The sequence below is a fragment of the Cricetulus griseus genome, chromosome 9, assembly GCF_003668045.3.
Source record: "Cricetulus griseus strain 17A/GY chromosome 9, alternate assembly CriGri-PICRH-1.0, whole genome shotgun sequence".
In the NCBI taxonomy this organism is placed as follows: domain Eukaryota; kingdom Metazoa; phylum Chordata; class Mammalia; order Rodentia; family Cricetidae; genus Cricetulus; species Cricetulus griseus.
In genome coordinates, this window is record NC_048602.1 from 18384233 (window position 1) to 18436174 (window position 51942).

The 51942-nt window shown below is 39.8% G+C and overlaps 1 protein-coding gene across 1 annotated transcript; it reads right to left on the bottom strand.

Annotated features, from left to right (window-relative positions):
* Positions 1-6008: 6008 nt before the first annotated feature.
* Positions 6009-40060, bottom strand: LOC113830716 (zinc finger protein 431-like). Its single transcript, XM_035449514.1, has 4 exons — positions 39961-40060; positions 10557-10683; positions 10301-10361; positions 6009-8963 (listed from the first exon to the last, which is right to left on the bottom strand). Exons 1-4 carry the CDS (start codon positions 39961-39963, stop codon positions 7802-7804), a joined length of 1353 nt encoding a protein of 450 aa, XP_035305405.1. The 5' UTR covers positions 39964-40060; the 3' UTR covers positions 6009-7801.
* Positions 40061-51942: the final 11882 nt, after the last annotated feature.

The following is a 51942-nucleotide window of genomic DNA, read 5'->3' on the forward strand; positions in this document are numbered from 1 at the left end:
AAAATGCCCGATGCCAACTGAACAATTATAGGGTTTATATATGTATTCTTAGGGGCATAGGTTTTTCATGGAGAATGTTTTTCAGCATGTTAATTGGTGAATTTTCAATTGCTGAGATTGAAAAATATTGAGATTGGCTGGATCCTGCTAGGGGATTGGTTGGTTTCAAGCTCAGGTATTGGTTGGATTTTTTTCCTCAGCTGGTCAGGGATAGTTTCTTTCTTTGCTTTGGGTTCAGGGCCAAAGTGTGTTTCTTTCACTGGCCCTTTTTAACCACTTTGCTCTTATTTCAGGGTATGTTACTTTGGCTCCACTTTCAGGGACAAAGTCTTTTTTCTTTCACTGGATCTGTTTTCTTGGTTGGGGTGTGTTTCTTTCCTGGCCCTTATACACTGCACATAATGCTTAATAACTTCATAAATCCATTTTTCCATGACTGTGCTGAAGCATCATTATAAAAATGAATATCATAATGCTTGCACAGATTGTTGACACTGTCAATTTTCTTCTATAAATAAAATAAGAGTGTATGACTGATTGGAAGTGTGATGGCTAAAGATCCCACCAAATACTTGATAATGAGAAGCCCTCATTATCTTTTACAGGAACTCAAAAATGATTGTAACTCGAAGACGCTTTAAGAGATTGATTTACCACAAAATTTTACTCTTCTATAAAGTGCAAAATTAAACTGAACCCTGCAACCAAACCCTGATCCTGAAACCAGTGCCAAAGAAACACTCTTTGTCTGTAGAATCAGAACCAGTGAAAGAAATACACCCTGGCCCTAAATCTAGAGCCAAAAAGCCAACAAAGACCAGTAAAAGAAACACACTTTGGCCCTAAAACTAGAGCCCAATCTGACCCTAAACCTATGCAGAAAACTAACCAATCCCTGGACAGGAGAGCTAGCCAGTCATAGTTCAAGTATTCAAATTTGACCAATGCCTGCCCCTGGAAAAACTCCACCCCCTAAATATCCCTATATAAACCCTGTGTAGGCACAGAATAGTTCTAATAACAAAAATCCCTGAACGAGCTATGGGAGAAGACCTTCTTTTGTGGTGGAGCAGCAGAGACGGGAGGCAGAGAGGAGCGACAGAGGAGTAGCTGAGAAAAGCTGAGGGGCAGCGGCAGAGAGGAACAACAGAACAAAGCAAGCAATGTTATAACACTTCTGTCAGGGAAAACAGTCCCTTGACAGAGCAGAGTTGTTACACTCTGCCCCTGGGGTCGGGGGAACTGAGTGAAACTGTAACGACTTCGCAGGAGAAGCCCTTTTCTGCCAGAGCAGAGCTGTAACACTGTGCACCCCACCCCACCCCCCGCATCCCCCAAACAGGGCTGTAAGCTGCTGCACTTACTGTGACCTGTGGTATTCCTTGGCTCCCGAGCTCCTGGATACCTTTCCATCTGAGCTGTGTAACACTCAGTATTCTGTGACTTCCGAGTTCCAGAATACCTGTCTCATCCAAGCCACCCAAATACTTACACTTGGTGCCATGACTCAGATAGGATCTCCCGGTGTCGTGGTCTGAACCACACTGGTTCCAGTCATCCTGCAGCAGACTTTCCTTCCAGATCACCAAACGCACAGTACTCCACCCACCATCAACAATTGGGTAGGTTTCCCCTTCAGTCAGTGTCTCAGCTCCCTGAGTCAGAGGAATAGTGCCTGCACCCCTCTGGTACTATTAGAGGCGGAGATTCCCCCAGGCAAAGAAGGCCCTTAAGGCTACAGTTGACCCTCTACACCTGACCCCACTCTACCACCCTTGGAAATTGCAATCCTGCAGTTTCACTAGACCCAATTGGGTCATTGCACCCCCTCCAGACCCTCTTTCCTACCCCTTCCAGTGGATGACATCTTAGAGCTTGGTTTTCGTCTACAGCCTTCTGGCCTCTACGAAAGCCCTGGTACCAGGGCTTGTTTGATATATGAGAATAAAAGACCTATAATTATAAAACTGTCCTTTCAGAAGGAATGACAAGATTATACTCAAAACAAACAAAAAAAAGAGATCACTGGCCAGTGCTCACCCTGAAATTCCAGACCCTCAATTGCTAGTAGGAGAAAATGGGTTGGGTGTGGATGATTGTTTCAGCAGAAAGGGAGAGTTTGACTTAAAGCATTCTCCTGGCTCAACATTGTAGAAATAGCTTTGACCGCTAAACTCATTTCATTCCCATTATAAAAAAATCAATATCTATTAGGATAACTTAGAGACCATTTTGTTTTCTACAACTGTTGATTGAATGTAAATCTGAATCAGAGTGAGGAAATGAAGCAAGTGTGAGATTAAAACATTTTTTTAGAGAATCACTGTATGATTTGTATTATACACCATGTAAAGCATTTTTTTTTTTTTACTCTATCTGCTTTATAAGACACAAAAATTTTGACACAAGTTTTTTCCCAGTTTTATGTGTCTATTAGGATATGTGAGAGATGCTAGGTTGGATCTATGGAGCCCATATTAGATACTGCCCACCACACAATAATACTCCTTAAATCCTGCCGAGCAACCTTGAGTGCACTCACTGCTCTGGACTCTATACTAGGTCTCCCAGCCCACAGCATCTGTATTGGAGGCCAGAGAAGTCCTCAGGACCCAAAGACAGAAACTGCCCACCACCCAATAACACTGTTTTAATCCTGCCTAGCATCCTTAGAATGCATTCACTACTTCAGACCGTACACTACTTCTCCCAGACTGCAGCATCTGTATTAGAGGCCAGAGTGTTCTTCAGGACACAAAGCAGACACTGTTCACCACCCAATAAACCCCTTTTATCCAGTCCAACAACCTTAACTACACCCTGACCCTTGAGTCCTATATCTCAGCCTACTACTTGTAGAAATGTTTGACTATTTCTAAACAGAAAGGGAATGGGATTAGGGTTGGCAAAATCTTTGCCAGACTGGCTCCTCTTTTAGCATTATTCACCAGTGGAAACATGCTGTTAATAAAAAGAGGAGCCAGTCTGGCAAAGATTTTGCATTCCACATAAGCTTTTGTAATTTAAGAAAAGCAGTGCTCCAAAGAAAGACACCAGGTGACAGAGTTTAAGCAGGTTTTTTTTGTCTGTTTTTCCTTTTTATTAAAATTAGAAACAAGCGTCATTTACATGTCAATCCTAGTTCCCTCACCCACCCCTCATCTCCTGCCCACCATCAACCCTAATCCCATTCCCTTTCAGCTCCCTAGCAACGGTGAGGCCTTCCATGGGCAATCTTCAAAGTCTGTCATATCATTTGGAACAGTGCCTTGTCCCTCCCCTGTGTGTCTAGGCTGAGACAGTATTCCAGAAGGGTTTTTTTTTTTTTTTTTTTTTTTTTTGGGAAAGGGATCACAAAATGCAAAAGGGAGGGAACAGTCCAGCATTCATGGACAGGAGCTGTAGGAGAGAGAAAAGAGGGGCAGAGACAGACAGAGAGAGACAGGGGCAGAAAGAGACATAAGACACCAAGAGGGAGTTAAAGAGAGAGAGGAGGATTGGAGGTGGTCAGGGCCCTTTTAAAAGGGAGCATAGTGAATATACACTGGTGGTCCTCTAAGTGGCTGCAGCTGAGGGCACATCCTTTCAGAACCCCAAGGGCAGGCCAGTAGAGATGGCTGAATACTAAAGGCTGTCATCCTTAAGTCTCTTTTAGCTTTGGCTGAGGTTATGCTTTGGAAAATTTAAATAGGGATAAGAGAATGCAAGTCTAAACATTTAGGATGATCAAGCAAAAGTATCTTTTAGATTATGTATTATGATATCATATACATATCATATATCATAATATATGAATTAAAAGATAAATTATAATGTATGGTGTAAGAGATACATTTAAAAGAGTTGTCAGTACCACAATCCACACACATAAAGGCACATAGAACACAAATACAAAAAAATGGGAAACACACCTATTCACAGTGTGAGTGATATTCTTAAATGAATAGCTATTCTGAGAGATTCTTTCATCAGAATAAGGCTTTTTTTTCTCCTCTAAACAAGCTCCCTCAGAGGAAGGCCACGGTTCCTTCTATGAAGAACCAGAAAGAATTTATTTTAACTAGTAATGACAGCTGTCTGTCTCAAGGCTATGGACATTACTGTACAGAATTTCTATTTTAAGCTTTATTTCATATATATGTGTTTGTCCATATTTGGGTGCTTGCAGTACCTGCAGAAGCCAGAAGAGAGAATCAGATCCTTTGTAACTGAAGTTACTGGAGATGGTTAGAAACTATGGTTTCTAGCAATGTAACCTGTGTCCAGTGCAACAATACCCAGTGCTCTCAGTTGTTAAACTCACTCTCTAGCCACATTTTTATACATTTATTTTTATACATTTTATTTAAAATATATTGCATCACTTTTCCTCTTTCTTCCCAATTTCTTCTCTTCTTATTTCTGTTAAGTATGTGTAAATTAAATATGTGTAAGTATTTGAGTAAAGTCTGCTGAGTCCATTTCTGTTGGTGGTTATGGTTTAGGATTTTTTAGTTTTTTACTTATTTACTTTTTTGAAACAGGGTTTCTCTGTGGCTTTGGAGGCTGTCCTGGAATTAGTTCTTGTAGACCAGGCTGGTTTCAAACTCACAGAGATTCACCTCCCTCTGCCTCCTGAGTGCTGGGAGTAAAGGTGTGCACCATCTACACTGGCTCTGGATTCAGGGTTTGACATGATGTTTTGGATAGAAAAATAAGGAGATGATTTCTTCCTGATACTATTTGGAACACTGATGAAGACATGAGGTATTTAATCCACCCTTGGGTCCTAAGAGGTTTGGATAGAAGGCAAGAGTCTGCACAGCTAATTATTAAACCAAACCATATATTAAAAGTTGTTCCATCTCTAAAAGCCTCCCCCAATCTCAGCCTCTTATACTGCTGTAAGACGGTCAGATAAGGCATAAATGTTGCTTCAGTAGAGAGATTCTCATCTGGAGGAGTCAGTCCTTTCCCTCAATGAAATTCCCAGGGAAATGAGGATTTCATGGTGTCTATTGTTTCACTAGATGTTAGTCAAAGGGGGAGATATAAATGTCACTTAGAATAAGCTTAGTCATGTGAGTCAGGCAGGCACAATGATTGCCAGTGTGGAGACTGAGGAGCAACATGGTCCCAATGGGGAATGCAGAGTACTGTCACTGACTGCTGTACAAGTTGACAAAAAAAATTAAAGAGTGGAAGAACTGGCGGGGGCTGACCCATCACAGCTAAGTGGAAACAGAGTACAGTTTATGGAAGCTTGTCCTCACTTACAGCTGAAGAAAGCTCTCTGGCATTTGATCAATGTGCTTTCAAACCCTAAGCAACCTCCCTAAAATGTCTTCAAATCACCAAATCTCCCTTAAGTACCTTATTGTCTGATCCTTAGAGTAACTTCAAGTATCAGGATCTCCTCACAATATGGAAGTCATCTATAGTCACAACCATTCAGAGCTCTAAACTGAAAGTTTTGCGGGCATCAGGGAAGTAGAATATGAGCCCATTCAGATAAGTCAGACTTCACGCCTGCATGTTCCTATTCTCTCCTCACAGGAGGTATAAACACAAGTAGGGGTGCATCTCACATGTGAGCATGTGGGCTATCATTGATGCCTATTTACCACATGGGAGACAAATTCACTTTGTTTTGGTTAGTCAACCATCTTTTAAAGACTTTTATTATCAGCTTCTCTATTGATAATTTATTTTGTAATTTTCCCTCATTTTGTGGAGACGTGGGCTTGGAAAATTCCATAAGCACCAAGTCTAAGTTAGTTTCTGATGCAATCAATCATATATTTCTTCTGAGGCATCAGGACTGAGATAAAGATGAAGGTGGATCAGGCAATTACACTTATTGCTAATAATGACAAATTCATGTGGATGAATAGAAGGCTCAGCACTTAGAACACTGAATGCTCATCCACAGGGACAGGTTTTGATTCCCAGAACCAACATCTCTACCAGATGAAAGAAAACACTCTTTTGAATACACACATGAGGCATTTAATGTTTCTTATGTTATCTTTTATTAAGCATTTTGACATTGACATTGCTAAATTATGTTGAAAAAACAGTACATATTGGGAGTATACCATCTACACTTGGACTTGTACTCAGGAGGTAGACACAGGAGGATCACTAGTTCAAATGTATCACTCATCATTACTGACATCCAAGACAGGCTGAATAATAAACAAGAAAATCTGAAGGGTATTTGTGAAAATTTAAAAACATAACCAAGAAAAACAAACCACAACACTTTCAGAAAAATTCTTATTTGAAAGGTATGATCACACACTTCCTTATATTAAAAACAAAACCAAAACAAACAATGGACCACTTAGATGATGGGGCTAACATTGTATACACTGCAGCAGAAAAATACCTAACATTAAACAAAAGTACAAAATTAACAATAGCTACAGAAGGAATATAAGGACAACAAAATAAGCTTCACTAAATGGATTTGCCACACAAATAGCACACTTGAGCATGCACATCAAGTATTTCAGAATAGAAAGCACACTGCAATGAACTCCAAAACAAGTTCCAACTCTGTTCTTCAAGATGCACCTTTAGGAATGTGAGTTCTTAGACCCCTGCTTTAGCTGTCACGCAACTTTCAATTTGATGCTGTATCCCTCTGAAGCCAAGGGCCAAATAAAAGTCTTTCATGAGGTGACATAGATATTATAATACAAGCAGAACAGAAAATCATACAAGTCCATAAGTTTTATACCTGAATTAGTTATTTCATGCACTTGAAGAGAAGTGTAAATCTAAAAGGGACTCATTATCATTTAAGATCATTGTACAAGTGTTACAGCTATGGACAAAAGGTAATGGAAGTGTCATAAGTCGGGCTACACATACAGCTTTGAAGAAAAGATGCCCTCGATACTTGCATCTCTGAATAGAAAGGTATCCTGACTATTAGAAAGTCATGTGTACCTGAATCTTTGGAGGGGAATGTATCCTGGATAACTAGGGCTCTGAAGAAAAATCCACCCTGACTGTCCAATATCAGGCTACACATGTGGCTGTGAGGGGAAGGTATCATTCCCACACATGTGAGGAAAATGTATCTTGACTGTCAATCTATACATGAAGTTGTATTCCAGTGGGGGATGCTCTATGTTCCGATGTAGAACTTGTTCTCCTCTAAGAGAGAGAAAGAGAGAGAGAGAGAGAGAGAGAGAGAGAGAGAGAGAGAGAGAGAGAGAGAGAGAAAGAGAGAGAGATTTACTCTACCCTGCTAAGAGAGGTTGTCTATAGAAGTGTGCATTGCTTTTGCTCTTCCCTTCTCCACTAGGGAGTTTCCAAGCAATGATAGCCATGTCTTCTTAGATTCAGCCAAATTTGCTGCTTCACTCGACTACGAGGGAAACTGCTCCAGAAACGTAGCAGTCTCCTGCAGCGCCAGTGAGAAGATTTTTCTTCTGCTTTGCTCCCCTAAGGGAGTTTCCTGGGGAGTTTTATATCTACTCTGGCAAAAGAAGGTCTTCAGTGAAACTCATTGCAAAGGATTTATTTGGGAAGGAGGAATCCAGGAAAGTGGCTGCCACTACCAGTGTGGAAAGTGCCAGCTGCCAACTGAACAAGCATGGGGTTTATATATGTTTTCTTAGTATTTCATGGAGAATACTTTTCAGCACGTTAGTTGGCTGGGATTAAAAGCATGTGCCAACAACACCCAGCATGTATGCGTTCTTCTTTACGTTTGAAGCCTACTTTTACCCGCAAAGGCTTTACCACACTGTTTATATTCATAGGGTTTCTCTCCAGTATGTGTTCATTTATGCATATGAAGAGCACTCTAATGAGCAAAGGCTTTACCACGTTGATTACCTTCATGGTGTTTCTCTCCAGTATGTGTTTTTTTATGTCTTCGAAGATTACTATGACATGTGAAGGGTTTACCACACTGATTACATTTATAAGGTTTCTTTCCAGTATGTGTAGTTTTATGCACTTGAAGAGAAATGTGATGAGCAAAGGACTTTCCACACTGAGAACATTCATAGGGTTTCTCCCCAGTATGTGTTCTTTGATGCATTTGAAGACTACTGTGCTGAGTAAATGCTTTACCACACTGTTTACAATCATAGGGTTTCTCTCCAGTATGTGTTCTTTGATGCACATGAAGAGCACTATGATGAGAAAAGGATTTACCACACTGTTTACATTCATAGGGCTTCTCTCGTGTATGTGATCTTTTATGTATTTGAAGATTACTGTGCTGAGCAAAGACTTTACCACACTGATTACATTCATAAGGTTTATCTCCAGTATGCGTTCGTTTATGTATTTGAAGATAGCTGTGCTGAGCAAAGGCTTTACCACACTGATTACATTCATATGGTTTCTCTCCTGTATGTATCCTTATATGCATTTGCAGGTGATTGTGCTGAGCAAAGGCTTTACCACACTGATTGCATTCATAGTGTTTCTCTCCAGTATGCATTCTTTTATGTCTTTGAAGATTATTGTGCTGAGCAAAGGCTTTACCACACTGATTACATTTATAGGGTTTCTCCCCAGTATGTGTGATTTTATGTATTTTCAAATGAGTGTGCTGAGCAAAGGCTTTACCACACTGATTACATTCATACTGTTTTTCTCCAGTATGTGTTCTTTTATGTCTTTGAAGATTACCATGCTGAGCAAAAGCTTTACCACACTGATTACATTCATAAGGTTTCTCCCCAGTATGTGTTATTTTATGCATTAGAAGACAACTGTGATATGCAAAGGCTTTACCACATTGATTACATTCATAGTGTTTCTTTTTTGTATGTGATTTTTTATGCATTTGCAGATGACTATTCTGAGTAAATACTTTACCACACTGATCACATTCATAATGCTTCCCTCCAGTATGTGTTCTTTTATGCCTTTGAAGATAAATGCTATATGCAAAGTCTTTAGCACATTGTGTATATGCAGAAGGCTTCTCTCCAGTTTGGCTTCTTTTAGGCCTGCAAGGAAAATGGACACATGTAAATGTTTTATCATATTCAATACAATGTTGTACTTTGATACATGTATAAATTAACACTACAATTTGTTTAAATTGCAAACAAGAATCCGATATTACAATTTCATCATTGTGCTCACACTCATGTTTCCTCTTCTTTAAGGGTTGTTTTGCTTTTTTGAAAATACCTGTGAAGGTACAATCCTTTATTATATGGTTCTCATTTTCAGATCTTCTCTTTCTTTCTTTCTTTCTTTCTTTCTTTCTTTCTTTCTTTCTTTCTTTCTTTTTTTTTCCTGAGACAGGGTTTCTCTGTGTAGCTTTGGAGCCTATCCTGGCACTCACTCTGGAGACCAGGCTGTCCTCAAACTCACAGAGAACCACCTGCCTCTGCCTCCTGAGTGCTGGGATTAAAGGTGTGCACCACCAATGCCTGGCTCAGATCCTTTTTCTACAGGTGATTTTTCACATATTGAAGAGAACTGGAAAAATGTTATCACCCTTATTGTATTATTAAATTTTCCTTCACTTTGAGTCATATTATGTTTGCAAACTGAAGTAGAACAAACAGAAGTATTTACACATGCCTAATTGCATAGAGATTTTCTGCAGTGTAAGCTTGTGTATTATTAATGAAGCTGGAAACAAAATAAATTGTACACTTGAATCAAATTCTACAAGTATGTTCAGCATGGGGCTACAAGGCTTTTAAATATTCTGTAAGAGAGGCATACAATACCCTCCATATTCCTTTGCTCACATGGCTTGTATCCTGACTAGTACATGATATACCTCTTAAAAGAAAGATTACAAAGAAGAGGTTTCCACATTTAATTCAGGTTGACTTTCTGTTCCTTATAGACATGTGCTAGAGAGATTAAGGTTTCTCTATAATAACTGCCCCTTGGCTCTTGACAATAATTGCCCTATCATTAAACTTAGAAACATAACAGCAAGTAGCACTAGGTTTTCCATGGAGTATTTGACTAATAGAAGGCTTTGGAAATATACTTATCACCTCAACCATGTATATACACTTAGTAATATAGGTTGTATGTACTTTTAGTAATATAGGTAGTATGAAATAAATGGCTTTACAATCCTACAGCATAGCTCTTATGGTGCAATGATTTAAGTGGTAATATTTATCAAGCCATTGTTTCCTTGTCTTCTGGGTAAAAGGAATGCCTTGCAAATGCAGTTCACCTACCTGAAATTGAGGTATGTGGTTTTGTGAGAATTTAATAATCGTCAATGTACTTTAAGGTGTGCTCATTTACACCGTTGGTTCTGTTTGAAACTTCCAGGACACATTACAATTTCATATATAAAAATTACCTTTCTTTTCTTTTAGAACTTGCACAATGTTCTTCAATACTACAGTCTTCCCAAGTGTATCCTAAAACACAGTACCAGAAAATGTATATTATATTATTGAAAATTGTGCAAAATTTAAGTTCTTCAGTGAACTGTAGAACTTTGACTGATTTATTTAACATATTCTTTTTCTCTCTCAATAAAATTAAAGATGAACATCAGTAACAAGGAACAGTTTTCCTATTATTTTAAAATATGAAGGAAAATACACTCTTACCTATATCAGTGAGGTTCTTGTAGGTCTCCAGCATCACATCTTTGTAGAGATTCTTCTGAGAAGTATCCAACAATGACCACTCTTCCGAAGTGAAGTTGATTTGTACATCATCATAGGTCAAGGCAATCTAAAATATCACATACATGTGTGCAACTGCAAGCATCATACTGACAATATTGTAAATTTACATTTCTGTAGAGCATCATTTTAAGATGTGTTATTGTTATGCTATAGAACATTGTTTAATGATGGAAATATGTGTTGCTTTTGTTTATGCTGTATTAGTTTAACTCTGTGAAGCTGTGTTTCTTGGCCTGACTACAACACTTGATATTCTGATAAAAAGATGATCATCCAATAGAGAGATAGGAGAAAGGGTAGGCTGTGGTAGCAGGAACAAAGTATATGTCGTAGGATTAATCTGGAAGCAAGGATGAAGGGGCAAGAGAAGAGGAGGAGGAGGGTAAGGGCCAGCTACACAGTCACACAGCAAGTCGTGGAGTAGGAGGGAAAGTAAGATATACATAAATGGAGAAAGGTAAAAGTCTAGAGGCAAAAGGTAGATGGAATCATTTAAGTTAAAAATTGGCTAGAAATAAGCCAAGTAAAGGCCAGGCATTTTAAGCAATAACATCCATCTCTGTATCAATTTCTGACCTGCAATGTGCCCTCCCCCAAAGGTAAAGAATAAAGAGCTAAAAGAGTGAAACATTAAGCAAAACTTCTGTACCCAAGATGGAGGTATATTACCATGTAAGGCCTGAGAAAGCTGAAAAAAAAAATTTAACTCCTCAATGAGTTTCTGCCTACTTGTGAGCCTTTGAACAGCCAATACACTAAGTAGCAATGATTAACCTCAGTTAAAATGATTGCCACAGCACAGTTATGGGAATGCTAGAGCTCTAGGAAGGGTAGTTCTTTGTTACCTCCCTCTAACTGGACTGTGAGTTTTAGAATTTGGTCTCACAAACGCTGAAGTGAGTATAGCCAAGTCAGCTGTGAGAGCATGCAGAAGATCCATGTGTATATTAGCAGTGTAATATTTGCATTGGCAGTAAAAAGACTAAAATGCATACAGTTAATTAAGTCCAGATGTAAATGGAATTGAAAGAGGGATTGTTATGTATAGACTCCTTTACTTCAACAATCCCTCACACAAGTCAGAAGAACAGACAGGCAAACTGAGGCAAAGACACCCTTCTGGACCAGAGTTGTTGCCAGCTATATGAAATACACATTGGTCCCTCTCCAGTGGGTCTTCTCCATTCTTTTAATAATCCCTAACACTATTTACATTCCAGTTCTCTCCTCATCTCTGTGTTGTAGCCTCCAACTTTAGAGGAATCCCTGTGCTCAAACAAAGGATACACCATCTGCCAGAAGTCCATATGGGCCAACTGACCACAGAACTCGCCCAGTGTCTCCATGCTCCCTCAACACTATCAACACGTTCTCTCCTCTCCTCTCTTATAACAACTTCAAACATTTGCAGATATTCCCTGCTGGAACAAAGTCCACACCTACAGCAAGATTTCCAGCCCCCAAATTAGGGTAAGAAGCTATGTTCAATCAAAGACCCTCAGATCAGAAGATCATAGAGCAAATAGAAGTCAAGAAAAAAAACACACTTCCAACAAAGAAAAACTGAGAAACCATAATTTTGAGGTGACCTGCAATCACCTCAAAACAGAATAACCAGAAACCAGCATAAAAACACAACCAACAGCTTCCAGAGCAAAGAGTCAATACCAGATTACAGCTGTCATACAACAGCAAGGAATGAATATTCCAACACAGATGAAGCACAATTAAGACCATATGTATAAAGATGACAGTAGTCCTGAAAGTTGAAATGAATTAATCCCGTAAAGAATTCTGTGATTAAATTAAGTAAAAGCTACTCCACTAATGTATTGGTTTTGTTGTTACTCTTAGGCCAGTGTCTATCTTTCTGGGAGGTTATGAGAGATACTGAAGTAAAGCACTGAAGGAAAAACATGCGGAACTATTGTTTCTTGATTTTCTCTATTGCTTTGTCACTGTCTTGTATTCAGCTAGATTTCTTAAGCAGCCCAGTGCCACTTGCTAAGAGACATTGCCAACTCAGTGGAAGTCTTCTTCCCACATCAACCACCAGTCAACACAATCTTTTTAAGGCAGAAACAGACATTCTGATCTAAGAACACAGTCGATGTTTGCTCAGATGACTCTAGGATTTGTCATGTTGACATCTGAGGCTAATTAGGAGAAAAGGACAATAATATATGAGAAGGTTTCAAAAATCCAAACTCAATGTATTAATCATATAAATCATTTAAGCAGCAAAGAATCAAACATAAAAAAGCAACAACTGGAAAACACAGATATGTCATTATGCCAGTAAATGGGAAGAGGCAAGCATCTAAGATGAAGACAACAACAACAACAAAACTAAAACTATCTCTCCACAGCAACTTCCCCTGAAAAAAAGCCTTTAGGAACTGATAACATAAGAAATTTTATGAATACGATTTGGTGAAGGTCCAACATTTTTAAGAAAATGAATATAACTAGGTTACCACTATAGATTACAGAAAATCAGTACAAAGATTCACATTATATGAGGTCTATACTTGTCACAATGATACAACAATCAAAAATGTGTAAACTATTTTTGAAAGAATGAAGGGGTTGGTGAGAAAAAAGCCAAGAAATAAGGCAGGGAAAATATTGTCAACTTTTAATCAAAAGAGCAAAGAAAATGTAGGAAAGGAAAAGTGTGATCTTAGCCATTGTTACCCAGCTCCCTATAATTCTGTGTGTAAAAATTAAATAAACACAGACTTCACAAGGCTCAAAATGACCCTTAAACTGTTGTTTCTGACCCTCGAGCTACTGATATTTCTTCCAAAAACAGATGCACCATGCTCTAGAACTCTCTCCAGAAATGGAGGTGATCTCTTGCTATGGATTAGAAAGTTCTTATAATTTCTTTTGTTTTAGGTAAATAAAACCCCACTGATTCTCAATCACAAAACATCATAGAAAAATAATTTAAAAGACAGGTGACCAATGGAATCAAATTGAAACCATGATATGGACCCACATACCCACAAACAACTAATGTTGGAAAATGAAGCTAAAATTATATAATGTAAAAAAGAAAGCATCTTCAGCAAATATTGCTGGCATAACTGGGTACTGGCATGTAAAACACTGTAGACAGATCCATATTCATCACCATGCACAAAACTTAATTCCAAATGGATCAAAGATTTCAACATAAATCTAGCCACACTGAACCACTTAGAAGAGAAATTAGAAGATACCATCTAAGAATTTGTACAGTAGACCACTTCCTGAACAGAACACCAGTAACATAGACACAGAGATCCACAATTAATAAATGGGACCTCCTGAAACTGAGAAGCTTCTGTTAAGTCAAAGGACACAGTCAACAAAACAAAACAGAAGCCCACAAAATGGGAACTATATATTTATCAACCCCACATTTGACAGAGGGCTGATTACCAAATTATACAAAGAACTCAAAAAGCTCATCAGTAAAACACCAAGAAATCCAAATAAAAATTGGGATATAGAATTAAGACTTCTCAATACAGGAATCTAAAATGGCTGAAAGACACTTAAGAAAGTGCTCAATGTACTTTACATTCAGGGAAATGCAAATAAAAACAACTCTCGGTAGCATATTGCTCATGTCAGAATGGCTAAAATCAAAACCACCAATGACAGTTTATGCTGGAGATGACGTGGAGAAAGGAGAACATTGCTCCACTGCTGGTGGAAGTGCAAATTCATACAGCCGCTTTGGAAATCAACAAGACAGTTCCTCAGGAAAATGGAAATCAGTCTATCAAAAGATCCAGCAGTTCTACTCTTAGGCATATAGCCAAAACATGAACATTCACTTAATAAAGACCTCTGTTCAACTATGTTCATTGCAGCATTATTTGTAATAGCCAGAACTAGGAAGCAACCTAGAAGCCCCTAAACAGAATAATGGATAGAGAAAATAAGGTACATTTACACAATGGAAGACTACTCAGCAGAAAAAAAAAACAAAAACAAAAAACAAAAAACAATGCAATCTTAAATTCACAGGCAAATGGATGGAAATAAAAACACATCCTGCATGAGGTAACCCATTCACAAAAAGACAAACATGGTATGTACTCACTTATATATGGGTTTTATACATGGAACAACGGATTACCAGCCTACAATCCACACTAGCTAGGAAACAAGGAGGACACCAAGAGAGATATAAATGATCCCCCAAAGAAGGGGAAAGGGATATGATCTCCTCCGCTACCTGGAAGCATGGGAAGAGTGCACATGGAGTTAGGAGAATGAGAAGGGAAGAGGAGGAGGGGAGAGGAGGACTTAAGGGAGCGGGAAGATTGAGTCAGGGGAAGAATAGAGGAGAGCAAGAAAATAGATATCATCTTAGATGGGGCCATTATACGTTTAAAGAGAATTCTGCAATTAGGGAAATGTCTAGAGATCTAAAAGGATGACACAAACTAAAAATCTAAGCAATAGTTGAGAGGCTTCCTTAAATGCCCTTCTCTGATAATGAGATCGATGAGTACCTTATACGCCATCCTAGACCCTTCATCCTGTAGGTGATGGAAGCAGAAACAGACACCTACACTTAAACACTGAGTCAAACTCCTGGAATCCAGTTCAGATTGATAAGAGGATTGATAAGAAAATGGGTCAAGACTAGGCTGGAGAAACTAACAGAAACAGCTGACTTGAACAAGGGGGAATCTCGTGGCCAATAGATAGCTGGGAAACCATCATAGGACTGATCCAGACCCCCTGAACATGGGTGTCAGTTAGGAGGCCGGGGCAAACTATGGGGCCTCTGGTAGTGGATTAGTATTTATCTCTATTATAGGAATGGAGTTTGGGAACCCATTCCACATAAAGCAAAACTCTCTCAGCCTAGAGACACAGGGGAGGGCCTAGGCGATGCTCCAAATGATATGACAGAATTTGATAATCACTTATGGAAGACTCAACTTCTATGGGGACAGAAAAGGGATTGAATAGAGGGGCAGTGGGGGGAGGAGAGGAGGGGATGGAGAGAGAACTGTGATTGACATGTAAAACAAGCTTGTTTCTAGTTTAAATTAAAAGAAGAAAGAAATGCTCCTGGACCCCTCACCCCCCCAAAAAAAAAACAATGCAAAGAAAAAGAAAAATGATTTTAAATCTGATTCCATGGCTTATGTCACATAACATGGAATCTGCCCAATCTATCTGCAGAGCACCATGCACACTTGAGAAATCTCTACACATTAGAAACTCCTTTTCTCCCACAGAACTAAAGTTCACTGAATCATATCATTGTGATTAGTTGCACCACCAAGTTACAAGCATTCTAATCATGTATTGGTGAAAGATGATCCCCATTTTTCTACAAGTTCCTAAACTATGTGCAATATTTACGATACAAACTTGAAAATGGAATGCAATATTCAGAACTTCTAGAAACCAGACATTCAGTTTTCTAATCTGTCTTCCTACTGCAAACAAAAGCAGGGCCCATATGTGAACACTTGTCAGTGATACTGCAAGAATTATATCCTCACATTCCAGGGCTGCAGAGTCTCCTATTACCCAGTTAAATCCATACTAGGAGGCACAGAGTACAAAGGCCACTGCCCAGGTTACCCCATGTACCAACAGAACTACACTCTGGCTCGCATTCCATTCAAGTCCCAACAGAATTGAAAGCTCAAGGGGTGGTGGTATCATATGCCTTTACTACCAGCACTTGGGAGGCAGAGGCAGTACGATCTCTGTGAATTCATACCAGACTGGTCCACAAGGTTGGTCACAGTATAGCCATGGCCATCACACAGGAAAACCCTGTCTTGAAAAACAAGCAGTTAATAACTACCTAACTAAATAAATGAAATGATAGCTTCACAGACCTATTCTGAACACCATATACTCACCATGGTATAGTTTGTAGTCTTTCTTACAACTCATTTCAACCAAGGCAGAAGAAACCATTTAAAGACCCACAAATTACCTGACACAATTACTCCTGACTGCTAATGCCCCCCCCCCCGACCCAAAAACCCCCACACATTGGTTAGGGCCATCATGTTAGGACTCATATTAGCTGCTTCCCTACTGGGTGATCAGAGATCAAATGACTCAGACAGCACAGAACTTCCAGCTCTGCCCTTCCAGCACAGTAGACAGAGCCCTAGTCTAAACAGTTTGTATTTTAGTAGAAATTCTTCCTCTCTTTGTATAGCAAATCCTGTTCCTCATCCAAAGCACAGGGTCCTTTGTGTGAACATTCCATTACACACTCAACGTCCACTGCAGCAAACCCAGAGCTGGCAAACCCCGCAACCAAATAGAGGTCACATTCAAGCAAAAACTGTTGTTACTGTGTAATTGAGTTAAAGAAAAACAGACCATGAATTTGAAAACATAGGGGTAATGATATAGCTTGGATGCAGAAAAGACAATGTGAATATGATATTTTTATAATCTCAAAAATAAATTTGAAAAGTTGAAACAGGTCTTATGACCATGTGCTGCAGAGACTGGAGACTTGTATAAGAGCACGTTAAAGATTTCTCATACCATCTCTCTAAAGATAAACACCATAAACCAGAAAAATACCAGTTGTTAGAAGTGGATACTAGCAGTTAAGTAAGATACAATCACACAGCAAGGATATTCCTAAGATAATTTCTTAAGTACACCACTGACCTTAAACAACAATGTTAGATTTCTGCTTACATTAGAAAGAAGGAAGAAGGGCTCAAGATGAGACACGAGATTATAGAGAGTACATTAACCAGTTTATTATAGGCCCAGCAGGGCAGAGAGTGAGAAATAGAAGAACAGAGCAGGACAGAGAGGAGGAGAGAGAGGAAGAGAGAGAAAGTTAATGGCTGACCACCATGGTTGGCCACCCGAGAGAAGAGAGGGAAGCAGAAGGAAGTTGGAACTTTTAAAGGGAAGACCACGACCATGCATGCCCACTGAGGCTTCGTGAATGTGCAGTGTCTTCATGCAGGTCCATAATGCGTGACAAGCGGTAATGGCGCACACCCATGTGCATGCCCTGACTGTTGTCAGGGGGCGGGGTCTGTCTCTTAAACAGGTAGATCGGGTCAACATTAATGCCTGAACCTTTCAAAAAGGTCATTCTTCAGCGACAGTGTCCTGAGGTGAAGATCATAAAGCATATGAAAGATAGGACAAGTGAAATGTAGCAAAGATAAATGTTAGTTTGCGGAGGTATTGCAGAGGATATGCCCCAGACTAACTAAACTTCTTAAGAAGAATAGTATCTTGTACCCTACTTAAATGGAGTGAGAGGATGGAAGGAATTGAGAGAATAATATGGAGTCATTAAAAACTATCATATAATGGGAGAAATTCAGGAGGATGGTAGCCACACCATTCCACACAAGGAAAACAAAGTATGTCAAGAATATTATTCACTAAAAACACAGTGGCCTTAGGGCAGACCACAATAGTTCCATATGGTGGGAAGATGGGTTCTGAGGATTTGAAGCTACTCTTCCAAAACTCACTTGCCCCAGACCATTACCTGCTCTCCCAAACATATTGCAGGTTTTAGAGAAGGAGCTTAGTATTATTATCAATTCATTAGGACCTTAGGGTAAGCTCCCAAGCCCTAGGGCCCAGGCTGTGACTAACTCTCCCAAAAATGTTCATCTTCCAAGCCTGGGGGCTTAAATGAAATTCTTGATTTATGGGGTAAGTACTTTATTCAACAGTATTTTATTTTCAAATAATTGTCACCTGGTATTATATTGCCCACCTGGCAAACCATGTTTTTTACAAGGAAAAAAAAAAAAAACTAGTATTTTATGACACACCAGAATTTAAGGTTTGTTGTGACCCTGTAATGCCTCCTTGAGCAGCTTTCAGAGGCCTGTTCTTTGATATGGGACTGGGCCTCATAGATTGTTATAAATCAGGGATGGCTTCTTTATAAAGGTTTGAAGCCAAATGCCTGAACAATCCTGGTGAACAATTGTGTATCCTAGCATCCAAACAAGGCTGGGTAGCACGTTCTTACATTTGGCTGTTTCAGAGGCAGTCCTCCCTCAGCTCAATTCTATTTGGGGAGATATACTATGTCCTAAGCATTGGTAAATACTTTATATCACCAATTCTATTCTTCTACATTAAGGCATAATAGGGGACTGCTACCCAACACATGAGATGCCTCTGGACAACCTGCAGAAAACTAACTTTAGATGTATATTACATGTAAATGTTAAATGCAAAGTGTTGATTGTCAAGAAGATACTGGAAAAACTAGGACTCTCTGATTTAGGAAGGTTGCTTTCCATGTATACATCAAGAATGTTGAAGTTGACTAGAAAGGTTCTCCTATACACAGATCCCTGTTCCCAATGCTCTGATCAGATTAAGGCCACAGAGCAAAGTTATTAATAGACCTCCTTCTAGAGTGAAGAACTTACATGACCTTATGGAATGTCACAAGACAAGCCTGGCTGCAGTTTCCCACCCAGATTCAGGGAGGACCCACCACACTGTCTGCCACACCTCACCAACTGCTCCTCCCAAACTGTAGACAGCATCCCCTAGCTCACCATGTTGTGGTTTCCCAGATCACTGAAGCTCTCAGTTCAGCTCCTTGTAGCAGCAACTGCACCACAGCACACAAAACCCGCTGTCTCCTCTTCAAAGGTAAGCCTGAAGCCTGGTTTAGGGGAAGAGCCCTGCACCACTTCTGACTGGCAGGTGAAATGGAGTGCCTGATTGCATAGTGAAGGTTGAGTGACAAGAGCACCTCCCATGGAGTTACAGTGTGCTTAAAGACACAGTATTGTGCTTCCTGGCCATGCTACCCACACAAGAAAAAAATCTTTCTACATCTGCAAAGAAATGCATTTCAGTATCACTGGCACTTGGCTCAGATTACCGAGCCTGCTATCTTCCTGTTCTCCACAGGAACTTTGCCCTTGTCCTCCTGGATGCAACTGAAATGTTTCTACACCCTAATAAGTCTCTCAGAGGGTGCAGCAATCAAATCAGACCAGATGAAACTGAATTAGGAAAAGCTCATGTTTAATGGATACAGCCCTCCTGGATGGCATTCCAGTACCCCAGAGAGGAGACGGGAAAGGGAAACCCCCAAAACCATGAGTCTGGTCTCTGGAGGACTGTTTAAGTTCCCTACGGGAGTGTTCATGGGTATCTTTGAGGGAAGGGTTTTTATTTGTCATTATTTTGCTTCCTGAGAAGCAGACAGTTTTGGAGAAAGATGGGTTAAGGGGCCTTGGGTGGAACCTCTACTATAACATTCCAGTCTCTTTGGGAATATGGAAGCCAGTGGCTAGAATGTAGTTTTCACTATAACAATAATATGACCAGCTAGCTTGTATAGGCCACCTTTCTAGGTGGGTGGCGTGATTCCCTGTCCCAGTGTCGGAAGAGTGCCCAGAATATTAAAAATTATGTTTAGATAGACAAAGGGGAGATGTTTTTTCTGTGGTATCATGCTGAGGTCAGATGAACTGAAGATACTTTCCCCTGTTTGTTGCAAGGACTTCAGACAACCAGGGAAGAAAAGGATAATCAGATCTTAAGCAAAACATAGGTCTTTCCCCCTTCAGGAGCCTGGAAGATGGCTCCACTGCTTTTAGTTCATTCCTGAAATTCAGAGCAAACTCTAGGTAAATGAATAAACAGGGAATCTGGTCACAGTTTCCCACCCAGATACAGGGAGGAACCACCTCATTGTTCACCATCTGCTCCTTCCCAACGGAAGACAGCATCACCTAGCTCACAAGGTTGTGGTTCCCCAGATCACTGAAGCTCTCAGCTCAGCTCCCCGAAACAGCAACTGCAGCAAAGCACACAAAACTGCTGTCTCCTCTTCAAAGTCAAGCCTGAAGCCTGGTGATGGGAAGAGCCCAGCACCACTTCTGACTGGCAGGACACATGGAGGGCCTGATTGGATAGTGAGGCTTCAGTGACAAGAGCACCTCCCATAGGATTAGAGTGTGCTTAAAGACACAGTATTTTGGTTCATGGCCAGGCCTCCTATACAAGAAAAAAATCTTTTCTAGATGTGCAGAGATTTGTATTTCAATAGCACTTTCCACTGTCTCAGACTGCAAACCCCACTATTGTCCTCTTCTCTGTAGGACCTTTCCCTTGTCCTCCTGGATATAATTTAAAAGCTTCTACACCCCAATAAGCTTCCCTGAGGATGCAGCAATCCAAATCAGGCTAAATTAAACTGAATTAGATAAAGCTCACATTTAACGGATACAACCATCCTGGATGGTCTTCCAGTGCCATAGAGAGGAGATGGGAAAGGGAGACCCAAAAAACCACGAGTCTGATCTCTGGGGGATTATTTAATTATCTGGGGGGATGTTCATGACTACCTCTGGATAACAGGTCATTATTTGTCATTATTTTGCTTTCTGAGTTTCAGCAGGTTTTGGAGGAAGATGAGGGAGGAGGCTGGGCTGGAACCTCCACCATAACGTTCCAGACTCTTTGCATATATGGAAAACAGTAACAAGAATGAAGGTTCCACCATAACAATAATATGACGAGCTGGCTTGTACAGTCAACCATAGTAGGTGGGTGGAGTGATTCCCTGTCCCAGAGGTGGAAGAGTGCCCAGAATATTAATGAAAGACAGTTTTAAGGACAAAATGCTTATTCTGTGTTTTCACGCTGAGGTCAGTGAGGAACCAAAAATTATGATTAATAAAAGTTTAAAAATTTCCTCCCTGACCAGCATTCATTGGTGGTGTATGCCTTTAATCCCAGCAGAGGAAGGTGGGTCTCTGAGTTTGAGGCCAGTCTGGTCTATAGAGCGGAGTTCCAGGACAGGCTCCAAAACAATACAGAAACCCTGTCTCAAAAATCCAAAAACAACGTAAAACAAACAAACAAACAATAAAAAACAAACTTAGGCCCAAAAAGGGAACTTCTAATGGTATATGATAATTTAACTCCTTAAATTAAGAGTGCCATGATTGATGCCCGATCCTCTGCTCTCAGAGAAGGGGGGGTAACTGTCCACCACTCCTATTAACATTCCTTCACTTATTTCTGGTCAAAAAGTCCCCCAGCCCAGGGGATAACTGACAGACCCTGTGCCTCTGTAACCATGCAAGGATTTGCCCTATCTTATCTCACTCAAATATATATCTCACTTAAAATATACAGTTACTGCTTTACTCTGTACTTTCTATGACCTAAAGTAACCATGGAAACTGTAATTTGTGGCACTCAATGTTATGGTCTGCCCCTTTAAAAGCCTCTCTTTTTGGGTGGTTGGCATTTCGTTTGCCTGTCACGCAGTGAGATCCTAGCTGGCCAGCTTGAAATAAAAAGAAACCTTTTGATTTTGCATCAGAGTGTCAACTCCTCGGGTTAGTCTCTGGGCTCCACAAACCTGGCACAACAGTCAGATGACCTAAAGATACTTTCTTCCTGGTTGTCACTGGGTCTTGAGACAACCTACAATGAAACAAAAGAACCAGAACACGGGCTGGAAAGATGGCTCAGAGGTTAAGAGCACTTACATGATAACAAGAATGGAGATATCATAATAGAGAGAGACAATCAGACACTAGGGAAATGTCTGGAGATCTACAAAGATGACACCAGCTAACTATCTCAGCAACGGAGGAGAGGCTACCTTAAATGCCTTTCCGTGATAATGAGATTGATGACTGACTTATATGCCACCTGATAGCCCTCATCCAGCAGCTGGTGGAAGTAGAAGCCGGCACCCACAACTAATCACCAAACTGAACTGGAACCCAGTTGCAGAGAAGGATGAGTGAAGAGCAAAGGGATTCAGACCAGGCTGGTGAAACCCACAGTAACAGCTGACCTGAACATCGGGGAACTCTTGCTCCCCAGACTGATAGCTAGAAAACCAGCATGGGACTGATCCAGACCCCGGAACATGGGTTTCTGCGAGGAAACCTCACTCCTTCACTGCTGGTGGGAGTGCCAATCCATGCAGCCACTTTGGAAATCAGTATGGAGTCTCCCAGTAAATCCATACTGGGTGGCAAGTAGGACAAATTCCACTGCCCAGGTAACCACATGGACCCAAAGAACTATAGTCTGACTCATGGTCCAGCCACAGCCCAACAAAATTGAAAGCTCACTGGGTGGTGGTAGCACATGCCTTTAATGCCAGCACTTGGGAGTTAGAGGCGGTCAGATCTCAGTGAGTTTGAGAGCAGCCTGGCCTAAACAGCGAGTTCCAGGACAGCCATGACTGTTACACAGAGAAACCCTGTCTTGAAAAACAAACAATAACTAACTAACTGAATAAATAAGTGAAACGATTGGTCAATAGACCTGCTCTGAACACCATTCACTCACCATGGAATAGCTTGTGGTTTTTCTTACAACTAATTTCAGCAAAGTCAGAAGAGAACCAGAGATAGAACCCACATATTACCTGCCACTAATACTCCTAACAGATAAACTCCCCAGAATTCCACATTAGTTGGGCCTAAAAAGGCTCAGATGTGAGTCCCAGTGTAGCCTCCTGATCCTGACTTGCATTTAAGGCTTGGATGTGAGTCCCAGTGTAACCTCCTGAGCCTGAATAGAGTTTGGAGACCTGACTCTGGTCTGTAACCTCTACGTGGGGGTGACTCAGCAAGGCCTGATGTAAGACTGCTACCTGCCAGCTTGGTGGAATGTTATTGGCCATTACTTCTCAAGTCACCATACCCCATCCTAAGATTCCAATCCCCTATGTCAACCCTCTATAAGTTCCTGCCTATTGAAATAAATTGAGATGCTGCTTCAACAAGTCTCCTGACTCAGTTTATACTACTGCCCCTTCCCTGCCCCCCTAATAACTATGAAGTGGGAGGGGGTGAACCATCCAACACTCAGCATCCACTAGGTTGGGGAGGTATTGCAGAGGACATGCCCCGGACTAGCTAAGCATTTTCGTTTTAAGATTTATTTACTTATTTATTATGTATACAGTGTTCTGTATGCATATATCCATGCAGGCCAGAAGAAGGCACCAGATTTCATTATAGATAGTTGTGAGCCACCATGTTCCTGGTGGGAATTGAACTCAGGACATTTGGAAGAGCAGCCAGTGCTCTTAACCACTGAGCTCTCTCTCCAGGCCCTAACTAAGCTTCTTAAGAATACCATCTTGTATACTAAATAAATGGGGTGGGAGGATGGAAGGAAATGGGAGAATTATACGAAGTCATCAAAAACTATCATATAATGGGAGAAATTCAGATAGACTAGTCAAACAATACCACAAAAGGGAAACAGAGTTTCTCAAGAACATTACTGACACTGAGCATTGGTGGCACACACCTTTAATCCCAGCACTCGGGAGGCAGAGGCAGGCTGATGTCTGTGAGTATGAGGCCAGCCTAGATGAAAAACACTGTAGCAGTTAAGAGCACTGAAATACCTTTCAAAGTATCCAGCTTCAATTGCCAGTACAAACAGAAGAAGCTCACTACTGAAGGGACCAGTCCCCTGCTTTAGCAACCATGTCAGGCTGACCATTGCCTGATATTGCCTCTCCTGCCCTGGTCACTAGGAAGTCAGATACTTTCCTCACCGCAAGAAACCAATCAGAAGTTAGCTGGCAGGGCTGTGCTTTATGACTCTGGGTGTGACTTATGGCACAGGTGCACAAGAGTGACATGCAGAGCATAGCAATTGCCCTATACACCATAACAACCAGTTAATCAATCAACACAGGACAGGTTATCCAAGCCCAGAAGCACACCAATCTTGAGACTGTAGCATACCACTAGACACTCCCCCTTGCTCTACTGAATATATTTCCCTCCTCGTGTTTCCCCTGGGTCCTTTTCCATGCATCCACTGCCATGCACAGACAAAAGGTACTAATGGAGTTAGCTTAGTAAACAACAATAAAACACTCTTTGCTTTTGCATCAAAATGGGCCTGATGTAAGACTGCTACCTGCCAGCTTGTGGAATATTATTGGCCCTTACTCCTCAAGTCACTTTACCCCATCCTAAGATTCCAACCCCCTACCTCATCCTTTTATAAGTTCCTGCCTGTTGGAATAATTCGAGATACTGCTTCAACAAGTCTCCTAACTCTGTATATTTCTGCCCCCACCCTGCCCTCCTGATAAATATGAGGTGGGAGGGTGTGAGTTATCCAACACTCACCATCCTGCTAAGCCCCAAGAAAAGACCAGTTGAACTGGCCCTTTACCTCCCCTACCTGCCTGAGAACTCTGCACACATTGGCTAGGGCCACCCAGCTAAGATGCATATCAGCAGCTTCCCTACTCGGTGATCAGAGATCAAATGACTCAGACAGCACAGTCCTTCCAGCTCTGCCCTTCCAGCACAGTAGACAGGGCCCTAGTCTAGAAAGTTTATATTTTAGTAGACATGCCTCCTCTCTTGTAGAGTACATCCTGTTCCTCATCCAAGGCATAGGGTCCTTTGTGTGAACATTCCATTACACACTCAATGTCCACTGCAGCAACCCCATTGCCTCAGAGATGGGAAAACCTGCAACCAAACTGAGGTCACATTCACACAGTAACTGTGGTTACTGCGTAACTGAGTGAAAGAAAAACAGGCCACACATCAGAAGACAATGGGGGTAATGACAGGTCTTGGAGGTAGAAAAGAAAATGTGAATGTGATGAATTTATAATCTCAAAATTTATTTTGAAAATTTGAAAAAAGCATTATAGCCATGTGCTCCAGAGACTAATGACTTGTATTAGAGCACATTAAAGATTTCCCATACCTTTTCTCAAAGATGAATACCAGCCCTTAGAAATGGATACTAGCAGTTAAGTAAAATACAATCACACAGCAAGGATATTCCTAAAATATTTCCATAAGTACACCATTGACCTGAAACAATAGGATGACTTCACAGACAGGGTCCTGAGGTGAAGGTTCTAAGGATTATGAAAGATAGGAAAAGTAGAAGATAGAAAATACAAATGCTAGGTTTGGGAGGTATTGCAAAGGATATGCTTTTTTTTTTTTAAGATTTATTTATTATATATACAGTGTTCACAAACAGGAAGAGCCCTGTAACACTTCTGACTGACAGGCCACATGGAGGGCTGATTGGATGGTGAGGCGTGAGTGACAAGAGCATCTCCCATAGGATTAGATTGTGCTTAAAGACACAGTATTTTGGTTCATGGCCAGACCTCCTACACAAGAAAAAAATCTTTTCGAGGTGTGCAAAGAAGATATTACATCAATATCCCCCTTTCTCTTCATTTCGTCCCTTCTCAAATAGTTTTTTTCCAACTTTTTCCTTATAAAGTATGTATGGATGAGTAGGCTGATACATGAAGACAACCTTTTGAGTGTGTTGTTTGTTGGTTTGTTGGTCTTATGTATATTGTTGCAGGGCTGATGTAATAGAGAGGAGTAAGGAGTTACACATTAGTGACCCACAGTAATAATCAAACTTGTATTCTCAAAGACCCCTATGAAAAATGTTGCACTAGGAGGCCTTATTGATGTCCATGAAATGATTTCCAGGTGCTTTTCATGCTGAGCAGCAAACAGGAAAGTGGATTAGTCTCCTTTCTTTTAAATGGATAACATAACCTGATTCAAAATAATTTTAGGGGAAAATATTCACTTGATTTCTAACTTTAAGGTAACCCCTAAAAACAAGATGTTTGTCTCCATGGGTCCCAAAAACCACATGTTATAATGCTTTCAAATTAGAAATCCTATACCAATTTAAGATTCCAACATTTAAAATGTCTATAGTGGCCTATGTGTACATTAGTTGAAAGAGTAAACTGAGCACAATTTTCAAGAATAGAAGAACAGGGGAATATCAAATACTCAATCACATTTAAGGAAATGAATTCAGGAAGGAATCTCTGCTCCTGTTTTTCATAATATTCTGGACCCTCATGGACTAGAGAAACTCCATGTTTCAGACTTTACCATCATAAGCACACACAGCTTTACTAACATGCCTCTTTTATTCCCCACATGGAGCTGTTCTTGGTTATCCTATGGTTCCAGAATCTACCAGAACTTCTGGTGTCCACTGTAAGCAGTGTCCTCTTAGGCCCTCTCTGACAGTGTTTCAAATCTCTTCCAGAATCATAAGCTCTCCATGAACCCTACAGTGTTGGATTGTTAGTCAAGACATTAAAGCAGAATAATCCCTGCAAACTCCAAAATAGTCTGGGTTCTAGCCAGATAAGCAAGTAAGGGTACTTTTTGTTCATTCACCCTACTGTGTGTTGATTCTACTATTAACTTTAATCACACTGTATTCAAAGTCAGGAGCCAGAGAATAATAAATGTTTGTGCTTATTATATAATCCAGTACCAATACCATGGACAAGAATGTTATTATCACTTCTGGAAGGGGGAAGAGTCTTCTCATTTCAATGAAATTAATATACAAGCTGATGTCTCATAAACATACCACAGAGAATAATATGATTTAGATAAGCCTTCACAGTTGTGCCTGGAGAAGTGTCCTTGACTGAATCTAGATCTTATCAAGTTGAAAATCAATATTAACCACCACACAAAATTGATATAATTTTCTGTGTAGACAGAGAAAACCTTCCTAATTTAGTGATATCCCAAATACCAATGAGCCATGATTGATGCCAAAGATATAAAACGTCGGAGTATGGATTTCCTCCTTTACCACATGAAGCAGCAGTTTTCTGAGAATTACAAGGACAGAATTGTGAACCTCGTATAGAGTAAGGCATAGTGCAGAAGTCTTCTGATCATTGTTTTTACCTTATTAAATCAGAATCCCAGCCAAGTCTAAGAGGGAACTGACCTATGATCTTTTTACCAAAGAGATGCAGAGAAAGAGAAAGATAGACAGAGAAATAGATGTAGAACGTGAGATATACACAGAGTGAAAGACACACACACACACACACACACACACACACACACACACACACACACACAGTCACACACGCACACTCACACACAACACACACACACACACACACACACACACACACACACACACACACACACACACACACACAGAGAGAGAGAGAGAGAGAGAGAGAGAGAGAGAGAGAGAGAGAAGAGAAAGAGACAGAGAACTCCCTAAGTACCTAATGAAATGTAACCTGCAAAGTCACCAAAACTGTCACATGTCTTTATATAAATTCTTAAGTGTGGTTCACTCTCTCAAGACCACACTTTCCCCAAATTCATTCTTTCTAGTAATATCTGTACTAAATCCATGATAAAAATCTCACTTACTGAGGTGTTTTCACTTGAGGCAGAACAGGTGATCTCTGTAAGTTCCAGGCCTAGCCTATCTAGAACATAATGAGTTCCAGGCCAGACAGGGTTAGAAAGAGATTGTGTTTCAAAAAAGACTCACTCAAAACTGTCTACTTAATAAACTTTAGAACTGTAAAAATGTTTTAACAGATAAATGACTCACCTTACATTTATCCCTTTACTTTTGCATTCTAAACAGAGTTGCTACAGTACATGACTATAATCCAATGCTTTTGATGACAGATAAATGCAAACAGAATATACCCTGCCAAGTTTATTTATGTAGCACTGCAATCTAGCAACCCTGTCTCAAAAATTCTAATTATAAAAGACAAACACCCAAAGGTGTTCTCTGGTATTTACACCCAAACCATGACAACCTTACCCAACTATACATGTAAAGAACTACATATATACAAATGGACATAAGTAAATAAACAATAAAAACGATAATAGGTTTATTTGGCACACCCTTTATTGCAACCTGGGCACCAGAGACAAGCATGGTTCTGTGAATTCGGGGCCAACCTCATCTGCATTCTGAGTTCAAGGACAGCCAAAGATATGTAGAAGAACAGTGTCTCAAAATAAAATTCAAACTCTGATTATCATTGCCTCATCCTGAAATCCTTTTCCAAAATTCACTGAAGTATTCCAGCTTAATCTCACTAGAGGTCCAGAAGTACAGGACAATATCTCTCAAAGAAATTTTTGGTGTCTGCCAGTGGTGGATATCAAAGTATTTTCAGATATGAATATAGCTGGGTATGGAAACAGAGATAGGTGTATCTCCTTGAATTCATGGCAATTTTGACTACATAGTGAATATAAAAGTAAGATATTTCTCAGTCACACACACACAGACACACACACACATTTACAAATACAATTGAACGTAATTTTGCCCTGTTGCTTGAGACAAGATCTTATAAGAAAGCTCTAGCTAGTAAAACTCATAGTGTATAGTTTAGTGAATAACTTATTTTGAATATTTTGAAACAAATTCTAGTAAACATTTCAGTCTATACCATTAGCTCATTATTCAAATCATGACAGTTTTCTATAAAAGAGGGAGCTTCCCAGAGGCAGACACCCACAGATATACACTGAATTGAACTCTGGAACTTAGTTGCAGAGAGAGAGGATTGAAGATCAAAGGGGTCGGTACCAGGCTGGTGAAACCCACAGAAACAGTTGGCTTGTACAAGGGGCAGCACATGGACCCCAGACTGCTGTCTGGGAGACCAGTACAGGACTGATCCAGACCCCTGAAAATGGATGTCAATTAGGAGGTCTCTGAACTCTAGGGGTCTCTGGTAGTGGATTAATATCTTTCTGTGGTGCAAGAAGGGACTTTGAGAGCCCGTCCCACGTGAAGGGATGCACTCTCGGCGTGGACACATGGGGAAGGGCCTACGCCCCGCCCAGGATGATGTGGTAGACTTTGGGAGCCCCCATAGAGGGCCCTACCCTGCCTGGGGAGTGGAGGGTGGATGGGAAGAGGGGTGGGTGGGGGGAGGGGAGAGGTGTGAGGGGAGGAGAGAGAGAGGGAGAGGGGATTGACATGTGAAGCAAGCGTGTTCCTAATTTGAACTAATAAAAAAAAAGCGTGACAAGGGAACTTGCTATTTGAATGAACTGTGTTCATGCTTCATATGTCATCTCATTCATGTTCATAGTGACTACATAGAATGCATTTCATTGTCCCATTTTAATTACTGTGAGAAAACTGGTGTCGTGAATAACTAAGTGGATTACCCAGGGTTACACCATTACCTACCATGATCCTATAAGCAGCTATTAAACTGTTGACATTAGTGAAAAAAAAATAAAACATGCTGTTCAGAAAAAAGAAAAGAATATAAAATGCAAATCTCAGTAAGAAATAAAAATTGCTGTTTATGTATGTCAAAACATAAGCTGGAAGATTTAAGTAACCTAATAAATTTAAATTCAAACAAATTTAAATTCACTGGTGATTCCATGTTGATTATCTGCTTGGGGCTTTATTTCACTTTTTAATAAAGAACGGAGAAGAAATTTAAAAAAAAGAGGGAGCTTCCAAACGATTATCTGCATATTTACGTTAGTTCAAGAGAACTGAAAGTGGAAGAAATTTTGCCCTGTTTATGTTTCTATGTGTATTTTTCCTCTAACAAATCATTCTATGAAATCAGTATCAATATTTCTTTGAACATTTTTCTAATTTAGATATATTTTAGCTAGTTTATCTCTAAATATTCCTTTAATGCTATGTCTCCAAATCTGGAAGCTGAAATGCCTATTAAAGTAATTTTTTAGATACCAGTAACCCAGTGAATTTTTAAGAATGTTTTTCTAAATAGATATAAATCTTCCAAGTATGGTGTTGAAAGTTTTGTAAAACCACTCTATTTTTAATTTTCTCTGGATCAAAAAAATAAAAGGTAGTTGTTGATACATGATCATAATATTATTTGTTGTGCTATGAACACATTGATTTCAATACCTATTATTGTATGTTACATGAAATAAAGAATGATTAAAATTGAGTACAATGATTTTTATTCATAACATATGATGAACAAATACACAAGCATATGTATAATATGATCTCAAAAATAATCTGGGAGTGTTTCTTATATTTCCTCTTTGAAAGGTATGGAATCATGTACTGACTTAGGGTTTCTATAGTTGTAAAGAGACAGCATGTACATGGCTAATCATTTGAAAGAAAAACATTTTATTGGCATACAGTTGCAGAGGTTTTATCAAGTATCATCATGGTGCAACATGGTAGAATGTAGGCAGACATGCTGCTGTAGAAGGAGCTGGACATTGACCATTTTGACCACTGGCAATGGGAAGAAGTCTGGGACACTGCTCATGGCTTGAGCATATATAAGATCTCAATATACCCCCCCTAAGAGAGGAATCTAAAATGGCTGTAAGACTCTTAAGAAAGTGCTCAACATCCTTAGCTTTCAGGGAAGTGCAACTCAAAACAACTCTGAGATACCATCTCACACCTGTCAGAGTGGCTAAAATAAAAAACACCAAGGACAGTCTATGCTGGAGAGGATGTGGAGAAAAAGGAACACTCCTCCATTGCTGGTGGGAGTGCAAACTTGTAAGACCACTTTAGAAATCAGTATGGTGGTTTCTCAGGAAAATGGGAATCAGTCTACCTCAAGATCCAGCAATTCCTCTCTTGGGCATATACACAAAGAATCCACATTCATGCAATAAGGACATATGTTCAATATGTTCATAGCAGCATTGTTTGTAATAGCCAGAATGTGGGACCAACCTACATGCCCATCAACTGAAGAATGGATGGAGAAAATGTGGTACATTTACACAATGGAGTACTACTAACAGAAAGAAGCAATGGAATCTTGAAATTTACAGGCCAATGGATGGAACAAGGAGAAACCATCCTGAGTGAGGTAACCCAGTCACAAAAAGAAAAGCATGGTATGTACTCACTCACATGTGCATTTTAGACATGGACCAAAGGATAACCAGCCTACAATCCACATCATCAAAGGAACTAGGAAAAAAGGAGGACTCTAAGAGAAAACTGCATGGCCCCCCAGAGAAGGGGAAGGGGACAGGATCTCCTGAACTAATTGGGAACCTGAGGGTAGGGGAGAGGGAGCTGGGAGAATGAGAGGGGGAGAAGAAGAGGGGAAATTGGAGGAGCAGGAAGCTTGAGTTGGGAGAAATAGAGGAGAGCAGGATGAGAGATACCATACATGTAAAAATAGCATAGTTGCAGGGCAGTGGTGGTGCACGCCTTTAATCCCAGCAATCGAGAGGCAGAGGCACATGGATCTCTGTGAGTTCATGGACAGCCTGGTCCACAGAGCAAGTTCCAGGACAGCCTTCAATGCCACAAAGAAACCCTATCTCGAAAAACCAAAAAATAAAATAAAATAAAATTAAATTAAATAACCACAGATATACCAGTTAGCCAGGAAATGGGAAGAGGCAAGCATCTAAGATAAAGAGGAATAGAACTAAAACTGTCTCTCTATGGCAACTTCCCCCCAAAACAAAACCTTCAGGAACTGATAACTTAATAAACTTTATGAAGACAAATTGGGGAAGGTCCAACATTTTTAAGAAAATGATTACAACTATGTTATCATAATACATTACAGAAAATCAGTACACAGATTCACATAATATGAGGTCTATACTTGACACAAGATACAACAATCAAAAATATGTAAAATATTTTGAAAGAATGAATGGTTGGTGAGAAAAAGCCAAGAAATCAAGCAGGAAAAATATTGTCAACTTTTAGTCAAAAGACTAACGTAAACATAAGAAAGGAAAAGGGTGATCTTGAACAATATGACCCAGGTCCCTATAATTCTAAGTGTATAAAATTAAATAAACACAGACTTCACAACTTTGACAAAATTACCTCAAAATGACTGTGGTTTCTGATCCCGGAGCTACTGGTATTTCTTCCAAAAACAGAAGCACCATGCTCTAGAGCTGTCTGCACAAATGGAGGTGATCTCTTGCAATGGATCAGAAGCTCCTTATAATTCCTTTTGTTTTAGGTAAATACAACCCCACTGATGCTGAATCACAAAACAACATAGAAAAATAATTTAAAACACAGGTAGACCAGCTGGGAGGTAGTGGTGTACCACTTTATTCCCAGCACTTGGGAGGCAGTGGCAGGCAGATCTCTGTGAGTTTGAGACCAGCCTGATCTATGAGAGCTAGTTCCAGGCCAGCCTCCAAAGCCACAGAGAAACCCTGTCTCGAAAAATCAAAAAAAAAAAAACAAAAAAAAAAACAAAAAACAACAACAACAACAAAACCGCAAAAAAAGGCAGGTAGACCAATGGAATCAAATTGAGCACCATGATAAGGGCCCACATACCTATGAACACCTGATGTTGACAATGAAGCTAAAATTATACAATGTAAAAACAGAGCATGTACAAAAATAGTGCTGGCATAACTGGGTGCTGGCATGTAAAAGACTACAGACAGAACCATATCTATTGCCATGCACAAAACTTAAGTGCAAATGGATCAAAGACCTCAACATAAATCCACCCACACTGAACCTCTTAGAAGAGAAAGTAGGAGGTACCCTCAAAGAATTTGTACTAGATCCCATCCTGAGCATAACATCAGCACAGACACAGAGATGCACAGTTAATAAATGGGACCTCCTGAAACTGACATGCTACTGTCAGTCAAAGGACATAGTCAACAAAACAAAATTGCAGCCCACAAAGTGGAAAAAGATATTCATCTAACATTTGACAGAGGGCTGATCTCCAAAATATACAAAGAACTCAAGAAGCTAGTCTCCAAAATAGCAAAAAAAAAAATCCAATTAAATAGCTGGATACAGAGTTAAATAGAGACTTCTCAACAGAGGAATCTAAAATGGCTGAAAGACACGTAAGAAAGTGCTTAACCTTCAAGGAAATGCAAATCAAAACAACTCTGAGGTAGCATATTGCTCCTGTCAGAATGGCTAAAATAAAAACACCAATGACAGTTTATGCTGGAAATAATGTGGAGAAAGGAGAGCACTCCTCCACTGGTGGGGGAAGTGCAAACTTGTACAGCCACTTTGGAAATAACTATGGTGGTTTCTCAGGAAAATGGAAATCAATCTACCAAAAGATCTAGCAATTCCATTCTTAGTCGTGTAGACAAAAGAGGAATATTCATACAGGAAGGAAATCTGTTCAACTGTGTACATAGCAACATCATTTTTAATAGTCAGAACCTGGAAGCACTGTAGATGCCCCTAAACCCAATAACGGATAGAGAAAATATGGTACATTTACACAATGGAGCACCACTCAGCAGAGAAAACAATGGAATCTTAAACTTCACCGGCAAATGGATGGAAGTAGAAGGACACATCCTACGTGAGGTAACCCAGCCCAAAAAGACAAACATGGTATGTACTCACTTATATATGGGTTTTAGACATGGAACAAAGGATTACCAGCCTACAATCCACACCACCAGAGAAGCTAGGAAACAAGGAGAATCCTAAGAGAGATATAAATGGTCCCCCAGAGAAGAAGGGACAAGATCTCATGAGATAGTTGGGAGCATGGGGGGAAAGGGAGCAGGAGCTAGGAAATGAGAAGGGGAGAAGAGGAGGGGAGAGGAGGACTTGAGAGAACAGGTTGAGTCAGGGGAAGAATAGAGGAGAGCAAGAAAAATGATACCATAATAGATTGAGCCATTATAGGTTTAAAGATAAATCTGCCACTAGGGAAATATCCAGAGATCTACAAGGATGACACCAACTAACAATCTAAGCGATAGTCAAGAGGCTACCTTAAATGCCCTTCTCTGATAATGAGATTGATGCCTACCTTATATGCCCTCCTAGAGCCTTCATCCAGCAGTTGGTGGAAGCAGAAGCAGACACCTATATCTAAACACTGAGCCAAACTCCTGGAATCTAGTTTCAGATAGGGAGGGCTTTTCAGCAAATGGGTCATGACCAGGCTGAAGAAACTCACAGAAACAGCTGATCTGAACAAGGGGGAGCTCATGGACCCCAGACTGGTAGCTGGGAAACCAGCATAGGACTGATCCAGGCCCCCTGAATATGGGTGTCAGTAAGGAGGCCTGGACAAACTGTGGGGCCTGTGGTAGGGGATTAGATTTTATCCCTAGTATACAAATGGACTTTGGGAACCCATTCCACAGAAAGCAACACTCTCTCAGCCTAGAGACACAGGGGTGGGTCTAGGCCCTGATGCAAATGATATGACAGACTTTGAGGATCACTAATGGAAGACCTCAGCCTCCCCGAGGTGCTGAAAAGGGTTGGAATAGAGTTCAGTGAGGGGTGGGGGGGACTGTGATTGACATGTAAAACAAGCTTGTTTCTAATTTAAATTTAAAAAAGAAAGAAATGCTCCCCGAACCAAAAAAAGAAAAAAAAAAAAAAACAAAGAAAAGCAAACAAAAAGAAAAATGATTTAAATCTGATGCCATGGATTAAGGCACACAACATGGATTCTGCCCTATCTACCTTCACAGCACCATGCACACTTGAGAAATCTCTACATATCAGAAACTCCTTGTCTCCCCTGGAACTAAACTTCATTGAATCACATCATTGTGGTTAATTGAACCACCAAGTTACAAGCATTCAAATCATGTCTTGAGGAAAGACAATCCACATCACCATTTTTCTACAAAATAAACATTTGCTTTATTTATAATACAAATCTAAATATGGAATGTAATATTTAGAACTTCTAGAAACCTGACCTTCAGTTTTCAAATCTGTCTTCCCATTGCAACCAAAAGCAGTGCACATATGTGAACACACTGGACAGTGATGCTGCAAGAGTTCTGGACTCCCCTGGCAGGGCTGCAGAGTCTCCCATTACCCAGTAAATCTATACTGGGAGGCAAGTAGGACAAAGGCCACTGCCCAGGACACCACATGGACCAAAAGAAATATAGTCAAACTCATGGTCCATCCAAGTCCTAACAGAATCAAAAGCTCACTGGGTGTTGGTGGCACATGCCTTTAATCCCAGTACTTTGGAGGCAGAGGCAGTAAGATCTCTTCGAGTTCAAGACTAGACTGGTCTACAATGTGAATCCCAGTACAGCCATGACTGTTATACAGGGAAACCCTGTCTTGAAAAACAAGCAGCCAATAACTAACTTATCATTAATAAATAAATGAAATGATAGCCCAACAGAGCTGCTCTAAACACCACATACTCACCATGGTATACCTTGTGGTCTCTTACAACTCGTTTCAGCAAAAGCACAAGAAACCATGACAAGAATCCGCAAATTACCTGCCACTTCTACTCCTCACTGCTAACGCCCCCACCAAAACCCCACATTCACTAGGGGCATCCTGCTAGGACTCATATTAGCTACCTTACTGGGTGATCGGAGACCAAATGAATCAGACACCACAGTCCTTCCAGCACAGTAGATAGAGCCCTAGTCTATAAAGTTTGTATAATTGGAGAAATTACTCCTTTCTTAAAGAGCACATCCTGTTCCTCATCCAAAGCACTGGGTCCTTGTGTGCATATTTCATTACACACTCAATGCCCAGTGTAGCTCAGATGACCCTAGGTTTTGTCATGTTGACACCTGAGGCTAATTAGGAGACAGAGACAATAATTTATAAGAAGGTTTTAAAAATCCAAAGCCAATGTATTAAGCATATCAATCCCTTGAGCAGCAAAGACTCAAACATGAAGATAGCAACAACTGGAAAACACAGTTATGGCAGGAAATGCCAAGAGAAAAGCATCCAAGATAAAGGAAAAATGAAAACTAAAACTGTCTCTCCACAGCAACATGCCCCCAAAACAAAACCTTAAGGAACTGGTAACATAAGAAATTTTACGAAGACAAATTGGTGAAGGTCCATCATGTTCAAGAAAATGAATACAATTAGATTACTGTTATAGATTACAGAAAAACAGTACACAGATTAACATAATTTGAGGTCTATATTTGTCACAAAGATACAACAATCAAAAATATGTAAAATATTTTTGAAAGAATGAAGGGGTTGGTGAGAAAAAGCCAAGAAATTAGGCAGGAAAATATAGTCAACTTTTAATCAAAACTCCAAAAAACACTTAGGAATGAATAGAGTAATCTTGCCCAATTTTACCAAGCTCCCTATAATTCTATGTGTATAGAAATTAAATAAACATAGACTTTACAACTTTCTCCAGATTATCTCAAAGTGATCCTTGAATTGTTGCTTCCTACCTTCCAGCTACTGATATTTCTTCCAAAAACAGAGGCCCCATGATCTAGAGCTCTCTCTCTAAAATGGAGGTGATCTATTGCCATGGATCAGAATCTCCTTATAATTCCTTTTCTTTCAGATAAATGCAGACCCACTCATGCTCCATTATAAAACAGCATAGAAAAATAATTTAAAATCTGCTTCCTGACACACGGATTGGTGCACAAAACATGGATTCTGCCCTATCTACCTCCCCAACGCCAGGCACACTTGAGAAATCTCTGCAGATCAGCAAGTCCTTTTGTCCCCTGGAACTAAACCTCTCTGAATCACACCATGTGGTTAGCTGCAGCACCAAGTTACAAGCATTCTAGTCATGTATTGGTGAAAAACGCTGCATTTCAACATTTTTCTACAAGTTCATAAAATCTTTGCAATATTTATACTACAAACCTGAATATGGAATGCAATAAAGAGAACTTCTAGAAACCAGAGCTTCTGTTTTCTAATCTGTCTTCCCACTAAAACCAAAAGTAGTGCCCATCTGTAAATACTGAATACTGATTCTGTAAGAACTGTATCCACCCATGCCAAAGCTACAGAGTCTCCAATTACCTAGTAAATAAATCCTGGGAGGCACAGAGGAAAAGGCCACAGACCAGATCTCCACATGGACCAAAAGAACTATAGTCTGACTCATGGTCCATCCAAGTCCCAACAGAACTGAAAGGTCACTGGGTGTTGGTGGCACATGCCTTTAATCCCAGAACTTGGGAGGCAGAGGCTGTAAGATCTCTGTGCATTCAAGACCAGACTGGTCCACACAGTGAGTCCCAGCACACCCACGACTGTTTCACAGGGAAACCGTGTCTTGAAAAACAATCAATAACTAACTAACTAACTAACTAACTAAATGAAATGATAACTCAACAGCCCTGATCTGCACACCATACACTCACCATGGTGTGGTTTCTTACAACTCATTTCAGCAAAGGCAGAAGAAACTATGGGAAGAACCCACAAATAACCTGACACTAGTACTCCTGACTGCTAATGCCCCCCACCCAAAATCCCCACATTGGCTAGGGCCACCCTACAAGGACTCTTATTAGTAGCTTCCCTACTGGGTGATCAGAGATCAAATGACTCAGACAGCACAGTCCTTTGCCCTTCCAGCCCAGTAGACAGAGCCCTAGTCTAGAAAGTTTGCAGTTTAGTAGACATTCTTCCTCTCTTGTACAACATGTCCTGTTCCTCATCCAAAGAACAGGGCCCTTTGTTTGCACATTTCATTACACACTCAATGTCCTGTGCAGCAAATCAATTGCCTCAGAGCTGGGAAGTACTGCAACCAAATGCAGGCCACATTCACAGAGTAATTGTTGTTCCTGTGTAACTGAGTTAAAGAAAAAACAGGTCAGGAATTAGAAAACAATGAGGTATTGGTAAGTTTTATAATCTCAAAAATTATTCTGCAAATGTGAAAAAGGACTTATGTCTATGTGCTCCAAGACTAGAGACTTGTATTAGAGCACACTAAAGATTTTTATAACATTTCTCTAAAGATAAACACCATACACCAGAAAAATACCAATCCTTAGAATTGGATACTAGCAGTTAACTAAAATACAATCACACTGACAACCTATGGAAGGCCTCACCATCCTGGGGGAGCAGAAAGGATATGTGATAGGTAGGGTTTTAGTTGGGGGGTGTGGTAGGAGAGGACGAGAGGGAGAAAGGATCTGGGATTGTCATGTAAAACAATCGTGTTTCTAATTCAAATTTTAAAAAATCTGAGGAAAAAATAAAATAAAATGAAATAAAATACAATCACACAGCCAGGATATTCCTTAAATTATTTAGTAAGTATGCCATTGCCCTGAAACAACAGGTCATTCTTGAGGGACAAAGTCCTGAGGTGAAGGTCATAGGGGATATGAAAGACAGGACATGTGGAAGGTAGAAAAGATAAATGCTATGTTGGGGAGGTATTGCAGAGAATATGCCCCAGAATAACTAAGCTTCTTAAGAAGAATAGCATCTTCTTATATACAAAATAAATGGGGTGGGAGGATGGAAGGATATGGGAGAATTGTATGAATTCATCAAAAGCTATCATACAATGGTAGAAATTCAGGAGGCTAGTCAAACAATGCCACACAAGGGAAACCTAGTATCTAAAGAACTTGACTGACTCAAGACACAGTGGACTTAGGGCAAACAATAGTTCCAAATGGTGGGAAGAGTTGGGTTCTCAGGATTTGAAGCAAACCTTCAAAGTCCCTGGTCCCAGAACATTACCAGCTCTCTCCCACATATTGCAGATTTTAGAGAAGGCGCTCTGTTTCATTGTCAATACATCAGGCCCTTAGGGAAAGCTCCCAAGCCCTAGGCCCCAGGCCTAACTCTTACTAACTCTCCCAAGAATATTCCTACCCCCAGCCTGAGGGTCTAATGAAACCCTTGCTTGATGAGGTAAGTTCTTAACACAACAGTGTTTTATTTTAAAATAATTGTTACCTGGTGACTTATTGCCCACCTGACAAAACTATGCTGTTCTCAAAAAAAAAAAAAAATGCAATCTTATGACACAAGGATATTAGAGTTGTTGTGACCCTGTTAATGCCTCCCTATGCATCATGTCAGAGCCATGTTTTTTGGTATGTGGCTGGGCCTAATGGCTTGTTATAAATCCAGAAGGGCTTCTTTATAATGGTTTGGAGCCAAATGCCTGGGCAATCCTAGTGAACAAATGTGTATCCTAGCATCCAAACAAGGTTGGTTAGGATATACTATCTTTTGGGTGTTTCAGAGGAAGTCCTCCCTCAACTCAATTCCATTTGGGGAGACATACTATTTCCTAAGCATTGGTAAATTCTTTATATCAACAATTCTACTCTTTATACATTTTGGCATATTAGGGGACTACCACCCTACACATGTGATGCCTGTGGACAACCTGCATAAAATTAACTACGAATTGAGATTACATGTAAATGTTAAATGCAAAGTGGTGAATGTCAAGGCGATGCTGGAAAAACAAGGCCTGTCTCAGTTAGGCAAGCTGCTTTACGTATATATATCAATAATGTTGAACTTGATTAGAAAGGTGCTCCTTCACACAGGTCCCTGCTTCCAATGCTCTGATCAGATTAAGCCCACAGAGCAAAGTTATTGAGAGACCTCCCTCTAGGTCAAAGAATTTACATGGACCACACGAGAGTTCACAAGACAGGGAATCTGCCCACAGCTTTTCACCCAGATACAGGGAATACCCAACACACTGTCTGCCACACCTCACCATCTGCTCCACCCCATCTGCAGACAGCATCCCCTAGCTCACCATGTTGTAGTTTCCCAGATCACTGAAACTCTCAGCTCAGCTACCGGCAGCAGCAATGGCACCACAGAACAAAAACCCGCGGGCTCCTCTTCAAAGACAAGCCCGAAGCCTGGCAACAGGAAGAGCCCTGCACCTTTTCTGACTGGCAGGTCACATGGAGGGCCTGATTGGATAGTGATGCTTGAGTGACAAGACCACCTCCCATAGGGTAAGAGTGTGTTTAAAGACACAGTATTGTGGTGCCTGGCCATGCTCCCACAATGCAAAGATTTGCATTTCAATGGCACTGGCCCCTGGCTCGGGTTACAGACCCTGCTATCTTCCTGGTCTCCATAGGAACTTCCCCTTGTCCTCAGGATATAATTGAAAAGTTTCTACACCACAATAAGTGTCCCTGAGAATGCAGCAATCCAAATCAGAACAAATCAAACTGAATTAGAAAAACCTCACATTTAATGGATACAGTCCTCCTGGATGGCCTTGCATTCTCCTAGAGAGGAGGTGGAAAGGGAGACACAAAAAACCACAAGTCTTGTCTCTGGGGAACTGTTTAAGTACCCTGTGGGAGTATTTATGTGTATCTCTGGTGTAAGGAGCCTTGTAACCAGGCAGGCAAAGGCCTGGCTGAAGAAAGATGAATGGAAAGGGAGCATAGGTCTGCTATGCAGCCCAGCCATTGTAGGTGAGAGTGAGAATGTATGGAGTGTGGCAAAGTGTGATTAGCACGATTTAGCGAACTATTTAAGGACCAGCTCAGAACTGGGAATTTTAGAGTGTACCACGACTCTATGTCCTGAGACAACCAGTCCATCAAGCTGAGTGCTGCCTGTTTTGAGCCTGATTCCACGACAACAGGCCCTCAGGAGACTCGCCGCCTGAATCCAGAGGAGCGAAAGTCCTGAGCCCTAACCTGCTGCAGGCTGCTGCAGAAAAGGTACCCCCGGCTGTGAGCCTATTGTCTGTGGTTCTTAGGATTGTTTGCTTATGCTTACGCTTATGCTTGTGTCAAAACCAGCTCGCTGAGAGTCCTTCCCCCGTCAAAACCTGGTAAGGGCTCCAGACACAGAGGTAAGGGTCATTATTTGTCATTATTTTGCTTTCTGACATCTCCCTAGTGCCTGATCTCTCTTTAAACCTAAAATGTCTCCCTCTATTATGGTATCTCCTTTCTTGTTTTCCTCTATTCTTCCCCCAACTCAACATTTCTGCTCCCTCGTGTCCTCCTCACCCCTCCTCATATCCCCTTCTCATTCTCCTAGCTCTTTCTCCACCCCCTCCTCCCCTGCTTCCAATTTTCTCAGATCTTGTCCCTTTCCCCTTCTCTGGAGGACCATGTATGTCTCTCTTAGAGTCCTCCTTGTTACCTAGCTTCTCTGGCAGGGTTGATTGTGGGCTGGTAATCTTTTGCTCTATGTCTAGAATCCATATTTGAGGGAGTACATACCCTTTTTTTCTTTTTGTGACTGGCTTACCTCTCTCAGAATGGTTTATTCTACTTCCATCCATTTGCCTGTGAATTTCAAGATTCAATTGGTTTTTTTCTTTCTGCTGAGTAGTACTCCATTGTGTAAATGAGCCACATTTTCTCTATCCATTCTTCAGTTGAGGGGCATCTAGGGTGCTTCCAGGTTCTGATTTTTGCAAACAGTGCTGCTATGAACATCATTGAACAGATGACCTTGTTGTATGAATGTGCATCTTTTGGGTATATGCCTAAGAGTGGAATTGATGGATCTTGTGGTAGACTGATTCCCATTTCCTTGAGAAGTTGCCATACTGATTTCCAAAGTGGCTGTACAAGTTGGCACTCCCATCAGCAGTGGAGAAGTGTCCCCCTTTCTCCACATCCTCTCCAGCATAAACTGTCATTGGTGTTTTTGATTTTAGCCAGTCTGACAGGAGTTAGATGGTATTTCAGAGTTGTTTTGATTTCCATTTCCATGATGGCTAAGGATGTTGAACACTTTCTTATGTGTCTTTCAGCCATTTTAGATTCCTCTATTGAGAAATATCTATTTAGTTCTGTTTTTAATTGGATTGTTTGGTATTTTGGAGACTAGCTTCTGAGTTTTTTGTATATTTTGGAAATCAGCCCTCTGTCATAATTGGGGTTGGTGAATATCTTTTGCCAGTCCATGGGCTGCTGTTTTGTCTTGCTGACTGTGTCCTTTGCCTTACAGAAGCTTCTGTTTCAGGAGGTTCCATTTATGAATTGTTGATCTTAATGTCTGTGCTACTGGTGTAATATTCAGGAATTGGTCTCTTCAAGGGTATTTCCCACTTTGTCTTCTAATATGTTCAGTGTGGCTGGATTTATGTTGAGGTCTTTGATCCATTTGGACTTGAAGTTTTGTGAACGGTGATAGACATAGATCTATCTGCAGTCTTCTACATGCCAGCATCCAGTTTTGCCAGCACCATTTGTTGAAGATCCTTTCTTTATTCCATTGTATAAATTTAGCTTCTTCATCAAAAATCAGGTGTTCATAGGTATGTGGGTTAACATCAGGGCTTTCAACTAGATTCCATTGGTCCACCTGTCTATTTTGGTTCCAATACCAAGCTGTTTTCAGGACTATAGCTCTATAATAGAGCTTGAAGTCAGGGATGGTGATGCATCCAGAAGTTCCTTCATTGTACAGGGTTGTTTTGCCTATCCTGAGTCTTTTGTTTTTCCATATAAAGTTGAGAATTGTTCTTTCAAGGTCTGTGAAGAATTGTGCTGGGATTTTGATGGAGATTGCACTGAATCTGTAGATAGCTTTTGTCAAGATTGCCAGTTTTACTATGTTGATCCTAGCTATCCAGGAACATGGGAGATCTTTCCATTTTCTGGTATCTTGTTTAATCTCTTTCTTTAAAGACTCAAAATTCTTATGGTACATGTCTTTCACTTTTTTGGCTAGCATTACCCCAAGGTATTTTATGTTGTTTGTGGCAATTGTAAAGGGTGATGTTTCTTTGATTTCTTTTTCCACAAATGTATCATTTGTATATAATAGGGCTACAGATCTTTTTGAGTTAATCTTGTATCCTGCCACTTTGCTGAAGGTGTTTATCAGCTGTAGGATTTTCCTGGTAGAGTTTTTCACATCACTTATGTAGACTATCATATCATCTGCAAATAGTGAGAGTTTGACTTTTTCCTTTCTAATTTGTATCCCCTTGATCTCATTTGTTGTCTTATTGCTCTAGCTAGAATTTCAAGGACAATATTGAAGAGGTATGGGGAGAATGGACAGCCTTGTCTTGTCCCTGATTTTAGAGGAATCGCTGTGAGTTTCTCTCCATTTAATTTGATATTGGCTGTCAGCTTGCTGTTTATTGCTGTTATTATGTTAAGATATGTTCCTGTTATCCCTGTTCTCTCCAAGACCCTTATCATGTAGGGTGTTAGATTTTGTCAAAGGTTTTTTCAGTATCTAGTGAGATGATCTTTTTTTTTTTTTTTAAGTCTGTTTATATGGTGGATTACACTGATGGATTTTTGTATTTGAACCATCCTTGCATCCTTGGGATTAAGGCTACTTGATCATGGTGAATGATTTCTCTGATGTGTTCTTGGATTCGATTTGCCAGTATTTTATTGAGAATTTTTGCATCAATGTTCATGAGGGATATTGGTCTTTAGTTCTCTTTCTTAGTTGTGTCTTAGTCTAGGTTGGGTACCAAGGTTATTGAAGCCTAAAAAAATGTTTGGCAATGACCCTTCTGCTTCTATTGTGTGGAATACTTTGAGGAGAATTGGTATAAGCTGTTCCTTGAATTTCTGGTAGAATTCTGCACTGAAGTCATCTGAACCTGGGCTTTTTTAGGTTGGGAGACTTTTGATGACTGCTTCTATTTCATTAGGGTTTATAGGTCTATTTAAATTGCTTATCTGTTCTTGATTTAACTTGGGTAAGTGAAATCTATCTTGAAAATTGTCCATTTCCTTTAGATCTTCAAATTTTGAGGAATACAGGTTTTCAAATTATGACCTGATGATTCTTTGGATTTCTTCTGTGTCTGTTATTGTAAAACATAGATTTTTTTTTTCCTGTGAGGAACTATACTGAATGTTTAGCTCTGCTAATGAAACACTTCTCTGTGTACTGTCCCATCCTTGTGCATACATTTACCTGAGAACAAGCCATCTGTCAATCTCCTTCTTTATGGATCCTGTCAAGAAGTTTATCTTAAAGCTCTACCTTCCTGATACTATTCTGTGTGCAAAGGCAGCAGCACCTGCATTACACGTTACCACACTCAGAGAGTGGAAAACAGTTTGAAAACATCCTCAGTTGGCAAGGTTTGCCACAGGAGAAATACAAAATCCATGAACTTTTACAGACACATCAACCCTTACTTTTTCCTTTCTAGCATTGTGTCTGTTTTTTTCAACAGATGGTGGTTATCTCTAACACCTGGGTTTGTGACTTCAGTCCCCTTTTTATACTGTGCACAGGCATTTTAAATTGAGTCTGATTGATAATTAAAATAAAACAGAAACCTGTATCTGAAAAAAATGGATGGAATCTGAGCGGTAGCCCCAGCTGAAAGTATTTCTCACACTGGGTAAGTAATATACTTGCCTACAGCTATGGCACAGCAGGAAATTGATGCCTCACCAACGTCTCCAACGAAGCATTCCCTTTGCTTTCCATGTTCCAACATAAAATTCCACTATTTCACAGTTTTTCAGTTAGACAAATGAATAAATTCTCTCTGAAGTTTCTTTTGAATAGCTTAAATATCACACATACCACACATACTTTCACACAATGAAGATACTTCCATTCAACCACCTATTTTTCTTCTTTAAAATATTGTTTGCAAAATCCACCTTAATATAAGTACTCTTTGCCAACCAGTTCTCCATTAGTTCACTTGCTCAAAAATATAATATCTGAACATATTATGTGATACTTCATTCAGTTGCAAACATATCATATACTGATTATCTTGATTCTTCAAGGAATGGCATAGTATTATTTAAAATTTCAATTTAATATGGAATGTTTTACATTTTCTATTTTTTATGTCTGTTTTCCTTCTAGGTAGGAAGATAAGCAGAGATTCCTAATTCCTGTCATGGATATGAAGTTTCAGAAGTGCAGGATGTACATAGAATATTCAGGTTCCTTTACTCACTGTTAAATTAGAACAGTCTAGATTGCTAACAGTTTTGTCTTTCAAAGAAGCACATATTGAACCTGACCCAATAACTTTCTGAGCTTGGACACACAAAGAACAGAGGAAGCAGTCTGTATGGCAGATGTTCAGTCTTTAATTTAGAATGCCCTACGATTTATGAGATTGTTAAGCCGACTTGTCACCAAACAAAAGAAATTCTGTATTTAAGCACATTTTAACACTCGTCTCTCTAAGGACAGATGGAAATGATTTATAGAACAGACATTTTTGTGTAGAATGTGGGGAATATGCTATTGAAAATTAAAGTGTATGTATATTCCCATATATATTTTTCTCTGTATACTTTCATGGATTTGTATTGCATGGTTATCTATTAATGAAAGCATTCTATTTTTTTGTAAAATGGTTCAGTAATCATGTAGTATATGTAGTAGTTTGAATGAGAATAGTACCCATAGACTAATGTGCAATATGAAAAAATAAATGACCCAGTGACTGAAACTTGGTTTCAGGCTTTAAGCTAAATGTCAGAGAAGCAAAGCAGCTGGCCACTGTATCAGGGCAAATGGGATTTTCCTGTCTCCATGAGCTCTTACCAAGCCTTAGACTGTATGCTTTCCTCAGCATGGCTGAAGAATGAATGTCTCTCAGAGACATTGCTTCTGTCTTATATTTTTCCCTAATGTTGGGATTAAAGGCAAGAATTATATATAAGTTTTAGACTGATTTACTCTTGAATAGATCTTGGTGGCCTTAGACTCACAGATATCCATCTAACTCTTAATCCTGAGCCCAAGGATTAAAGGTGTGGATCAGTATTTACCCCTAGTACACAAATGAACTTTGGGAGCCTTCTCCACATAGAGGGATACTCTCTCAGCCTAGACACTGTGGAGGGTCTAGGTCCTATTCAAAGTTATATGACAGACTTTGAAGATCCCCCAGGAAGGCCTCACCTCCCTGGGGAGAAGAAAGGGGTTGGGAGGAGCACAGGGAGAGGGAACTGGGATTGACATGTAAAACAAGCTTGTTTCTAATTAAAATAAAAATTACAATAAATAAATAAATACCCTCCCCCAAATAAACCAGAAATAAAATGGTGTGTAATAACATCTCCAGTCTTGTGACTGCTGGGATTAAAGTATGTGCTAGGCTTCTGTAGCTTCTGGCTGACTGTGCTTTCTAAATTGTTGAATACAGGTTTTTTAAGTATGACCTGATGATTCTCTGGATTTCCTCAGTGGTCTGGGACACTGTTCATGGCTTGAACATATATCAAAATACACCCCCTGAGTGACACATGTGCATCCACAAGGCCATACCTGCAGGAACAAAGCCACACCTCCTAAGAGTGCCATTTCCTTTGTGCTTTTGGTTGCCAATTACATTCATACTACCAGAGGCTCTGTGTATTAAGGTTAACAATGAAGTATGATATATCCTTCTGTGTGAGTAAACAATGAACCCATCCTACTGAGAAAGACTAAATTTTAAGTTTGTTTTTAGACCATGAAATATTTGATTGGGCACACCTAAGGCCCCATGATAAATTACATGAAGTATTCAGCTTCTATTTCACACAATTTGGCAATAATTAACACATTGTTCATTATCCTCAAATTGTACAGGGAAGCTGGTGTGGAAATTCTTTAACACCAGTTACATGTTTTGGGAAGCCTGTTTTAAGAACTTTGCTTCTAATTACTTGTTCATGTTAAACTTTATTTTTTTTTCCCATTTTTCAGGTGCCTAAAAATAAGCCATACCGTCATTAATTTCAAGGCATTCTATTATAAATTTTGTTATTAATGGTTAAACATATATGTGAATCAGAAGCCTAATTGTAATGAGCATAGTAAAACATAATTTAGATATGTAAAAACAGCTTAGTCAGTAACATTACTACACCAAAACTGTCCCTGAAAAGCTGAACCCAGTAACATTACTCACTCGTGACATGCAGACACAGTCCTAGAAAGCCATTACATCAGTGATCTTTAGATTCCTTATGGAGGTGCTTATGTTTTTGTAAGTCCCAAACAAAACCCTGTCTCAACCCTATCTTTGTGGAGTTTAATTTTGGCAAGTTATATTTAAACCAATGAAAAACATTTGTTAGTCTCATGAATGAGTTTAGATTAAATACTAATGCTGTTCCATGACCTATTGTCTGTTTTAATAAAGAAATATTTTGTTTGAATATAATCTTTATCAATTTTGATGATTATTATATTTCCCCACTGTAGGAAAAAAGCAAAACCTCCTCCCAGAAGTAACACATATCTTGTTTTTATTCTGAGCTGAATGTATCTCTAAACTATTCAGTTTCTTTTTTATCTACTATCTCCCAATGTTGTTGTTTCCTTTTCAGTAGCATTTAAAAATTGTAAATGTAATAATCTACTATTTAATTTATCTCTGTTAGTCTTCATTACCCCTTACTATTTAATAGCATATCTTTTAAGGAACCTGATAAAGTGTTAATATAACTAATCTTTATCAAGAAAAAAATCAGAAGACAGATATGGGGGCAAGAATCTGAAAGATCAGGAACCAGTTGTGCAGTCACCAGTGAAACCTACCTCTTCCATTCCTCCATCTAAAAATGAGCAAGATTCTCTCTCAGCTCCACCTTACTACTTCCTGTCTCCATCTCTCCATAGTCCTTTTGCTCCTTCCATTCCGCAAATGAAAGTCTCCATGGCAGATATCTCATAGCTTGGATAAATCAAAATCATGTGGTCACAAATGTAAACCAGCTTCATCTCCATTGCTTCATGCAATGAATTTTACAGTCTCTTCACTGGGGCTCTGACTATCCCAGACATAGATATGTACAATAGTGAAAGACAGATCACAGCACAAGATTTCATCATCTTTACATTTTGCATGTTTACTGTTCCCATAATCAGTAAAAAACCAAACAAAAACCAGGTGATTCTGCCATAATTTGATGGACCCTACCAAGCTTGGATCAAATTTGCTACAGTTTTTGTATAACGTTGATCCTGAGACAAGGAGCTAATTTGCTAAAGGCTTAGCTAGATAGAGTCTCACAATTGTACTATATTTAAAGTAGAGAAGAACCTTTTCATTAATAGTGTTAAAAACCTTGAAATTTGCTGTCTCTTTTTCATCAGTGGACTGCCATCTGAAATTACCTAATATTCTTTTTCTTAACAAAATAGAGATTTTTGTTTCCTTTCTACTTGTGTTCTTTGTTCTTTAGCCCTGAAGGAGTGAACAGTAATAACCATCCAACAGAAGCAATGTATTGTCTAAGACATCAATCCATTTCTCTTAAACTCAACCTTATTCACTTTGTTCTGACATGTAAATATTAAGAAAGATTCAGGGATAAAATATCACACAAATGAATTCAAGCTAAAGTTTTCATTAAATCTTCTAATCACCTTGTGTACCTACCAGGCCAAGATCACCTATTACACCTGCAAGGGGCCATGGGACAGTTGGTGATTTTTCTGGGAACATAGTGACCTATATTTACTTTTAAAACTTGGGTGGTTATGGCTCTCTGGAGCTGGGTAACTCAACAATTTTTGGAAACCAGACAGTTGTTGAAGATAATAACATTCTTTGGAAACTAGTAATAATAACAATATCCAGTGACTGGTCATCATGACTGAACATTTCATGTGTTCTTTTTCCCAGAGCTGTGTGTGTGTGGCTAGGGTGGTTTTTAAATACATACTGGTTGGTATTAGGGGGTCTTTCAATACTTAAAACATAGGAGTTTGTAAGGGGTTTGGGAAGGGAGTCATTGAAGAGATAAAAGGGAAAAGTAATAAAATATCTTCCAATAATCAACTTATAGAAATAAATTTTAAATAATAATAGGGGCTAGAGAGATGGCTCAGCAATTAGTGGCACCTGGGGTTGTTACAGAGGACCCAGATTCCATTTTCAGACCTGAGAAGTCAGCTAACTATTCGCTGTATCTCATGTCCCTACCATCTCCTGCCTTACTCTGGCATCTGTAAGTACTCTGCACAAACACATGCAGGCCAAACACCAATATAACTATTTTTTTCAAAGTTAGAAACAGTAAAAAATGGAATTTGACAAATGATATTATAGCCCTGAGAAACACTGCAATCAGTGGTAGTTAAAATAAAGTTCCTCTGGTCTTGCATGGAAGCAGCTGTGACGATCTGCCTAGCCAGCCTACTCAGAAGCAAAAGCAGCTTTATTCTGAGGTTAATAGGGCTCATTATAACTATTCATCAAAGAGTAGAGTATACAGTGACATTAAGTAGCATTTCTTTGAAGTTTTCTGTATTTGGCTTCTGAGTAATTTATGTCTGTGAGAATTATGCCATTGTAGTTATCTTTTAGAACAAACATCAAGTTGAGAAGTGGCCTATGCAGTGTATTTTACCTGATAGCAGTGTATTTTACCTGATGTTCTGGTAAGAACTTGTGACATAAGAAGAACATGCCAAAGGCAGTTCTTTCCATCATTTTTATAACTTATGTTTCTGCATGACTTTGAAGTAAAAATGTCCCTAAATGTCTCTTATTTTACACTGTGATCACATTTATAAATGGATTTTATTTTTTTAATATATTCCTGCTTAGGGAGAATACTACATGAATGTGTCTACACTCCCTAAGTAAGATTCACGTGGTTTTTTTTGTTGTTGTTTTGTTTCTTTTTTTCTTTTCTTTTTCTTTTTTTTCTTTTTTTGCTTAGGAAAACTGGTGTTTTGGAAATAACTCCCAGTTTTCCCCTGCCTCCTTTAGGTAATAACTGTTGCTGAATTCTTCTGCCTAGCTTGTTCTGTTGGCTATTCTTGATAGTCAAACTGACTACCTCTGGGTTTAAATAAAACTCATAAAGGTGGGCACACCTGTGTGGGACTTTTCAGTAGGTTTTGAAATTAAAGACTCATATTTAATATGGATGACTTGAGTTGATATCTACCTTCAGCTGCTTGATGGCTGCTGCACACCTCTAACCCCAGCACTCAGTAAGCAGAAGCATTTGAATTTTCTGAGTTTCAGTCCACAGAATGAGTTCCATGGCTGCACAGAAAACCTCTATCTTAAAAATACCAAAAACAAACAAACAAACAAACAAACAAACAAACAAACAAAAACCAAAGATTAAATTCCACCTTTAATCTGCATCAGACCTTCTGGTGGCAGCCTACATATATAAAGGATATTGAAGAAGGAAGCTCTCTCTTTGCCTGTTTGTCCTAGCCCTGGCTAACTTTATCAGAATTAGAGCCACTTCCTTGAGATTTTGTTGTATATTGAAGACTATCTGAGATATTTAGCCTTATGAACAGAACAACTCCTGGATTCTTCAATTTTTTATTGGATGGCAACTGTAGTTGGACTATCAGGACCAAGACCTAAGATACTCTAATAAATCCATTTCCATAGATGTTTATTGATTCATTCTACCAGTCCTGTTGTGAACCATGAATAATGCAATTGAAGTTTTTTTTTTTTTTTCTACTCCCCAGTGAGGATGCTGTGCTTCTAAAGACATTTTTCCTTGGTCCATTATTCTCTAAGTATTGAACTTTCCATGAGGACTACTCTGTATGACTATTCATTTGTCAACAGTTTGCTCTGAATTTCAGAAATATAACTCCAAAAGCAATGGAGCCATCATCCATCTTTCTGATGGGAGAAATTCCTGTTATTTTGTTTGTGATCTAGTTCCTGATTTTTTTCCTTGTTGTCTGAATAACCTATTGCAACTAGATAAAAAGTAAGTTCATTTCACCTGAACTCAGTGTGAAGCCACATAACAAACCTCTCCTATTATTTCATGAAATCTCTCTTTAGTTGTTAATATTTTGCCTAATCTATCACCTGAATGAGAGAAATTCATTCTACTGTACATAGTATAGAGGGCTGTAAAAGTTTGCTAGCTACTTTGTGTCCTGAACAAAGAGGAGGAAGTGCCTACTGAGACCAGGGAGAGAGCAAGGTCTGCTGGTCCAGCCAGATGCAAGTGCTATTGATATGCATATCCCTGCTGGTGTAGAAAAGGACTGAGTTGGAAGGCAGATTCAGGAACCATTGTTCTGTGATTATAGCACAGTGGAAGCCTATGGGAGAAGCTCTTGTCACTCAGGCTTCATTAAGCAATAGGCCCTCCAGGTGATCTGCCAGTCAGAAGACTTGCTGGGTCCTTCCTGCCTCCATCTTCATGATTTGTTTTGCAGAGAAACTGTTGTAGGGGTCTTGTGGGCTGTCCTATGTGTGCTGCTGCAGGGAGCTGAGCATAGAGGTGATGGAAAGATGCAACATTGTGACCTTGGGGCTACTATCCCCAGACTGGGAGAAGTGCCCAGTGGAGACTTGGAAACCAGTGTGGAGGGTCCTCCCACAGCTGGGTGGGAGTAAGCTGCCAGAGGCAGTGTTTGTCCTATTCCTGCCTGGTCTTGCATTATCCTGCATGGAGTTTGCCATGTTCCTGCCTAGTCTTTCATTATCCTGCGTGGTTCTCATCATCCTGTATGCAACAGTTTATTTCTATATGATAGAATGGTCTTTGCAATTCTCTAGGCCAGCTAGAAGACCCTGAGTAGGTTCACTTTGCAGGCTGCCCCTATGCAGAGCATTGGGATTGGTTATGTTCTTTGAAAAATCCTTGATGACATCAGTGCTAAATGCAGGCACCCTTAGTGCTTGTTATGTCACTATGAAACACAGTTTTGCCAAACTCAGAGAGCCCTGGTCATTTTAATATCTCCCAGAAGTTCTGTACTTTGATCTTTTAATATTTGTGTTTTGAATACACTTGGAGTTAGTTATGTGGAGCTTGTAAACACTATTTCCTGTGTAGAGGAGCACTCTACTGCT

Coding starts and splice junctions, on each gene's coding strand:
- LOC113830716 (XM_035449514.1), bottom strand. Junction 10,362..10,556: donor CAAGAACCTCACTGATATAG/GTAAGAGTGTAT, acceptor ACTGTGTTTTAG/GATACACTTGGGAAGACTGT. Junction 8,964..10,300: donor AGTTCTAAAAGAAAAGAAAG/GTAATTTTTATA, acceptor TTTTCCTTGCAG/GCCTAAAAGAAGCCAAACTG.